General features: G+C 44.5%; 2 protein-coding genes across 2 annotated transcripts; both read right to left on the reverse strand.

Moving 5' to 3' along the window:
• Nucleotides 1–6,365: 6,365 nt before the first annotated feature.
• Nucleotides 6,366–15,958, reverse strand: LOC142582799 (uncharacterized). The gene is made up of 5 exons (XM_075692843.1): nucleotides 15,765–15,958; nucleotides 13,214–13,484; nucleotides 10,920–11,333; nucleotides 8,672–8,848; nucleotides 6,366–6,678 (listed from the first exon to the last, which is right to left on the reverse strand). Exons 1-5 carry the CDS (start codon nucleotides 15,839–15,841, stop codon nucleotides 6,499–6,501), a joined length of 1,119 nt encoding a protein of 372 aa, XP_075548958.1. The 5' UTR covers nucleotides 15,842–15,958; the 3' UTR covers nucleotides 6,366–6,498.
• A 1,797-nt stretch (nucleotides 15,959–17,755) lies between these two features.
• Nucleotides 17,756–53,986, reverse strand: LOC142582800 (CRISP/Allergen/PR-1-like). Its single transcript, XM_075692844.1, has 14 exons — nucleotides 53,033–53,986; nucleotides 46,642–46,821; nucleotides 45,155–45,289; nucleotides 44,293–44,380; nucleotides 41,728–41,897; nucleotides 41,062–41,165; nucleotides 37,552–37,673; nucleotides 36,889–36,936; nucleotides 29,433–29,489; nucleotides 27,576–27,695; nucleotides 27,062–27,133; nucleotides 22,615–22,722; nucleotides 19,183–19,289; nucleotides 17,756–17,908 (listed from the first exon to the last, which is right to left on the reverse strand). The coding sequence occupies exons 1-13, from the start codon at nucleotides 53,066–53,068 to the stop codon at nucleotides 19,195–19,197; spliced, it is 1,335 nt and encodes a 444-aa protein (XP_075548959.1). The 5' UTR covers nucleotides 53,069–53,986; the 3' UTR covers nucleotides 17,756–17,908; nucleotides 19,183–19,194.
• Nucleotides 53,987–72,089: the final 18,103 nt, after the last annotated feature.

Below are 72,089 nucleotides of genomic sequence, written 5' to 3' on the forward strand. Positions count from 1 at the left end.
TATTTCACTAGATCTGGTGTTTCCCAACTAGCTAAAATATTTGCTTCTGAAGAAAAGGGCCGGCTGTGGAGCTTGCCAACCCAACGTAACCCTTACCTTTACTCAATCGACCCAAATCACAGATCCAGACTCCCATCCAACATTCCTCGCCATTTGGAAACTATATCATCGTCTTCGCCATAACTCCGCCTATGGAAACGGCTTACGGTACCGCTTCGGTTAAGTGAGAGGTCCACATGCACTGCAACAACTGTGGTTCAATTGAAACCGTGGAGCATATCCTGTTTGAGTGTCGAGCGTATGGCGACGAGCGTGCCTTCTATGAACATTGCATGCATTCGCTTACGCAGATACTTTGTCATTTGACTGTGTCTTAGGCCCTCTAGCCTGCCTCAAACAACAGAGGCGTGCGATGAACTTTTTATTCACATACTTAGAAAACATTGGTCAACTCAACAAGCTGTAGTTCTACTCTGTGCACCCTCACGTATCTTTCACGCAGCGAATTCTGTTACCTCATTGTAGGACGGTGCATACACTGAAGGACTTCACCATAGCACGCCGTTGCCCATGAGTCAGAAAACTCAGTGCTCACTTTTCCTTACCTTTTTTTTTTTGCGCCTCTCTCCTTCTCTCTCTCTCTCCCCCAATTTCCTTCCCGACGCAGAGTAGCATGTCAGCTATGTCTGTGCGCCAGCTAAAATCTCTGCCTTTCATTACAGGGTTCTTTCTCTCTTTCCTCTCTATAGCGCATGAGCGCAGTCACGTGGTTTTATTTCATATTTCGTGGGCTTTCTTTAAACACCGAAAAAAAAAATCACCACGCAGCATGTATGTTGTCACAAAAAAAATTGGATCGGTCGTTTCTAAATCCCCTCTACAACGCAACGAAGCGCACTTTGCCATAATTGAATATTAAAGATTTTGCATAATTAATCGCAATCTCATTTAACTAATTAGGTGGAATAAAAAAAACTCTAAGGAGCGCCACATGACGGTAAATCATATGCCATTGGTTTCATTAAGCTGCGGCTAACCATTTCTTTATTTTTTTGCATCCTTGGTTCAAGTTACGTGAAACACCATGTAGGTTTCATAACTACAATACAAGATAACAAAATAATAAATGAATTAAACGCGGGACATAGAGCGCTCGTGCGCATAGATCACGCGCTTGTTCGTGCTTCCTACTTAGTGCTGTATAGTCGTAGAACAACCGAGTATGAATGTCCCAACGACAACATTCAACTGTTACTTATTGCGGCGGGAACTACGTCTCACGGGGTACGAAACAAAGCCCTTATGCAGCGGCATTATAATTGACACCGTAGTTTAAAGTGATAGTTGTCTTTAGCAACATCGCCAACTTTCGATGGACGTCGGTCGGTCTGGCACAAAAATACCTGCGGATCCCACGCGCTGTGGGAATCGGTTTAACTCTTTCGTTGCCACGTCTATTCAAATCGATCGCCGGTGATCGATGCTTTAGATCACCGATTTCGACATGTTGCAGCCACTTCTTATCTACTTCATCCAGCAGTTCGTACAGGCACTGCACTTTCAGGATCAGTTTAAGTTTTCCCGCTCTGGCGATGTGATTTTTGACGGAGCTTTTTGCGAACTAATGTGCGTATGTTGTAGCGAAAAGGGGCGTGGCTGTCACCCTCTGCCGCGTTCGAGAAAAGAAGCATGCCGCTCACGATTACGTCGCACTAGCATCAACATTTTGTACTCAAATGACTCCCAGCAAGTCAAGAATTAAATTATATCTCCGGCTTAGCCGTCCGACAGTGCTGAGCGGTGATAATTGCTTGAAAATGACGCCAGCTGTTCACTGGTCAGCTGTGGTTTGGACTCCGAGCCGTTTTATCCCACCGAAGTGCATTTCTGAAGGTCAGCTGCATTGACGCTTTGATAATTAGGACAGTACGTCTCTAGTTAGATAATTATTTACAATTACCTAATTAAATATCAGTAACGAAAAAAGATTACTGGCTGCTACTCCACTGCGCTGGCACAATGTTCACCAGGTTTTCTCAGAGTAACGCATTGCTCTTCTTTTTTTTTAAATCTTGATGTATGATAGTTAATTGGAACACTCCGTATATATTTATGACCTTTGCATGCAAGTGACGATGTTTCCATCCCTAATAAATATTGTGAATTATTGGAAGTGTCTTTTTTGTTTTTCATGAGTCGTTAGCATTGCCTAGTGAAAAGAAAAGCAATACTAAGACACATATAATCCATGTTCATTTCACGCGCCGTTGGTAAAAGACTCTGCCGAAGGGGTCACTGAAGTCTACAAGTTATTTTCGGGGTCAAGAAAGCACGCAAAGAGCGTTGAAGCGAGGTGAACATGCAGTAACATATTCATTTTCCAGGCATAGGGTATCCATACCTTTACATATAATTGTTAATTGGCTACCTCCTTCTCTTTCAAAAATATAATGAACTTCATCCTATGCATATACTTAAATATATTGTGTATGCGTATGGTGTTTGATGTGTAGATTTAAAACAACGTTGAAGTGAGAAAATACGGAGGAGGCAGCCTCCGCTGATGCTTCTAATGCGCTTGTCCTCCTATTGTAAGTATATATGCAGAAATAATGAGTAAGTATGAATTAAAGTTGTCGAGAAAAGCGATTTCTACTTTCCCATGTATTTAGATGTAGGAGGCCCCGAGCTACATCCGGTGCTTATTTGCACTATGTTCGGTACCGGCCAATTGTGCAAGACTGTAGCCAGCACGCAGGGATGGCAACGGTACGACGAAGACGGCGTCACCACGACATTACCTTTAGTATGACGCACGCAATTGGCAAGAGCTATTCGGCAAGAGAGCAACCATGCAGAGCTAAAGTCGATGGAAGAGGCATAGAAAGCTTCCTTTTAAAAGTGGGCCTGCCAAATACCAAAGGTAGCGCCAGTACACAGAACACCAACACCGGAGCAGTGGGAGGCTGCGCTCTCCTGCTCGAAGCGTGAAGAACAGCTCAAGCTGATCGACAGAGCTAGCAAGATGGCAAAGGCCACTGGGGCCCTGGACTGAGGGTTCCACCTTCGCCGGGATACCTCCTTTGTGAAAACAAAATTTTACGTTCATTCGTTCATTTTAAGAGTGGGAGGAGGGTCAACTTGGGCCACTAGGTAAGTGCTGGCTGCTGTTTTGAACGAGCGAACAAAATGGGCCACTTGGCATGCGGCCGAAAGGACAGATGGCTGACTGTGGCTGCTGTCTGGCCTAGCAGGCAACTTGGGTCACCGAGTGTGTGCCTAAAACAGAGAACGTCGGCACGGCGTATGCGTTATAATGTGGCAGAAACCAGTATATACCGTGTCCTGCTATCATTTGGTGTTGTGAATGGCAGCGAGGTTGCCATTTCGTGTGTCTGCTGACGTGCCCAGAAGGTTTCGTGATTCACTGGTGGCATGGCGATATATGCGGCAAGTTAGAAAGCTATCGCTGTCCTTGACAATTACTCTCGGTGGTCAGCGCCACATTTCTATAAAATATACCTAATTGTTGGATACCTAAGGCCCCATCGGTGAAAGCTCTGCAGGACTATAGACAAAGTTGTTACCAACCAAAATAAACAAGCAGTTATTTGGTTGCAGTTATTAACCAAGCAGGAGGAGCGACAAGTACATGCTAATGTCCCATCGCACTTGTTCGGTCATTAAAAAAAAGCCAACTTAAAGTAAGCTTTGTTAGCATTTGGAAATATATACCGCTAGAAAGTTGCTCCCAGTAAAATCTAGTTGCAGCTTGCGTATGAGTTCTGTAACTTTTTTTGTTCGATGTGTGTCCACATTTTTCTCATCACTTTGACCTGTAAAATGTTATAGACACCCACTTTTAGGACGCTCAGATGAGATCGCCCACGCGGCTGTGGCTACCGTGGCTACCGCTAACTCAGCGCATGCGCAGGCCATCTCCCCTCCGCTCCTTCTCCACCTCAAGCTTTCACTGTAGCCTTCTCCTCTACTTTCCTCCTCGCGCGCTCTTCTTTCCCACTGCGCTCCGCGTTCGCTTTCATCTTTTGCTGTGCTCGTTCACTCGGTTACGCCGCTTAGGTATGACGCCGACGCTCAACACAGGAACGGGCGCCTAAAATTACGAATTTAATGAAGACGTTATATTATATATATATATATATATATATATATATATATATATATATATATATATATAAATATATATATTGTATTAAAGAAACACCACAATATTATAATGCAAAGTGAACGCCTAAAGCAGTATACCATAAAGCTAGAAATATTCGAGACATACTAGCATCATCATTTAAGACTGACTGCCCTGATGCCATCGGATGCCATCCTTGTCGAAAACCGTGATGTAAAGTATGCCCCTACATGGTGACATCGCAACAGGTTACTAGTACGTCTTCAAACTTTTGTTTAAAAATCAAAGGCGATTTAGACTGCGACACAAAAAAATTACCGACGATTACGTTACTTCCTAATGCGAAATTTGAGCGCAGCAAATAAGCTGTTTCACCTTTTCGATAGATTGAGGCAAAGAAATCGAGCAACACATGTATGCGCTATCACAGAATTTTTTTTTTATTTTTCACACGTATTCCTTTAACAAAGACTCCACTAACAGTTCTTGACAGTCATGAAGGAAGCTTTGTGGTCGGAGAAATAGACTGATATATGTTCGACTTGGTACACCAATGCTTGATTCTCAAAGACGAGATCTATACAAGTGCCTCGCGAGGTTGTCACAGCCGTGGGACGCGTTACGAGCGAGAGGAACGGGATGTTCTCCCGCATAAGTGTTAGGAAATTGCTGTTTGTCTTTATGTCAAGCCGCCACCGATCTGGCTCTCTGATTGCCACCGCACAGGGCGAACGGCAGCGGCAATTTCGGCTCGGGCGGTGCACATATACAGATCCACCGCCACCGATCTGGCTCTCTGATTGCCACCGCACAGGGGTTGCATTGGAGGAGGAGCGAAGAAAGGAATTAAGTTCGAGCCGGCGCTTTGACTACCGGAGACTCGCAGGAAGAGGGGGGAGGGGGGCGGCGTGTACACCCAGCGGCAAACGATGGGGGCAGAAGCGCGCGCAGCAAGCGGACAACACGATAAAGGGAGGAGGGAAGAGATAGCAGCGACTGACTGATGCCGCTGACGCCGATAGTGAGTCAACCCCAGCTGCGGAGTTGGTTTCAGGGACAACGCCGCCGATGCCGACACAAGCAATATGATACCCTCGCTTCCGCAGCGCTAAGAACCAGGTCTAGCCGTGGGAAGGTGGTCACGTATTCGTCGACGTGCCGGGGCCTACGTGAAATAACCGGCGCGTCGGCAACTGAAGAGCACCCTATCCGCCACACAAGAACAGGGGGGGGGGATCCTTTCCTCCTCTTTCTGCATGGCGGCGACGGTGTTCTATGCAGTCACGTTATCTTGACTCTCTAGCGGCGTCAGCGGCATCCAGCGGTATCAGTCGGTCGCTGCTAGCGCTGGGGGGATGAAAGGGGGGCGGAGCTGGTTACGAGGCCGACGACAACGCCGACGACGACGCGAAACCCAGGAACGGACGCCAAAGAGCTGCGCTCTAAAACGAAATATACATGCTTGAATGTACGCTCTGCAAAAAACGGTACATCGGACAAACAGAAAGGCCTTTCAGATTCCGCTTTAACAATCATAAATCCCACGCAAACACGTTGCCCAACCTGCCCATCTCAAGACACGTGCATCTTCCTGACCACTCATTTGATAAACTGAGAGTCACGTTGCTTGAATCTGGATTTCGTTCTAATTATGATACAGAAGCCCGCGAATCCTTCCTTATCTATAAGTTTGATACCGTCGCGTGTGGTATGAATGAATGTGTAGGAAAATTGAGTTGCCTGTCTTTGTAGCCCGTCACTTGTCCCTTCTTCTACTAGTAGGTCGCTATTCCCCTTTTTCTGTGTCTGTGTTTGCTTGATAACATAGCACATATTGAGCACATATTCACGTTTTGTTGTCACGTGGCCATTGGTTTTTACAATTCATTTCAGTGCGTTTTTATGCTGTGTATTTTAGATTATATGTTTGCAATCGCCATCGGTATATACACGTGTCAGCTATCCTTTGAACGATTCGGATGGATTTTGTTCGCCAATTTTATTCATTTTTCATGTAAACGTATCTTCATTTGGTTGATAGGCACATGTATATTAACTGTACTGACACCGTGCAATGTATTCTATGAAGGCCGGACCCCGGCCGAAAAGTCAATAAACCGCTTCATACGCGCGTCTACTTCACTGTGAATATATATATATATATATATATATATATATATATATATATATATATATATATATATATATATATATATGCACTCTCCAGCAAACGTATTTTATTATGCATATATGTATATGCTTTTTTTACTTTGAATGCTTTGACACACTGGAAGTAACAAATCACATAAGCGGTACTGTATCATGAACACTGTCGTCCTGGGAGTTTGTTGTCAGTGCGAGTCTTTCTTGATGGTCGTGGCGGTGGGAAAAAAGTCCCACGAGCTGTTCGTGCGTTCGACCATGAGCGAGGGCCGGCACGAATGGCGGTAGAAGTACAGGGCCAGCATCACCAGGGCCAACACCACTACGAAAGTGGACACCATCAGAATGCCCACGACAGCCGCTTTGCCCTGCGTGTAACCGCCAAGGAGACATATATTGATTAACCAATCGCGACTATTCGACCCACATTGCACAAAAATACACACTTTCAGGAATAACGTATACACGTACACCTGGCTAAGAAAGCAGCGCAGCATTTTGGAAGGCTGCTCTTTATAGCTGTGGAATAGTAAAATTCGCCAAGACAACATAAGCAAAGTATGCGCGTGTGGTAAGTGCCAAATGGTAACATATCAGCGACAGCAGTTGGCGCTATGCAGCAGTAGTTGGAACAAGAGACCAGACAGCCCGCACTGACGAAGTAGTATACCGTTTCCCACAGAAGTAGCTGAGATTCAGGCCATCACAGATTACAGAAGCCATATGACTGCGCACACATGATACTGGTACTACCTAAATTCGTTGGAATAGTCAGGAAGCATTACGTGCCTTTACAAAGAATAAACTACCAGATCATGTCCGCAGTACACTAATATGCACTAACACCCTACGTTACAGGTTCTGCTGGAATGGTACCAGGTCCTCGGGGAGGGCAATGAACGAACTCAAGCCTTAGCTCGCGGTCCCACAACATCGAGCAACCTCAGTGGCCTGAGACCTACTGCTCCACAATTGTCAGACCCGAGTCTCGAAAACAAAGCCCCGTAATCGGCTCAAGTAAGCCAAAACAACTGACTCCTCTTACCATTCACATCACAGATACACGATAGAGAGGACACTGTGCCGATCGGCCAGGTACAAAGGCTTGCACTACACAACGAAAACTATGCTATCTTACAAGCACGTGGAGAATAGACATGTAAAAACAGTGAGTTATGCATGTTAACCCCAACGCAGTCCATAATGGTAATGCCCCAGATGACTCTCTTCTAATTTTTAATTCGCTCAAACACCCAGCTCATCCAAACTCCCTACACCTGGGAGAGCTGGACCGCTCCACTGCAATAACTGCGTCCTGAACTATGGCCACTGCTAACTGGCGGCCCACTTCAAACATGTCAGTAAGTCCAGACCAATGCAATAAACACTAAGACAGGGGACTCAGGTGGACTACGACAGGTAATTGTGTAACGTTTCTGGCTCGCTTAGCAGACACCGTAACCTCCTCAAGTACAACTATAAGAAGCGCGCAAAATCTCTGTACACAGTAATATTGCCTGACGTGGTTTTACAATATCTAACTGCATCGGCACAGTTTCAATAGCAGCATATGTTTGGCCGAAATGTGGTATGCAGGGTCTTCCAGATAACTTTGAACAGGGTTCCAAAATTTACCGGTGCAATATATAAGAAAATTTTGCAATATCCGTCGGGAATAATCTTTCTTTCTCAACAATAATCGTCATCAATCTTGCGTAAACTGCTTTTATTTAACGCTTTGCGCTTATTACTTCGCTCTCAGGAACGCTATGTTTCGCTTACTCACACATGCCGCTCGTGACCTAAAATTGTCGGTTGCGCAGGTTAAAAGGGTCACTAAAGAAAAGTATTAAGTCAAGCTGGATTGAAAGAAGTCTTCTGCAATAACTAATTCATCACTCGTATGGGGAACACAGCTTTTGTAAGTGAGAAAATGACGAAAATAGAAAATGGGAGAGGCGCCACCTGCTGTGGACTATGATGCCTCTCAAGTGACGCCAGCATTGACCGATTCACAGAGAGCGGCATAGAGTGAGGTCACGCGGCGAGTATACGTCAACTTGTTCGTTTTGGTGCGGGCGGTTCAAATTGAGGAGCAGCAGCGGCACTTTCGGCGGCAATTTCCTTCTCAACAAAGTGACAATAGGTACACAGAAAAAGATTATAGACTTCTAGACAAATAATCTATCGATCTATAGTTCAACCATATTTCATTTAGTGCACTTTAAGGAAAGATACGCAAGCTAGACAGGTGACACCTGGACAAGATAAGCCCCAAAGCGTGCAAATTTTTCCTATAGAGTGTATACATGTGGAAGCAAGTAAAAGAATGTTTGCCATTCTGTGGAGCAACTCACACACCTGGCTCTCGGATAGCAGGCGCTTCTGGCACTTGCCTCCCCAGTTGTAATAGCCCTTGGCGCACTTGCAAAGGTTGTCCGTGCAGGCGGTTCCCTCTGGGCATAGCCGGAAGGCGTCGCAGATGCCGTTCAGAGAGGCGTTCTGGGTGCATGTGTGCTCGCGGTGCTCGTACGACTCCTGCGATGAGAATGTTCCTTGTGCTTTCTACTACGTTAAAAGACATTTATCTGGTTTTGCATGCCAAAACCACGGCTTCATTATGAGGCATGCCATAGTGAGGGACTCCGGATTAAGTTTGACCGCCTGGAATTCTTTAACGGGCGTTTTTTGGATTTCACCCCATCTAAATGTGGCCGCCGCGGCCGTGATTCAATCCAGCGCCCTTGGGCTTAGTAGCGCATCACCAAAGCTACTATATGCCACCATGACGGGTATCCTCTACTACGTTGCTCTTTCAGTTTCCTCAAGATGGAATTTAAAAAAAAAAAAATTCACCGACGATTACGATACTCCCTAACGCGAAACTTCAGCGCAGCTCTATGCGTTTTTATTTTGCGATATATTGCCTGGCGCGGACAATGTGCCTCGTGCGGCACGCTGCAAGTTGCTCTCCGCTATCCTCCTCGCGTTTTTCATCAACCGCTGCGCTCCGCGTTCGCTTTCATCTTTCGCTGTGCTCGTTCGCTCGATTACGGCGCCGCTCGCCGCAGGAGCGCCAGGAGATGCGCTCTAAAACGATAGATGGACTCGCAACTTTATCTCCCTGTCTCATTTGCGAGGAGGTTTAACTTCGGTGGCGGTGCGAGACGTGCTGAGAGCGTATAAATAAAGAACAGTTAATGAATCCGCCTTGAATAACGTCCTCTGTAATCTGCCGTCGACGCTCAGCGATTTTTTCACTATTACGCTGATCGCTATCGTGAGTGGCGAGCACTCCAACGCCGGTGTATACGAAGCGCTCTCATGCAAGAGGAGATTCTTTTAAGTACTGCACAGCACCCCTTCATTTCTATAGTGCTCGACACATGCAGAGAGGAAGACAACGCACACAAGAATGTAAAACGGATGCCACGACCGCTCAACTGTCGACTTCTATTAAACGAGAGCCGGCAAGAATCGGCACAGACATCGGTATGCTTTGTCGTATACCTATTGTCGGCCGGTTCTCGAGAAATGAAACTTATTTGTTAGATCAGTTCACGTGGCGCTCGTTTTACGTTCTTGTGTCCGCTGTCTTTCTCGATGCCAGACCACAGTTTGCTTTCGGCGAGTTCGCACAGCACCGTTGTTCCGACAGAGAGCAAGAAAGCGACGCGGAAGACGACGCTTATGGCACGTGGGTAGTGACGTGATGAAACGGGACCGAATTTTGAAACCACCATTTTAGGAGGACATCTCTATCAGCGAACCCTGGTTAACTAAGCAAGTGGATAGAATGCTCCTCGCTCCAGTGAAGCGTCGTGAAGGAAGTCACATGACGCGAAAGAGAAGGTATCATACAGAGGAAAAAAAAAAGTATAAGCAGTTTCTAAACATAGTCGCAAATGTAGAATAAGGCTCGTGGGAAAAGGGCCCGTCTCGCGTGACAGGCAGGCTGCAACTTCTAGTCTCTTGCGTATTGCAGTGAGTGGCTGATAGAGTGGCGAAGTCACACGCTGCCTTGAAAAGTTGAGCAAACGTGTTTAAGTGTGCATGAGCCTTTTCTCCAAGACCCAATCAATGCATCGATGAGTGCCGAAGGAAGGGAGAAAGTTTGGCGGCTTAGGACGCTGGCTTGCCGAGTCTCTAGCTGCCCAACGTCGCCCTCCCTTTTAGTTTTTAATGCGAAATCATGATATGCCCATGACGGGGAAGATCTGGGGTCCGGCGTCAATATCCTATGGTACTAAAACCCTCGTGACTAAGTGATGACGTCATGTTTCTCGGCTCGCATTGTGAAATCCTACGATGGACAGCCACTGCGTCGGGCGGACGCCGTGGCCCACACCCAAGAAATTGACTTCGCCCAAGACAAAAATTGAGTTGACCCACGTTTGAAACCGACCTTGCCCACTCCCAAAATTGACTTGGCCCACCCTCAAAATTGACTCAGCTCAATTCGACCACATGACGAAGTGAAAAGTATCGCGCTGAAGAGTCAGACTGCTTTCGCAAGTAATGCGCGTAAGCAGTCTTAAGTGCATCTGTAACTTTGTTCTTCCTCCCTGGGCAGTAGTAGCTCGCGGAAAGATCGGTCGAGTCAGCGCACCTGGCAGACGCAGTGGTTGTGGTAGCAGCGCTGGTTGCGCGCGTCGCAGTGCTCCTCGACGAGGCACGATTCTCCCAGCTTCTTATGCAGCACGCAAGCGCGCAGCTCGTCGTGGCGCACCGCGCGGTGCGGGTCGCACACGCACACGCCGTCCCCGGCGGGCCGCGAGTTGCACACGACGGCTTCGCCGACGCAGGCCCTGGCGGCGACGCGCGCCAAGGACTGGCCGGGCGCCCGGCAGGGGTCGCCGAAGCCGCTGTGCAGCCGCTCGACGCCAGCCCGAATGCTGGCCGACAGGTGGAAAGCGGCGGGATCGCGACGCAGAAGCTGGACGCTGCACGTGACGTCGGTGCGCCGGCCGGCCGGAAGCAGGGACCCGTTCAGGCTGACGAAGCTCACGTGCAAGTCGACGCCCTGGTCGCACGGAGGAAAAGAGGGTGGAATAGGTTCAGACGGTCTCCAGAGGCGTGTGTTCGAATCCCGCCGCTGCCGCCAGGTGGCGTAACTGACGGGATTCGAATAGATTCGAAGGACTGCGTGTTATCGGGACGGATGTCTCCTAGTTGTACAACTTATTGCTATGTATACTACCTTGTGTTTAGAATACAAGCTTCTTACATTTCTTACGCTGTTTGCGCTGACTTTGTATGTTTGCGTTTTACGTGTGCACAGGGTGTCCCTATCCTGAACTAAGATTTAAAGATATGCAAATGCCACGTAGCTGGACAGAACCAGGGTAATGTTTTTTGCCGTCGCTTGCAGATACTTGGAATATATTTTTTTGCATTCAGGATCTCATCGTGTAATTTCGAACCCATAAACAAATCACGACTACCTCGAAAGCACGTCTTGTTAACTCCAGATGATGTTTTATAAGTAACAGTCACCATGCATAATTTTTGAGATCCTAAGCAATATTATTTTTTATTGCAGTGCACCAAAAACCGCCCAGCGGGTGAAAATTATGGGCTAAACAAGAATAATCACTGCCGTGCAACGAAGTTGCTATAGAAAAACCCAGCTTCACTTCGTTAATGACAAGGTCGTTCGAAGCTAGAAGGACGAAATTCGCCAAACCCATATATACCACGCACCCACCATTCCAATTTTGACTGAACAAGCACACTGGCGACGCAGGTAGATACCACAGCCACGTTTTTTTATACATTGCACTTAGTACAAAATCATGTTTTCTGCCCTCTCCAATCTTTCGTCAGTTAATTGTGCGACCGTAGCGATCAAGTTACGTCTTTGAAGTGCTCTTGCTAGAAGCCGCTAATTATTTCGTAATAACATGTTTTTTTTTTGTTTCGCCATAGGAAAGTTTTGCTTTCTTGCCACGAAGTTTCACCATTTTTCAATATTACTGCTCCGACTCTGAACAGCGTTTACTTTGTATATGCATGGTGAGGACCTTGTACGAAACTGCTTTAGAGGTAGGTTCATGCGTGAAAATATGTATTCCGCATGAAAAGTCACGAGTAACTGACGTCCGCTAAATTACCGCGAAAAAAAAAAAACAAATGTTACCTGTGTCTTGTCTTGAAGCAAACAAAGATTATTTTGCACAGGTGCAGTGGTAGTTCACATAACCATTCCAGCACAGCAGTTTCGTAAACTTGTGTTGACCGTCTCATAGTTCGTTAGTTTCCCTAAAATAATCGGATTCGTTTTATTGAGCGATCTTTCGTTAGTGTGGCCTACCTTATTTTATCTATTTTTTTTTTCAGCATTATTCTGTTGCCATGAAAGCCAAGTGCAGTTGCACGTGAAGCATTCAGAAACGTTTTCTGAAGCAGTCAGAAATGTTTCCTGGCAAGACCACAACACTTTGCTTAAGACTTCACGTGGAGCAATGACTAGCGACGGACAATGATGTCAATTGTATTCATGAAAACGTTTGAGGAGACGTTTCTAACATCTCCCAAAACATTTCGCAATCGTTTAGAGGCCTTGAAATAACTGGAGTAAAAGCTAGAAGTGAACACAAACCCAGAAGCAAGAACTTCATTATTGCAGGTGTCGGTCAGTTAAGAGTGGTTTGTTTAGTTATTGTACACAATTACTCTACCGTACAGTCATCCGTTACAGACAGGGAGGAAAGGAGGCAAGACGACCCGTGCTGATCCTCAACTTATTCCAGGCACGGGAAATGTGTGTGCAAAGGAAAAACCAAAGCCACAAACCTTCATGTTCATGTATTGATGCATTGCCTTGCCCTAGTTCATAACTGTAGGTTAGCTACAGTAATAGTTGCCACTGACGGCGCAAGATCATCTGGACGTGGCGCTCACCATGAAAAGGATGGGGACACGGAGAGGTTCGCTCGTGAACGCCTCGTCGACCGGCCGCTTGTCGAGGAACCAAGAGAAACTGACGTCTTCGCCGGTGAAAGCGATGCAGGTGAAATTCGACAGGGAGTCCTCGGTGAGCACGCCCTGCGAGGCTTCCAGCCGGTAGAGGGGCACTTCCGTCCAGTTGCCCTTGCGTATCGCGTCGTCCAGCGCGCCGGCCGAGGCGGCGTGAGGCCTCGACGACATCCAGGCGAGGAGGAGAAGACCCCGCCTGCGTTGCGCGTCGATGCAGAAAGAGACAGGCCGGGATTAGAGCAAAATCCTTAGCGCCCTGCGCAACCCATAATAACAGACGCGCGCTCCCGTTCCATGGGTTGCTTGAAGCCGATCATCGAGCTTGCTTATCACGGCAGAGTGATCCACTGCAGGTTTGAACGCATACGGCATGCACTGCAGTCCTACATATATACAGTTGCGCGTTCACGATGCTTTCTAACCTGTGTCAATATCGAGGCAAGCGTTTCCACGTTCTTTATATATGTATATAAACTGGGGAGGCACAACTATTTTGTCCTCCTCTCTGCCTCCGGCATTTCATGTCTTAACTGCTAGCTTCACTTAAAATGTTTTACCTTCGTGCTGGTTTATGGCCAACGCACGCGTTAACTTTCCTTGTTCTATATACATATATATAGAACATTGAAAGTTTACGAGTATATAGGACATGGAAAGAAGATGTAAACTTTCCATGTTCTATATATATAGAACATGGAAAGTTTACGCGTCCGTTGCCCATAAACCAGCATGAAGGCAAAACAATTTAAGCGAAGCCAGCAGTTAGACATGAAGGGCCGGAGGCAGAGAGGAGGACAAAATAGTGCCTCCCAGTTCATGAGTAGGGCGTGCCACTTTCGCAAAAAAAAGAAAAAAAGTGCTGTGTTTTTAGGAGTAGTTGATTTTGCTCCGCATGCACCAGTAAATGTTCATTCTAACCGATACTAGATGAAACAGTGCAATAGTTATTGCAAATATTTCATTGGCGTCGATGCTGTACACCAGAAAGAACAAACGCCTGAATCATAACTATTATTCGCTGACGTGCTATGATTCATTGACACTTGTCAGCTCAGCTATGAAACAGCACCGAGCTGAAACAATTCAAACAAAGTCAGTGGTAAAAAGCGAAACGCAGGTTAGGAAATAAAAATTTGGAAGACGCTTAAGCTTCGCTTTTAATAGTGGAACGCGACAGCGTTCTAAGACCCCCACTGCCCCATTTCATGCTTCCTGGCAATTGCAGCTTACGTAAACGTAACGTTTACCAGGAAACGCTAGCTGAGAACACTATGCACGAAGGCGGGCTTTCTGGTAGAGAAACGTGGCTTCTTGCATGGGTCGATCTCCTGTTATATTGTTTCGCGCTTTTAATATTTTAGTCTGAGAAGAGCTAACATAAAGGACATGCGCTGTCGGTGTTTTTTCCCATTACATTTGTCTGTGGGCTGCCATTCTCAAAATTCCAAGGAATAACTTTGTAAAGAATGAAAGACAAGGTGTGAGCAACTTTGATGGTAGAGAAGTGGTTCGGTATGCGTGGATCGGAATTTGGTTCGAAGTTATCGTTGCTGAGGCGACGTTCAAGGCTATGGCAGGACGCGAGACGTCGGATTTTCTGCTACATGGGCTCCTTAACGCTATAGCGTTAAAAGAGGAAAAGCTGTTTCTGCATTTCACCACCAGGGACGCCGTACATATGAAGTGGCAGGATAACATCAATAACCTGCTGTTACTATATGACGTGTTAAAAACAACTACTTGACGCGAACCACTGGGAAAAAACACTCGTATGGATTTTTACTTGCTTGAAATGTTGAAGTTCCCGAGCACCCTCAAATTCTGCAAGGTTTACATTTCACAGAAAACACTCTTTTAGCATCCTGAAATTACTAAAAGGGTGCGCTAAAGGGGTTTTGCTAATGAGTACACCCATTTTTAAAATATTCAGTAAGAGTAAGGGTGCGAAAAGCGTGTTTCGGCATCTCATCCACCCTTGCGGGTGTAATTTTCTTTAGTGCGTACGTTCTCCCCGTTCGTTCCTCTGCACGCCAAATAGCGCTTGCGCCACAGCGCCAGGCCGCTAGGCCTACCTCGGTCGACTCTACGACACCATGCAATACACGTTTCGTTCCTCCACTATCCAACCATTACAATGCTGCATGATAACTCTTTACGACACAGTTGTCCTGATTGATGTAGGGGGAGGGGCTGCAATAACAAGATTGAAATAAAGGAAAATAAAAACACTGTTCTCGTGTTTTTTTTATTCTAGTTCAAACATTTGAAATTATTCCTCAAATTCGACGTCCAAGGAAATGTAGTTGTACAGGCATGCAGCGTGTTGCAATAAGTACTATACGTGATAGCGCTTTTCCGCTACCCTAGCACCGTTGCATGGCGCGCGAAAACTCCAAACAAATCACCACCGCTGCACAAAGCTGATTTGAATGGTGATGGAAAGGCAATTCAGAAGAATGAGGAGAAATGCGCTTACCACTTGCACACACAGCCTTCAATTTTAGTCCCAAAAATCCTGAGGGCTAGGCGGTGGCGCACATTCTCTTTGCCCATCTTCTTCTTCTTCGGCTTTGATGATCATGGCGGGACGTACAGGGGCATGAGTGGAGACTCACGTCATGACTCAGGAAGGCGGTACAGGATGACAGGATTTTATACACACCGCGAAGTGAAACATGCGTGTAGGAAGCCTGAAAGAGCGTTTGCTAAACTCCACGCTGCTGAGTCGATTTTCTCTACATAGAGTTGTCATTCTTTCCAAAAGTAAGTGCATAGGTGTAATTTGTAATAACATACTTTGCAATTATATATAAGTCTACGCTGTAATGGCCCTAGAGGCCTTTTCACTTCAAACCAAGGACTCCTCGGAATCCGCCCTCAAGTGTCCAGAACATCAACAGCAATTCCAGACCGGCCTAGAAGGCCCATGAAGTGGTGGGTCTCGGCCTGCCAGTCCCGTCATGGGTGAAGCTATCGGCTCATCCCGGGTCCCCCCGGACGTGAGCTCTGCAGTACCTCAATAAAGTTCTTGTCATGTCATGTCATGCCTGCGACACTACCGTATTCATCACTGTTACCACCATTAGGCAAACGAAACATGCATGCTACCGTTACACGACATGGTTGGCACAGAAGTGCCGATTTGATTAAGTAACCACTACATCTCTGCAGAACGTTGGCTATCTCCGTCATTCATTTTATGGTCACCGCTTTCTAAGACAATTTTGCATTGAACCTACTCTGTTCGCCTATCATTCAGTGTACAAAAATACAGGGCACCGGATCATGCTGGCTACTTCGCATTGAAGCAGCGTTCTGCCTCAGATAAATAAGTATGTTGTGTGTTACTGCAGAAGTGTTTGTTTGATTAAATAACTTCCTCGTGCAGCGAATGCTAGCGCGCACACACACACACACACACACACACACACACACACACACACACACACACACACACACACACACACACACACACACACACACACACACTCTATATATATATATATATATATATATATACACGCTTAACTTGTTTTGTTAGAGCTATCCTAAACAACAGCACCGTGATAATCGTTGCTTACCGTTCATTAAGCAAACTTCATTTGATATTGGGATGGAAACTGAATTAATTTGCCTGTCTAGAAATTACAAGTGCTAAATAAATAGGTCTTAAACATAGGTGAACCACATTTGCTTCAGTAAAGCGGGAAATCGTAAAGCTAGGCATCAAAAATTCGAGCTTTCGGTTGATTGAACTGACGATTTATTCAGGCGAACATGTATTGCCAACTGCAGCAGATAGTTTGTCTTTGAAAATAATTGTTCAGTTAGTCTGTCGACATCATTTGCAATTTACAACAAGAGTATCATGAAAGGGGAAATTGTCATCCGCTCGGCTGTAAAGTTGCTAAGGAAATTATTTTGCTAAGGAATATTTTCCTTGAAGTGCGAAGCTTTCTTTCTGTGAAACCCAGAAATAAAGCTTCGCAGTTTAAAAAAAAAGAAAAGAAAACCGTCCTTGTTCGGGGATCGAACCCGGAGCCAATGCCTTTTTTCTTCAACTGCGAAGAACACTTCCTGGGAAACCCGTACTCATTTCATTTGTTGCTTTGTGCTACAGTGCGATGGGCGACAATTTTTCCTTGCATGAACCTTCCTCTACCTTGCGGGCTTCAGCAGAACTAATTTGCCATGTTCGTGTGTCCCTGCGCTTAGAATTCGGCGTCGCGCTGCGATCTGCTATAGCCTCCTCGCTGGTAGAGCGACTACCCCGGAGGCGTTGGTCCCGGGTTCGATGTCCGGATTAAGACGAATTTTCCTTGAACTGCAAAGCTTTCTTTCTGAGAAACACGTACGGTTTTTCTTTGTAGCTTCGTGCTGCAGTCGGATGTAGGGCGTCATTTTTTTTTTATTTTCATGAACTACTACTCAAACTTGTGAGTTGCCGCAGGACCGATGTGCCCACAATGTACATAATCTGTTTATTAACGAAGCACTCCGTGACCGTGTATTTATGGAAAGGTAAAATTATCCGCGTTAATGATGCCCGATGCAGATTTTGTGTGATGCGTATGCTGTGCTGTCGACGTGTCAGTTTCGGGACTCTTGTCGATGCAGAACCTGAAACAGTTTGGTGGGCATGGTGAGTTTCGGCTCGCATAAGTGCTTGTTCATGCATTGCAACAAACCATTGCCATCACTTACTACTTCCTGACCCGCAGTGATCCGAGTCGCTTGTGTATAGGTACTTAACTTTGACATAAAGTCTCCTATTTTTAGAGATTACATTTTGACAGACAAATGGCGTTCTTTGAACTTTAAGCCCGAGAAGGCCTCCGGGGCACTTCTTTAGTTTTAGCCGGTTAATGTGACCAGTGCATTTACTAACTTGTTCCCGCTCATTTTTGTACTGGATCTGCGTGTTTGCAATTCGCTATTGCTAGATCCACTTAATGTGCACACCGCCATTGAACTGGGTGCACAACCTCTGCGTCTGGCCCATACAGTCATACCGTGATGATGCTGTTACTTCATAGGTCTTGGATATACTGAGGTCTGAATTACGCAAAATTAGGCGATTGACCTGCAGGCTTCTGCGTTTCCACGATATAAATATACGGCGCTGTTGCCGTCTTCGCAGTTTGGACAAAAGTTTCGACTAACTAGTTCATATGAACATTGACCACCTTTGAGTATTTTGGCTACTTCTGGTGCAAGGGAAGTAAGTTCACGATTGGCGCAGTTCACTGCCTTGGATACGACAAAATTAAGAAAGGGGAGGCGCTGATCGTCACGTCATTAATGTAAGAGTGAGGGCAACATGCACAGGTACGTAGAGAAGGAGAGTGAAACTTACACTACATGCTACGGGCGCAACAAAGCAAACGTGGATAGGCGTAGTGTGAACGTAGCCCAAGGAGAAGTGACGAGAACGCGCCGCCCAAAATGCCAATCGTGCGATTGCACAGTGTAGTGCACAGACGCATGGATATTGCCAGCACGTTATTTCTAAGGTCGTGCGTATGCTGGTCCTCGATTGTTTTTGTAACAAATACCGAAGTTGAATGCATAATTTCTTTAAACCAAAGATATACCATTAAATGCTTAGTGGCTGTGGTGTTGGGATGGTAAGCGCGAGATCGCGGGATTGAATCCTGACCACGGCGGCTGCATATCGTTTTAGGCGCACGTTAAGAACCCCAGGGGATACAAATTATTCCGGAGTCCCCCACAACGGCATGGCTCATGATCAGGTCGTGGTTTTGGCACGTAAAACCTCATCATTTAATTTTAAGGTGCGGAACTAAGACCGCAAGATAACAAAGCATTGACCGCAAATAAAATGTCATAAAATGTATTTATTTTTAGACAGCACAACATACAGTTATCCATACCTGATAAGCTGTTCACGGAGATACTCGCTTCCGGCACTGACACTTGATCTGGATTACCGGCATAACTTCTTGTGTTCTGGGTATCAAGCTTAGAAGTTTTTTTCTCACTGAAACAGTGAAAAATGATCAATAGAGCTCACGAAAGCCCGATGTTCTCTGCAGGTGCCAAAGTTTGGCTCTTTAAAGGGGAGATGATAAATTGGACCGAAACGTTGGCAAAACAAGCTTGCGACAGTTCCTTTATAACGACAAAGCATTCTTTTAGAAGTTTTTTGTGGTTGTGTTCTTCTGTATACAGGATGTTTCATGTACGTGACTTCTGGCGAAATTTAAAGATATGTAAATGCCACGTAATTGGACAAAACCAAGGTTATGTTGTTTGCCGGCGCTTAGAGCACGAGGGTATTCTGTTAGTGTTCAACTTGTGGACATGTCAATTTTGTCTGCTGCTGAAGTGCCGATTGGCTGGGAGCGCCTGTCTCCTTCTGACGTGAACGCCAATCCAGCCAATCAGGCCTTTAGCAGCAGACGAAATGGAGATGTCCCTTCGGTGGATATTACGAAATACCCCCCCCCCCAGCCCCAACCCAGTCTACTTTGTGTATTTCCCCAAATTAATAATTAATTATTATCAATTAATTAACTTCTCATATCTTAATCAGAGTAAAAATGTAAATCAGAAAATTGTCAGCCATCAAAAATTCTCTATCCATCCCTCTGTCGCTCTATACGTGCAGCATAAATGTTTTCCCCAAACGTCAAAGAAAGCTCACAAAAGACTTGTCTTTTGTCTTTAGTCGCGCGGCACTTTTCGCATGCCTTTGAGGGCTTCTTTCAGGTTTGGCAAGAAAGATTTTGATTAATACGCATCATCATCATCATAATCATCCTGGCTACGCCCACTGCAGGGCAAAGGCCTCTCCCATACTTCTCCAACTACCCCAGTCATGTGCTAATTGTGGCCATGTTGTCCCTGCAAACTTCTTAATCTCATCCTTCCACCCAACTTTCTGCCGCCCCCTGCTATGCTTCTCTTCTCTTGGAATCCAGTCCGTAACCCTTAATGACCATCGGTTATCTTCCGTTTTCATTACATGCCCTGCCCCCCCCCCCCCCATTTCTTTTTCTTGATTTCAACTAAGATGTCATTAACTCGCGTTTGTTCCCTCACCCAATCTGCTCTCCTCTTATCCTTTAACATTACACCATCATTCTTTCCATAGCTCGTTGCGTCGTCCTCAATTTAAGTAGAACCCTTTTCGGAAGTCTACAGGTTTCTGCCCTGTACGTGAGTACTGGTAAGACACAGCTGTTATACGCTTTTCTCTTGAGGGATAATGGCAACCTGCTGTTATGATCTGAGAATGCCTGCCAAACGCACCCGAGCCCATTCTTATTTTTCTGATTATTTCAGTCTCATGATCCGGATTCGCGGTCACTACCTTCCCTAAGTAGATGTATCCCTTACCACTTCCAGTGCCTCGCTACACATCGTAAACTGCTGTTCTCTCCCGAGACTGTTAAACATTACGTTAGTTTTCTGCAGATTAATTTTTAGACCCACCCTTCGGCTTTGCCTGTCCAGGTCAGTGAGCATGCATTGCAATTGGTCCCCTGAGTTACTAAGCAAGGCAATATCATCAGCGAATCGCAAGTTACTAAGGTATTCTCCATTAACTTTTATCCCAAATTTTTCCCAATCCAGGTCTCTGAATACCTCCAGAGCGAATCGCAAGTTACTAAGGTATTTTTCATTGGTGTATTCATATGGGAGGTATACGTATAGAGCAACAGAAAGATGAATCGATAATTTTAATAGCCTACAATTTTACAAGTTTACTCTGATTATAATATTCGATAATTTAATTAATTATAGTAAGTAATTATGTAGCTAAGCTAAATACAAGGAATAGTTTGACTTGCTTCAACTGACTGCAAACAACATTACCTTGGTTCACTTATATCATAATATCATACTTTCATAATATTCACTCGCATATTTAAAAATTTTAGCAAGAGTTACGTGGGACACCCTGTATATAGGATGATGCTATGAAAACACCATTCGTGATGTTTGAGGCCAGATGCGATATTTTTACCAACACACAGCACTTGTCATGCCCCACGAATCAAAGCGCCCTGTATTGTTTGGGACCAAACGATTACTTAGATTATGGGAAATATAAACTCATGATCTGCACTTTAGGAAAATCATAAAGCCATATTTAGAAAAAACAACACTATTATTTACAACTAACTTAGGGCCCTCCCAGGCAAGAGGGTGTCAGACAGCTCGGTACTTGGAGTACGTGGAGTCAGCGGTGCATACTGGTATACGTAGTGAATATAGAAAAGCGCAGAAATACCATAGCAATAACTTTTTTTACAACAGTGCAGGTATAATACAGAAGTGAGAAAGAAAGCAACTTCACCATGGAAGGTACGACATGCATAGCTATTGCTTATTCATTGAAAAAATATTGATTGTGCAAATAATACAGTACATGAAACCAAAAATGCAGTTCGGTTCTAAATATGGTTCACTTAGGGAGCAGAAAAGTTTATATTTGCTATGTAAATGGATGAAATGAAAATGTAAAGTTGGTGCGAGTTTTCGCACGAATTGTAGGTCCGGGTATGTACACGATAGGTGAGTAGGAGCCTTTCATAGTTTGAGCGTGCTCAGTCAGAAGATGCATCACATGTAGTTCGTAGGGCAGTATTTTGACATGTAGAATAGCACTTAGTAACCAATTAATTTACTTGCCTTGCGCATATTATGTTTAATAAATTAAAGACGAGTTGGTAATTGCCCTGTGTTGCCATAAAAATTCTAAAAAAATTGTAAGCACGTTCTTGCAGTATTTCCAGATTGTTCTAAGTACCAGCCACTTTCGCACCCAGAACTATTGTGCAATAGGGAAAATAAGCGGAGAACTAGGTCGTAATATAGTACATTCTTTCATTGCACGAAAATAATCTGTGACCATTTCGACAGGAAGCAGATTACCTTATTTTGTTCAATTCATTACACGCAAGATCTGCAGCTGGTCAGCAATATCTGTACATCGAACATCGCTATCCAAGGATCAGGCTTAAATTATTTTGCGCGTCCTTCTTGCCAGTGCCACAGAGATACCGAATAATGTTGCAGTACATGTAATATGAACGTCTTGAGAGCATTTGTAGTCTTCAAATATTCATAATCTTGCAACGCAGATACGTCATTACGATGTGTGATCTCAAAAGAAAAAAAATACAACTACGTGTTAACAGGTTCTTATTTCTGTATTTTCACCGTACGTGCAAGGTGTTAGAGTACGTTTGAGCTGCTCTTACAGGTGAACACTTCTTTTGGGATCTAATCAGTTACTGAGAAGTGGGCTAAAATTTGCTTTATGCTTATCTACTACGATTGCTTCTGCGGCTTACTTTGTTCCATGGCCGCCTCGTCGCATTTGCAGGATGAGTTGTCAGCGCCGACAGCACTTAATGGCTCTTGAGTCTCCCGATCTGCTCTCCTTGAGACCCTCTGCAAAGCTATAGAAGACAACGTGAAGTAAGCCTGAACAGCGTTAAAGTGTGGTCAATACCAGGATACCAAAATAGCTAGTATGAGACAAAATACATGAGACAAGGCAATCGCTGAATAATTCTCTGCACGAAACACATGCTACACTGCAGTCGAAGTGGCAAAATCAACCAGACCAGGGAAGGTAAGACCGATTTGGCATGCGATCTCGAAATAAAATTCTCAATAGGTGAAGGTAATTTAGTTTTCCAGTTTTTTTATTGGAAAAACCAGTTTCAGAAAGTCGGGGATACACCTCGTTTTTAGAAGGTAGTGCATTAACTTTTGTGCCTACTAAAACTATTTGAGGTTACAGTGACGGGGGGGGGGGGGAGGGTAGCGACTATCATTTTTAGAAAAGTAAGAAAAGAAAAACGCTTTGTGCTCAACAGAGTCATTTGAAGTCCGCTTTATTTTTCTTAAAACCTTTACATTTTTGCCTGTTCGACGCTACAATCTAGAAATAGTGACTCGGTGGAGATGGAATTTCTCGTTTCGTCGTAATAAATAAGCTTTCACTCACACTCAGGGGCGTAGCCGGGGGAGGGGAAAGGGGCTTCAGCCCCTCCCCCTCTGAAGTTTGTTCGTGTTGTCATGCACCGCTGACCAAACAACCACTGACGCCGGAAATAATTTTGAAGTTTGTCTAGAATGTCCTTTTCACGCTCGAAAAGGCAGAAATTTAAGCGTGAAGATTGCGAACTCAGGCTGGATTTCGTGGCAACGCCCATGCACCTGGAGCCACATAACGCAAGGAGCCCCATCCGAACACGAAGTTTCAAGGGCGTCTTGATCGCGAGCGGGCTCGTCGCTGCATCTCGCGGAGGCCTCGGAAGCTACGGAGAGCGTGGATTTCAATTCTGAAACTTAATGCGTATAAAGTTCTAATAAACTTTTGGTGTAAAAGGTGCATTGACATTTCCAAAGTCGTGCTTTAGATTTTCAATTCCGGAACCTTGTGGGTATAATGTTGTTATAAACAGTTGACTCCAAAAGTGCATTGACCTTTCTCAAGTCGTACATCAGACCATACAACGAGACAAGCCAAATCAGCACACTATCAGACAACTTGACAAAGCACGCAGCGAGGTCCGATGACACGAAGCGTTTTGGTGGTTTATTTGTGCCGTGGTGTCACAGAAAAGAATATCAACATTTCTTTCACCTGCGCCAAAGCATCCATGTCAAGACACTAAAGCCAGCAAAGGTAACTACGTTCTTATTCTTTTTTTTTGTAGTTTGACTTTTATTCGCGAGGACCACATTGAGCCTCTTCAATTTTCTTGTTCTTGCTACACGCGGGCTGCCAGAGCCAGCAAGAGCGCATGTGTTTTTTTCGTGTTGCCCCGACCACCGCACGGCCACTTTGGTGCGCGTTTGTTTTTCTCTGGCCGAGTGAATTTTCCCCTGGCAGAGTTTTAGACGATTTCCGGCTAGCAGACGAGAAAAAGAAACAATGGTCGCTCACCGCCACCATTGTGGGGACTCGACGGATTGCAACGCGCTCGCTTGAGCGTAACATCTCCGGAAAGTCTTGTCTCGCCGGTGTAGGATACCGAGCAGTATGCGCATGGTTCTCTGTGGACCAAGCGTATCACATTTTTTTCGATATTCCTTCGGTAGCTACATTAGGTGCCCAAACTAAGCATTCGATTGTGGCCAACATGCCTTCCTTGTGTTCTTTTCTTCATTTCGGTACCCCCGCCCTATAAAAAAAAAGAAAGACGTTGTTGCGGCGCAGCGAATTGTCGCATGGTGGAAGTTCGATTTTGTTTCATCTTCTTTCGCGGAAAGTGATGAGGCGCGGGACGCTTCAGTTGCCGGATACTCTTATTATATTATTGCGATAGCAATTAAATGGACGCTCAGGCGCGTTCCTGCAGTCGCCGTCACCCTCATGTTGGGTATGAAGTCCAAGGGCGATAACATCATGACCGTGCGCCGCATGCTGTATGTGCGAGTGAAAGCGTAGTGGGGTGTGGGGGTAATATGGGTGAGCCGACGATGGTGGTTCAGTCTTCTGTGCGCAATTGAGAAAAGCGGGGAGGATGCGCTCCGCCTTCCGTCGCGCGCGATACGTCAGGGGGAGTAGAGGGGGGGGGGGCGAGCCTTAGGATTATGTAATCTGTGAATCTGTGATTGCGCAACATGTTTATTTGCCTTGTTTGACGCATTATACACAGTGACTTTTTCTTAGATGCGTAGATTTATTGCAGAATTTTACGTATATTTAAATATCTTGTTTCGAGGTTTTCTGTATACGTGCAGTGAACCTTGTTTCCAGTGGCACTTTTTCGCCCTTTATAGAACGGTATCTTCGCATTTGTATATTTCATTGTATCTTCGCATTTCGGCTGTACCACGGCGAGTCAAGTGAAAATCAGCCAACCCATCCCGCGCAATAGTGGTTCGGTTCATTATCTGCGACGCATGTGCGTAGCACACAGGCATCTCTCATTTAGAAAAGTGGCACGCAGGTGGTAGGATACATGCTCTTTAATCCTCTCGTACACTGCGTTGAAGTTTGGTTGTGTGACATAACGGACGCTCCAAAAGCTGAACGACGTGGTGTCGTGAGGTTTTTGACCGCTGAAGGTGTTTCCCAAAAATAATTTAGTCGCCGTACGGCTGCACTGAACGTTGAACATTGCATTTCATTGGCCACTGTGAAGCGTTGGAGGAAACGGTTCTAAGAAGGACGAGAGAGTTGCAAAGATGATCCAAGACCGGGCGAAAGCCATCCCGCAATCACCCCCAACACAATTGTAAAGGTTGATGAGTTGGCTAGACAAGAAGGGAGGATAAGCATCGATGAACTGGCAGAGCGTGCGAACATCAGCCATGGTTCAATTCACACCATAATTCATGAAAATCTCGGTTATTGGCTCTTGCGTGCGCAACAGATGCTCAAGATTTTGAACCACCGCCAGAAGACGGAGAGGTTCGGTGCTGCCTTGACTCATCTGAAACGGTGGCACAATGGGGGTGACGGCTTTTTGTCTGCAATTGCGACCGGAGACAAATCATGGTGCCACTACTACGAGCCTGAACCAGGACGGCAAAGCTTACAGTGGAAACATTCGAATTCACCACTCAAAAGAAAGCAAAGGCCGTCATTTTCGCCGGAAAGGTGTTGTTGACTTTTTTTTTCGATCGTCAGGGACCATTACTGATCGAATTGGCTAAACCTGGGGACACTATCAATCGTTTCCGATATTTTGAAACGCCGGATCGGCTGCGTGTCGCAATCAAGAACAAACAACCTGGAACTGTGACGAATGGGGTCATCTTGCTCCACGATAATGCCCGTTTCCACGTCGCTGATGTGGTTAACACAAAACTGGCAAGCAACGTTCAAGTGGGAAACGCTGCAACATCCGCCATACAGGCCAGACCTGTCGCCTTGCGGCTTCCATATTTTGGGGCAATTGAAAAAAAAATAAGGAGCTCAAGGGAACAAGATTCGTGTCGGACGATAACGTGAAATAGTCAGTTACAGACATTTTGAAGCAGCAACCCAACTAGTTCTATGAGACGGGAATAACGCGACTCATTAGTCAGTGGCACATATGTCTAAATTGTCATGGAGACTACTTTTAAATAAAGTAAGCCATTTGTCATATATTCGCACTGGCTCACTTTCATTTGACTCGCCCTCGTATATTTTGCAGAACTTCTGCTTTTTATATTTGTTCTCTGTTGCGACTATAATTTCGGTGAAATTACTCACGATACACGACCGGTGACAGCTGCGCCTGCGCAATTCATTGCGCAGACAGCGTCATTGAGATGTATCTCTGGCCGTTGCATTTGTACAAAAATGTAAACAAGGTTCTTGAATGACAAGTTTTATATAAAATATTTCTCCTCAACTTGTTCATTTCACGGCCTTTACATTTTTCATATCAGCGGCACGCACTGCTTTGCAGGTTTCGAACTGATATAGTTATAATGTTCGTGTGATATTTTCTCCACTTATTAAATAGACAAAAACATGGACGCATTGATATCAGTTAGTACGGGTACAATTTTTGGGACAGACGAGTATATTCTTTCATTAAAAAGTACATATTTTACTTGCCTTCTCAGTGCGTAGCGTTCAAATTCGTTTGCAGCATATTTGGAAATGGCAATGTAGTTATGATTCATGTATTTGATCCCTCGACAAATTCGATAACGAGGAGGCCAAGCTGGAACATGAGCCCCCCCCCCCCCCCCTCCCCACCTTCCCCCGAACGAAATTTCTGGCTACGCCACTGCTCAGACTGAATTTGACCTCCCGCTGTAAGTATGCGTGCCAATACTTACGGCCACCGAACGTGTCGAATACAGGATCAAACATCAGCTCTGGTTGCTCATTTGCACGCCTCCAGCTTAACACTGAAACGCAATGATCGGCAAACAAAGTGTAAGTGCAGCTGCCTCTACAAGCAGAGTTTCATCCCTAAATCGGGCAATTTTTTTTTCTATAAAATGCTTCTATGAATGAATGACTCACCAAATATTTTTTTATAGAATGGGCACTGGCTACAACTTTACTGTATAGGAAACGCGAACTCTTGCATTAGGGCTTTTAGCTTGTTTTTATTTTTCTTCAATCGGGCGGCTATGTCAACGTTTTTCCGCTTTCATTTTTAATCTCCTCTTATGCTCTGATAAGATAAATCGGTTAGGCATCATCGCATTGGTAATCTCTAGCAGATTTGTGCACTTGTGCGTTTGTTCATGTGCTTATTCACTTGGCATATCTTGCTTTGTTCATGTCCAGCTGTTGTCTTATAATACAATAATGAAATAGGCAAACATAGCCGTAATTATTCACCCTCAGTGTTTAACGGGAACGGCCGTTGCTGAATTCTTTGCATTGGTTCAACCTGCATTGTTCGAAGCGGCACTGGTGGCGGGCTCGAAGCGGAGACGACAGGGAGCGCATGAATCATTCCTGAAAGAAATTACAGAAATAACGTGTTTATGGTCAAGCCGGTAAGTATAACAATAGATTCTTGCAGTCAGAGTCACCAAATTTAATATCAGTTGCCTGTGTCTACCTTTGGTCGCAGCATTTAGGTAAAAAAAAAATGCGTTATTGTTAAGCCCTCGTTTGTTTATGTTCATGAATGTTCCTTTATGGGAGCTATATGGTTTCTCCAATGGTTGTCACTTTAAATGAAATGCAACCAGTTACACACTGCGAATAAAAAAGAACACATCAGTTTTCATGACCAGGTGTCCTAGACGGCTAGGAGAGGGAGTTCCTTATGCCGTGTTTTGGAGAGTGTTCCCGTGTTGAACTTGAAGGCTCAAGTCGTCGTACCAGACTTTGACTACGCACCGTCATTGTCTCATACTCTGCCTGCAATGTATTCTGTAGGATACTCTGATTAATCTAATTCCAAAAAGCTGATATCCCTTTCTGGGACTCGTCTATTACTCTGGAGGTCTAGTGAAGACATTTAGGGTTATGGGAAGGTGCTATATCACTTGTTCACTTCAGGTATGATGTGAGCGTAGACTGTTGCTCTCAGAAATCATGTAGAGGTACAACACCTGCACATTTATATTGCTGAGAGACTTTTGGGCTAATAGGCCAACGTTTATGCCACGCCGGTCCTGAATTCTCATGTATGTCTGTTTGAAAATTCAAGTAAATAATATTGTTACGGGCAATGTTTACACGGCAGTAGCTCATAAAAGTGCGCATAAAGTTCACAACACAAAAGCGTAAGTTTCAGGGCAGCTTGAGCGTTCAGTCACGCCAAGGTTGTTGATGTCTTCATCACTTCTAGAGGCGCAGATACTGTAATGACGTTGAGTATCCGTGAGAATATAATTATGTTTGAAAGTCAAGAAAAATCCTGGGCTAGACTAGCTGGATTACGTGCAATGAACACAAGATACTTCGAACGCGACCACACACACAAACGCTAACTGCAATCTACGCTTTCATGAAACACGGGTTCGTAGACATAAAAACGGTCTCCAATGATGGGAGATAACAGAAACGCAAATAAATAAAAATAAGAATGTAGTGCTCGCCATGTGGAAAATTTGTCGAGGTTTTTTTTGTTCTTTCGTTCTTGGTGTGCGAGGCTATTATTTTCTGTGTAGCCAATCGACATCGTGGGTTACGTGTCATGTATTGAGGTCATAGCAAGATTATCACTTTTCACACTTTCACGGCTGATGGCGACGGGCAAATTTCGACGGTTCGCTCATGAGGTAAACTTTATTCATTGTTTTGCATGTTATTTTACCCATTTTGTTACAGCCCAGTTCTGTTGCCTTGTTTTTTTCCATGCTTAAAGAAGATCAAACGGAGTAGTTTGTAGCTTACTGGTAGCGAAGACGCTTACTGTCTGCGTCATGCTTTAAGGCCACGCAATTTGCTTCGGATGTATACTGATCTAAGAACATGATCAAGCGCATCTAATTTTGGCACAAACATGAAAACAAAGCAACTGAAAGTAACCAACGTATCAATTATGATAATAGCACAATACACAATGCACAACACACACACACACAATATATATATATATATATATATATATATATATATATATATACAGCTATAGTTTCGTGTAAGAAATGCAATACACGCTCGCCTTAACTGCAGTAATTCCCATCCATGACTTACCTACTGCGTAAATAATCATTGTGGAATGAGTCGGTCACTCACGTTTTTGCGCCTGCTGCGGGAAATGATACACACGGACATGATTGGCAAGTGCCATTCCTGAAATATTGAAATTAACGCGTGGTAGGAAAGCACTCAATAAATGACAGGTCATTTTAGAAAACACGAGGGGCTTTGCAAAGTACTTAGGCAAAAGAAAGTCAATGTCCCATGGCGTAAATCCTTTGGTTTCAAGTGCGCACTGACAAAGCGATGCTGTTATGATAGACTGTCGTTAAGTTCGACAGAGATCCTCAAGATCCGTGTAAAAACCAGTCATATGACATTCTGTTACATTTCAACAGAAAGTCTATATACAACAAAAGCAAACAGAAAGACACCTTCTATAAAGAGCTTTGCAAAAAAATTACGCACTAGCCTATCAAATTCTTAACAAGGGATGTAGTTAGGTGCGCTGGTAATCTTTATTTGAGCTTGTGAACTTAAGCTGAAGGCGGGAAAGAAGCGAAATGGACAAATACAAACATAACAACGAATGTGACTTTTGCCTTTCTGTACCATCTTTGGCGTGCGTTTGCAAAATTAACGCTGCATTTATTATAATACTCAGCTACATGACAGTGGCGATAGTAACTGATAACTCGACTAATGGTTATTCTAGACTGTATAATGTAGTGCTTGCTTATTATCTTATATCGTGTTTTCACTCTGTCTCTTTCTTTTACTCTCCCATCCCACTTGGGTACGGACCAATGGGAATGTGTCACTCTATAATGACGAAAAAGTCCCCTAAATTTCTCCGATACTGAGCGGAGTCAAACACACGTACGAAGGTTCCTCAGCTACAGCAACCCGACGCATTAGCAGTCTGCGCTACAAATACACTGGGTATGTGTCGCTTTTCAATCATGCTCCGAGCTCAAGCAGTGACTATCTTTCTATAAATGCGAAAATGGCCTCTAAGGAACGTTCGATTGACCTTCAGAAATCGGAGTGTGCTCAAGTGCGCAGAAATATTTGAGCATCCTTAAGGGTGCTGATTTGGTCTATGGCTGACACGTTCGCCTTAAGGGGCAAGACCAAATTGTTGATGGGAACAAATGAAGTCTTCTTTTTGGCGAGTTCTTGTGGCAGCTAAACATGACGATAGGTGCGACAGACGATACCAGGAAGCGCTTGATATAAAGTTTAACACCATGTGACAGTAAAATTACGTAAAAAAATACTTTGGTGCTCACCCGGTAGTCAGAATGAACACACAATTTTAGTACGGCTTAGTTCTCATCGCAGGTATAGTTTGAGCTCGCTGTCATGTAAAGCAAACGTATTTACAGCCTTAAAGGTAAGGATGTTAAAAACAAACCAGCAGCCCTAAGGGTACAAAATTTGTTATTGTGATATATGCATTGTTTTAGGCTTAATGCTCAATAATATTAACCCCGCTGTACACCAATCGGACACAGCGAGGAATTTTATTCTTCAGTCACTACAATTTGGTGTACGTAGCGAACCAACCTTTCCTTCGCTGTCTTTCTTCAGCACTCGTTTTCCGTGCGCTCGCTGCACTAAACTAGGCATCACCCAATAGCTCCGAACCACTACGCTTCCATCTTCACCCTTCGTGGGCAGTGTTATATTCTGTGCAACTGCAGCATTATATCCCTCGCCGAAGATGCGCTCCGTCGTCGTCAACATCATCATAATAACATTATTTCTGTCCAATGAAAGATAAATACCTGTCCCATCGAATCCAAGTTACCTCTGTCTTGCGTAGAACGCATCCGTACCCTGCTCCTGTAAATTTCCCAATATCATCTTTCCACAGAGTAATCAAACTTGCAAATTTGCGGGCGTAGTATCAGCTCTGTATATAAGATTAAAACGACATCTGGCCTCTCAATACTCTCCACAAACTCGTGAACATTAAAGTTCATTCTTCTGGTCAGCACACGCTAGCCGTGGCTAGGGACGCCTTACGCTTTATTACGTATTATAACTAAAATGAAAACGACCCGAAACACACACGACCGAAGGAAATGTCACGCATAAATTTTAAGCACGTTTGAACACTTCAAAACAAGCGGTGTTCAAGGGTTGATCGCAGGTCATTAAAAGTGAGAGCAGGGTGAGTTGGTGTGGTTCCGTCTTAAATCGCCCGTGTTTGTCGTTCCTCTATTTCACGTCTGCGTCTTTTTCGCGCAGTTTTTCGTTAAGATGGATTGATGGCAGACTAACATTAAATAAACTGTGAGTGTGCGAATAGTTGGTATTCCTAAATGCAAATATCTCTCGAATATTTTTTGAACAGTTTAAATCTAGTATTGTTCGCTATCGAACATAAAATAAAAAGACAGTGCGATAAATTTAATTCCGGCGGCCATAGTAGACATAAACGCGATAAGTTACGTAGTGGAGCACGTTATGCATGGCTAAGGGGCCAGGCTTTTCCTCCTAAGCCGCGATCATTCTCCCTTTCCGAAAAAACTCCAGGTATGCGAACAAACTGCATTCTTGCTCCAGATACTCCCATTTGGGCATTTAATGAACAACGCTGTTCTTCTCTACCCTTAAACTGGCTCTCTTAACTATACTACACGCAGAGACAAAGCAACAACGCGCGCATTAGATCCCATAGATGAGATGAATATTTACAATTATTATTAGGGTTATAACTATATTCGAGTGCTGATTGCCGTGCTAACGCTTGTTAACGAAGCTTTCTCTCAAGTCTAAATATTTTAAGGCAGTTTGTCGAGTGCGTATCATAGCCACGTACGCTTATATCGCCTTCCGTTTCTCTACCACGGGTGCGCTTAAAACCACGGTGCTGCAATTTTGCTTTCCTTTCCTTCCTTATTCTCCGCCCTTAAACTGGCTCTCTTAACTACTACACGCAGAGACAAAGCAGCAGCGCGCGCATGCGATCCCATAAATGAGATGAATACATACATACATACATATATATATATATATATATATATATATATATATATATATATATATATATATATATATATATATATATATATATATATATATATATATATAGATATAGATATATATATATATAGCTCTCGTAGTATAGCCTTCCGGGCCATTCCCTTATTTTTCTCTTTTCTTTTTCCATAAGTAGTTCTATTAGGGTTATTATAATTACACGGAGGTATTTCGCCCTCGTCAGCCGCAGTCCTTGCGATAGCTATTCTGGCGGCTAGCTTCCCACGCTATGCGTGCCGCCCTCGCGCCTGTTTAAGCTTTCTATCGCGGACAACGTCAGCCCCTTTCCACGTAAGTATGAGGCTCGGAGTAGGAGCTATGGCGCTTGAAAGTAACCCGGGGCTTGACGAACCAACCGACTGAGCTATCTTTACGGGCAACATCCAAGGGTGACGAGTTCAAATCACCTCCTATGTTCCTTTTTTTTTCTCCCCTTTTTTTCTTTTCTTCTTTCTTTTTAATGTCTTTTCCTTTATTTTATCACTGTACGGGAACCCTCCTAAAAAAAAAAACTATATATATCCTCAATTATGTATGGCCACACATGTGCAGGTCATAAATACCAGGTTCTCTAGCCGAGTGCCACCCGTGCGGTATAACCGAGCTCAGATTGGTCCACCTTGACTGATCAAATAGGGCACCACTGTAGGTTAAATAAGGCGTACAACTCGTGCGGCACCCGCCGTGGTTGCTCAGAGACTATGGTGTTAGACTGCTGAGCACAAGGTCGCGGGATCGGGTCCCGGCCACGGCGGCCGCATTTCGATGGCGGCGAAATGCGAAAACACCCGTGTACTTAGAATTAGGTGCACGTTAAAGAACCTCAGGTGGTCGAAATTTCCGGAGTCCTCCACTACGGCGTGCCTCATAATCAGAAAGTGGTTTTGTCACGTAAAACTTCATAATTTAAATTTGTTAATTTAACTCCTGCGGGTACGGTAGAGTATCCGTCTCCCGTGCAAGAGGACCGTGGTTCAAATCCCGGTGCCGCGCAATTCTCCACCGGAAAATACTAAATGCAAAAAAAACCGTGTGTTGAGAAAATTGCACGAACAGGCCTGGAGTGCGGCCTGACCCCGGTGACCAGAACCGGTAACGCACTCTCTCACCAGAGCAGGATTGGCCACCCTGGTGCAGTACTTGGCCACAACCTCCTATATGAATACAACAATCGAACCCCGGCCCTCAGTCCCCAGCAGCCGCGAAGCAACTGACCACGGCGGCGGTCAGATCTGTGACGCTGCAGAGGGTGCTAAGAATACCTGGCTCCGGACAGGCCGCCATTGGAATCTGAACCTGGCAACGTTTAACGTTAGAACGTTATCTAGTGAGGCGAGTCTAGCAGTGTTATTGGAGGAATTAGAGGGTAGTAAATGGGATATAATAGGGCTCAGTGAGGTTAGGAGGACAAAAGAAGCATATACAGTGCTAAAAAGCGGGCACGTACTGTGCTACCGGGGCTTAGCGGAGAGACGAGAACTAGGAGTCGGATTCCTGATTAATAAGGAAATAGCTGGTAACATACAGGAATTCTATAGCATTAACGAGAGGGTGCCAGGTCTTGTTGTGAAACTTAATAAGAGGTACAAATTGAAGGTGATACAAGTCTATGCCCCTACATGCAGTCATGATGACCAGGAAGTCGAAAGCTTTAATGAAGACGTGGAATCGGCGATGGGTAAAGTCAAAACAAAATACACTATACTGATGGGCGACTTCAATGCTAGGGTAGGCAAGAAGCAGGCTGGAGACAAGTCAGTGGGGGAATATGGCATAGGCTCTAGGAATAGCAGAGGAGAGTTATTAGTAGAGTTTGCAGAACAGAATAATATGCGGATAATGAATACCTTTTTCCGCAAGCGGGTTAGTCGAAAGTGGACGTGGAGGAGCCAGAATGGTGAGACTAGAAATGAAATAGACTTCATACTCTGCGCGAACCCTGGCATCATACAAGATGTAGACGTGCTCGGCAAGGTACGCTGCAGTGACCATAGGATGGTAAGAACTCGAATTAGCCTAGACTTGAGGAGGGAACGGAAGAAACTGGTACACAAGAAGCCAATCAATGAGTTAGCGGTAAGAGGGAAACTAGAGGAATTCCGGATCAAGCTACAGAACAGGTATTCGGACCTTAGTGTTGAAGCAATGAACGACAATCTCATGGGCATCATTAAGGAGTGCGCAATAGAAGTCGGTGGTAACGCCGTTAGACAGGAAACCAGTAGGCTATCGCGGGAGACGAAAGATCTGATCAAGAAACGCCAATGTATGAAAGCCTCTAACCCTACAGCTAGAATAGAACTGGCAGAACTTTCGAAGTTAATCAACAAGCGTAAGACAGCGGACATCAGGAACTATAATATGGATAGAATTGAACAGGCTCTCAGGAACGGAGGAAGCCTAAAAACAGTGAAGAAGAAACTAGGAATAGGCAAGAATCAGATGTGTGCGTTAAGAGACAAAGCCGGCAATATCGTTACTAATATGGATGAGATAGTTCAAGTGGCTGAGGAGTTCTATAGAGATTTATACAGTACCAGTGGCACCCACGACGATAGTGGAAGAGACAATAGCCTAGAGGAATTCGAAATTCCACAGGTAACGCCAGAAGAAGTAAAGAAAGCCTTAGGAGCTATGCGAAGGGGGAAGGCAGCTGGGGAGGATCAGGTAACAGCAGATCTGTTGAAGGATGGTGGTCAGATTGTTCTAGAGAAACTGGCCAAACTGTATACGCAATGCCTCATAACCTTGAGCGTACCGGAGTCTTGGAAGAACGCTAACATAATCCTAATCCATAAGAAAGGGGACGCCAAAGACTTGAAAAATTATAGACCGATCAGCTTACTGTCCTATGCCTACAAAGTATTTACTAAGGTAATCGCAAATAGGATCAGGAACGCCTTAGACTTCTGTCAACCAAAGGACCAGGCAGGATTCCGTAAAGGCTACTCAACAATAGGCCATATTCACACTATCAATCAAGTGATAGAGAAATGTGCAGAATGTAACCAACCCTTATATATAGCTTTCATTGATTACGAGAAAGCATTTGATTCTGTCGAAACCTCAGCAGTCATGGAGGCATTACGGAATCAGGGTGTAGACGACCCGTATGTAAAAATACTGAAAGAAATCTATAGCGGCTCCACAGCCACCATAGTCCTCCATAAAGAAAGCAACAAAATCCCAATAAAGAAAGGCGTCAGGCAGGGAGATACGATCTCTCCAATGCTATTCACAGCGTGTTTGCAGGAGGTATTCAGAGACCTGGATTGGGAAGAAATGGGGATAAAAGTTGATGGAGAATACCTTAGCAACTTGCGATTCGCTGATGATATTGCCTTGCTTAGTAACTCAGGAGACCAATTGCAATGTATGCTCACTGACCTGGAGAGGCAAAGCAGAATGGTGGGTCTGAAAATTAATCTGCAGAAAACTAAAGTAATGTTTAACTGTCTCGTAAGAGAACAGCAGTTTACGATAGGTAGCGAGGCACTGGAAGTGGTAAGGGAATACATCTACTTAGGGCAGGTAGTGACCACGGATCCGGATCATGAGACTGAAATAACCAGAAGAATAAGAATGGGCTGGGGTGCGTTTGGCAGGCATTCTCAAATCATGAACAGCAGGTTGCCACTATCCCTCAAAAGGAAAGTGTATAACAGCTGTGTGTTACCAGTACTAACATATGGGGCAGAAACCTGGAGGCTTACGAAAAGGGTTCTACTTAAATTGAGGACGACGCAACGAGCTATGGAAAGAAGAATGATAGGTGTAACGTTAAGGGATAAGAAAAGAGCAGATTGGGTGAGGGAACAAACGCGAGTTAATGACATCTTAGTTGAAATCAAGAAAAAGAAATGGGCATGGGCAGGACATGTAATGAGGAGGGAAGGTAACCGATGGTCATTAAGGGTTACGAACTGGATTCCAAGGGAAGGGAAGCGTAGCAGGGGGCGGCAGAAAGTTAGGTGGGCGGATGAGATTAAGAAGTTTGCAGGGACGGCGTGGCCACAATTAGTACATGACCGGGGTTGTTGGAGAAATATGGGAGAGGCCTTTGCCCTGCAGTGGGCGTAACTAGGCTGATGATGATGATGATGATGCTTCAAAAAGTGTAATATTATGACAGAAATTTGGTAACACTATGGATGCATAATGGATAATTAAATAACTTATTTGATGGCATTATTTTTTATTTTCTTGTGTTATTCTGCTTTATATTATACTTTTTCTTGCATGTGGCATTATAGTTCCCCTCTCTAATGCATTGTATGTACAAAGGGTGCAATAAATAAATAAATAAATAAATAAATAAATAAATAAATAAATAAATAAATAAACGGATATGACCATTGTTCTATACTAATGATCAATGCGATCGCTATTTCAGCTATTCGGAAAGTATTCAATATTCAATCTGATTTTATTCGTTTGTGTCACTATTAGATTTTGATTCTGTCTAAAAAAATTACTATGCACACCAGTTTTAAGTACTCACGCTGCTGTGGAAAGTGATAAACTCTAACGACGTCGGCAGGTGACAGTCCTGGAAAAAACGACGAATTTCTCGGTAAACAATCTATATCTTTCGTCACGTCTGAATAAATTCTTAAGGTTCATGATATTTATTTACGTTTCCTGTACCGTATATCCGGGATGACTGAAATGCGAATAAAATTTTCGAACAACGACTTATGCACACACACGCGCACAGCAAAACGAAACATCTCTCGCTTGTAAAAATAATTTTTATGTAATATTTATACCAACCGTAGCGCCAAAATCCTTGCTGACAAGGCACGCAAAAGCCAAAACAACTATCTGATTGCATTTTCACAATTATCAATAAAACAAAGAACTAGCATAGCTTAAAAATTTCAATCTCCACTTTGTCTTGCCCTAACCTTCTTCCAAAAGCTGCCTTCTTAGTATAGAATATTTCAATATTCAGAGAAAGGCGATGCCAAATATCTGACGTCCCAAGTTTTGGTGATGTCAGGTATGGTCAGCTGCTTTTTTTTCCCCAGAAATCGAAGGCTACGTCACCGCTCTTTCTCGCTATTACATCAGCATGCTTGGTGCGACAGATGTTAAAGATGAATAGAATAGGAGGAAAGCAGTGCTTACAAAATACGACCCATAGTTTGTATTAGATACTTACGGGCCAAAGGCATTGCACGCAAGTGGCAGAGCCCGGGTACAGACGCGCTGCACGAAGTTCTGTTCGGACAGAGGCTGCACGGTCGACCTTTTTCGTAGACCCTAGACTGAATAACATTGCCCCTGTTGTGGAAAAAAAAAGGAAGAATCTGCAGATTTGGTCTCATGTCTTTCAAGAAGGCACGTAATGAAACCAAGACCAGCCAATAGCCACTTTGTGAACAGTTCCCATAGCAGGGCGACGCTATGGGAACGGCGCGGATTACGGATTGGGACAAGATGAGAAAGTTTGCCCAAGATCAAGAAGAGGCGTCCAAGGAAGAATCGGGACAAGCTGAAACACAAAGGACCTACGCCGAATGGGCGAGGAACCAGAAGAAGGCCCTCAATAAATTTACCCAAGAAATAACAACGACGTCGCAGCCACCGTACGTGGACGCCAGACTGACCCACATGTGGGCGGCCCGACACTCGTTAACGCGGCGGTGGAAACGACAGAGACACAGCAGAAAGCTGGCCAAGCGCATAGCAGTCTTGAACAAACAGATCACTGAGCACGCGGCCATACTATGTAAGGAAAATTGGCTGAAGACCTGCGATGGCCTACAGGGTAAGCTCTCGACGTGGGAGACGTGGTGTCTCTTGAAGCATCTGATCGACCCGCTGAGTAGCAAAACTGCGACCAGTCGCAACCTCAACAAAGTATTGAACACGTACAAGGGAGACGGCCGCAGGCTCCTGGAAGACCCGAAGGCCAAGTACCTAAAGACAGAGAAGGGCCAGTACCTGGTGCCCGATAGGTACGAAGGACCCGACAACGAAGAACAGGACCGGCTGTTTACCATGACGGAGCTGTGGACAGCGATAGATGACAGTAACAAGAGAAGTGCACCCGGCAGGGACGCCATACCTTACAAATTACTCGGTAACATGAGCGGTACAGCGGCCCGTGGTCTCCTAGAGCTCATTAACGAAGCCTGGGAGAGCTCGCAGTTGCCGAAGGAATGGAAGGACGCCGAGGTCCGCTTCATTCCAAAGCCCGGCAAGGTCCTCACGATAGACAACATGCAGCCCATCTCCCTTACATCCTGCGTGGGGAAGGTGATGGAGCGCATGGTCCTTCGCCGGCTGCAGAAGCACCTCGAAGAAACGGATCAGATGCCAGAGACGATGTACGGCTTCAGGCAACATCTCAGCACCCAAGACGTGATGATCCAACTCCACGAACTGGTCGTCAAGCCGGCAACGAGGCACGCGCCGCGCGGGATACTCACGCTCGACCTGAAGGGAGCGTTTGACAACGTGTTCCACGCGAGGCTGTTGCAGAATCTAAACAAGACCCGGTGTGGCCGAAAGACATTCGGCTACATAAGAGATTTTCTGTCAAACCGAACGGCGACTATCAGGATAGGGGAGGAGAAGTCGGACCCTGTCGAGCTCGGCGATAGGGGCACCTCTCAGGGATCGGTCTTGTCGCCCCTGCTCTTCAATCTAGCCCTGCTGTTCCTGCCCGATCTACTCAAGCAAATCGAAGGCGTGGACCACGCGTTCTACGCTGACGATATTACGGTGTGCACGGTCCGAGCCGGATCCGATGCCTGGATGGAGAAAGTCTTGCAGCGGGCGGCAACGACCGTGTACGAGTACGCAAAGTCATGCGGACTGAGCTGCGCTCCTTAGAAATCAGAGCTGCTCATGATCCAACCGGGAAAATCCAAGACGGAGCTGCCGCCGAACGTGATTATAACCATCGCCGGAACGACCATCAAGCCAACATAGCAGATTAGGATTCTCGGCCTACTACTTCAGAGCGACGGGAAGGCACAGGCCGCCATCACAAAGATCAAGACTACAACCGAACAGATACTTGGTATGATTCGGAGGGTATCTAACAGAAACCGAGGCCTTAAAGAGGACGATGCCATGCGCCTGGTACGCGCGTTCGTCGTGTCGCGGGTTAGCTACTCCGCCCCGTATCTCCAGCTGACGAAGGCGAATAGGAACACCCTAAACATGATGCTTCGTAAGGCAACAAAACAAGCACTGGGCATGCCCATATACTCGTCCACGCAAAAACTGCTAGACATCGGTGCCCCCAACACGGGGGAGGAGCTCATCGAAGCCCACCTCTCTAATCAGAGAATCCGGCTGTCACACGGAACACGGACGAGCAGTCCTACGCAAAGTTGGATGGCAGATCGAGCCAGTACTCATCAAGATCATTCAGACCAAAACGATCATTTAGACCAAACCCCTTCCCCGGAACATGACGCCGGGAAAGGACGACGAGAGGCGCACCGCGCAAGCCAAAGCCCTAGCCCGGAAGCTAGAAGAGAACCCCAGGGTCCCCTACGCGGACGCCTCGCTCCGAAAACACAGTGGCCGTGCAGCGGTGGTGGTTACATCAAAAGACAGGCTGATCGTCAGCGCGTCCCTGAAGACAACAGACCCCGCAGTTGCCGAAGAAGCGGCCGTGCCCTCGCACTCGCAGAGCCGAGCGTGGACACCGTAGTCACCGACTCAAAGAGAGCCTACAGAAGCTTCCGCTGGGAGGTAATCTCCTCCGCGGCCCGAGCCATTCTAGCCAAGCACAAGCCTCCGGGAAGAGCCATAGAGCTCATGTGGGTCCCGGCTAACTCGCAGGTAGCAGGCAACACCATCGCCGACTACCATGTCTGAGAAATGTCAATCCGGGCCGAGCATGAGCCGGAAGAGCTACCACACCCGGTTACCAGCTTTCGGGACATTACCCGGATGTACCGAGAGAAAAGGTGCAGACTGCCAGAACCGCACACCAAACTCACCAGGCAACAACAGGCGATCCTGAGTCGAGCGCAGGCGGGATCGCTTGCGCATCCCGTACTGATGAACCGCATGTACCCTGCGGAATACGATATGCTCTGTCCTTTTTGCAGAAGAGTAGAGGGCACCCTGCCGCACGTCTTGGCAGAGTGCACAGAACTCAAGACCCCCCCTACTCCCCTTCCCATCAACACCCCCCATCCCCAACCCCTTGAGCGATGGGAAACCTTGTTATCCAGCCCCGCCCTACCGATTCAGCTCGCACTGACGGACAGGGGCCAGGAGCTGCTGGGAAAATATGGGTCCCGTAACTAGGGAACCACCCCATCTGGTGCCTGCGTGCAACAACGATTTATTTCGGGCCCAGTAAACATTGCTTCATCATCATGTCAGGGACAAATGAAAAGAGAAAGTTAAGTAATATGTCGCAACTTGACAAACAGCTTGCCGGTTTTTTGTGCTCCGTGCTACATCTGCGACAGTCTACAAGAGTGGCTTGTAGGGCTAGCTCATGTACGAACAGCACGAGAAAACGGTACGTAATAAGTGATGAAACCGGCATGGCCCTGTGTCCGTTTCTCTTTCATCCATTCTTGTGTCGTGACTTCTTGCACTGACTACTCACGAGGCCGTAATGCTCTGCTTGTCATAGCAGTATTTGTAGTAATTTTGAAAAAAAAAAGAAAACTGTATTCTTGTGTGCACTTACATGGGTCCGTAGTTGCATGTATACAGGGTGCGATACCAATCTTCCTCTTTAATCTTGAATCGAGTTTTGCCGCAACCAACATGAGTGGTTTTCGCCCAGATCAGCTGTACTTGTGGAAAAAAAAAACGACGAAGATGCATATATTGGTATTGCAAGAAAACACGAAAACGCCTGCATTAATTTATTGTTGCTTTATTTATTTTTTATTTATTGTTTATTGTGAGATTCTCAGCACTTACACTGATATTCAGAAGGTTTCAGTCAGTGAAGTATTAGTGAAATGAGTAAGACTGGAGAAAATGCGAAAGTATTAAATTGGATGGTTATATGAAGGGTGTGAAGCATAGTACATGTGTAATAATAGAAAAGTGTTTAAGCAATGCGTCAGAAACAGCGAGTTATAAAAAAAAAGGATATAGCTAAAGCAAGAAGAGAATGAACGGAAATAAGCTATTACGACGTGATGAACTACTTCCTAACATACGTAGCCATCAAGGGGGATACATTCCCTATTAGCAACGTTGCTGACGTGCAAAACCATTCACATGTCGTTCAGCGTGTTAACCAGAAAATGTTTCATATCCATAGGCTATCTTTAACACGATGATGTTACCAAAAGGTTATTGTAATGTGTCGTCACAAGTGGAATAAAACCAGCGTGTGTACCTGAGTAAAATGGCCGCTGTCCTGTACAGTACGGAAGGAGTCAATTTGGTGCGGATTGAACAATTTGTATTCGTCAAACCAGCTCTTGACGACGCTGGCCCAATTGGTCGGCTTCAGTCGTAGCGAGGAAGAGTAATGGAGGAACATGTTCTGTCCCGCTGTAAACCTGGCTGAGGAGAAAGAGAGAAACATATGTTTGTGTGAAACTGACGACAAGAGCGTCGCTCACATCGCCGCTATTCGTTTCCTACAGATGTGACACTAGGCTAAAATATTTTCCTCTAGCTGTCGATGCGGAGTTCATGTACTGGCAGTCCCGAGGTTGGCATCATAAAGGTTTTTCAATAGTGACAGACCCAAAAAGCAATTTTTTTTCAGAGCTGTCGCGTCGGTCATTATTTATCTTTTGAGTGCACGCATTATCTTTAGATCTCTTATTTACAGCACTTTTTCAGCTGTTCAAACAACAGCCAGTCGCTGCAGTTAACTGCCAGGCTTACAAGTACTGAATGGTCTTAGTTTTCCTTGCACTATTTATCGATTCTTTGGGGTTAGACATTTCTTCTTCAGAGGAATATTGCAGAGTCGCGCAATGTCAAAGCTAGTACTCCTTCGAGCAAAGCGAAAGGGAACACCGAAATATCCCTCACGAGGCTAGTAGCTACATACACACACGATTTAAATGAATGAATGAATGAATGAATGAATGAATGAATGAATGAATGAATGAATGAATGCAGCATTTATCAACACAAAGCTGGCTATGTGGCCTAAGTGCGAAGAGGTAGGTATGGGAGCAAAGGATAGAGGAACGACACCGAGGAGATCAGCGTGGCCGGTACCGAGAATGCTGCCCAGAGCTCCTCTAATGAATACGGATAGCGTCTGTATCGCGGGCGAATGCGAAGAGCGCCTCAAAGTAGCCGTGCGCATTGACTCGCTGCAGGATACAATCCTGGGGCCCGGCCACCAAGCCCTGGTGCTTGGAACGCTATCCAGAGAATGAGCTGCACTCACATAACTGTGCAGCGCATTCCCTGGCCAGCGTTCCAAGCACTGTGGCTTAAATGTGTTCATTTATACTGATGTTAAAGAAGCTTCTTGTTACATATTAACATGTCAGATGCAAATCCACAGGTTACGAGAATTTGAAAACAGATTTTGTGTTTCCTCCAAATCGTTCAAGACTGCACGTAGTTCACTCCGCTTCTACTCTATTTCAGAATAAGAGGAGGAGGAGGCACATATTCAAGTTCACATTTCTCACTCTCCATCAGCATTAGTCTGTGGAGTTCAGTTACTCCGTGTTACTGTTTGAGCGCGGCGTTATTTGAAACATGGTCGCAACAAGAGCGAAATTCATGGAGAGAGTGGGTTCGATCAAAGCGATTTCGGCGCATGTGGTGAGCAATTTCTGTGGAAACTGGGCGAACCCAGCGCTAAATTCACAATAAACTGCTGAATCAGCTTGGACCGTTGTGCTGCTGTGTACTGTTCGGCGACAAAACACAACCAGAGCACATCAAACATTGGGAATTAGACACGTAAAGTACAATAACAAACAAAAAAACAACAAGAAAAGTTTTACTATTTTGAGTGGCGATACAATATTACACTCAGCCATGGCTTTCAATCTAGGCGACCGTATCGTTGATTCCCATGACAGTGAAACATATCCTGCCGCATCACCATAAGAATTAAAGAGCGCTGAAGTTGTGTCTGAGTTATTTGAAGCCCACATCTCTAAAAAGTATATTTTCACAACATTTATGTTAGCCTAAAGTGATGGAAAATCGATATCTAGAAATGAGTTGCAGTTGCTGTCGGCTGGCAAAAGCACTAACCACAAATAGGCTTCAGCACAAATATAGAAATAATTTGAAAGCCATTGCCAGCTGTTAACATAGCACAACCTATTTGCTTTTGCAAAGTTGCCTCGTTAGCTTAGTGACTCTGGCATTTTGCTGTTGAGCACGAGGACGCGGGTGCGATACCTGGTTGCGGTGGGGGCGTTGCGATAGGTTCGAAACGCAAAAACGCTCGTACGCCGTACCTTGGGTTCACGGTGCGCGTGTGCCCACGTGATGAGTGAGTGAGTGAGTGAGTGAGTGAAAAACTTTATCAGCTCTAGATTCGCTGGTCTTCTGCGGTCTTCAGATGGAATCGTCCATCTTCTAGCACAACGGTCGGTTGCCCTTAGTCCAGGGCTCCGTTGGATGCTGATGAAAATTAATTCGGAATGTTCCACAACAGGCCTTTCGCGACCTACTGCGCAATGCCTGGACTTTATACCCCACCATTCTTATCTCATTGCTTTGCCGTGCACACATTGTCACGTATGTGTTCCTGACGAACACTACAAACATTTCCTGCTGGCTGAAGAACACGCAGATGGTTTGATACGTTGGAAGGATTCCGACACATGCTCATCGTGAAAAGTTGTAATAGCGTCGGCTGTTAACAGTTTCTGTATAGCACTACTTGATTTATGACCTCTGAGGTATAATTATATTTAATTCGAAAGCTACTCAAGTACATGGGCGCAGCATGAAAGCCCGAACTTACAGACCCTTCGGCAAGAGTAGCAGTCGTGGTGGAATCGGCACTGCTTCGCGTGTGCCTGCGCCACGGCAGCGAGCTCATTGTCCCACACCTGCGCAGCCGCGAGATGGTCGACACCCATCTTATTGAAATGCAAATGAAAAATAGTTTCCACAATCTTTCATGAAGCGGCTACTCAAAACATGATAAATATATGCAAGGTTCTGCAACGCTTAAACATCGGCATGTATCTCAAGAATCGTTAGTGTTGTGCTTCCCTCTAAGTGCTAGGGGGTCGTTGTGACATTCCATTCAAGGGAAATGTGGAGAGCCCGGAGCATACATGTTCTTTAATATATGTGAGCTCTTAACAGTCGACAATCGAGTGCCTGAATACAATCAATCAATCAATCAATCAATCAATCAATCAATCAATCAATCAATCAATCAATCAATCAATTGATCAATCAATCTATCCATTTATTCGTAATCATACATACATACATACATACATACATACATACATACATACATACATACATACATACATACATACATACATACATACATACATACATACATACATACATACATACATACATACATACATGTTAGCGCAAAATTACACTTCTTTAATGTGCTACATTCCCTTCTGTGATAAAAAAGCTAATTTATGTTTATTGTCAACCTCTCAGTTGTTTTTAAGAAATGTTCCGCTTTCTGCTAGCTTAGAAAAATTATATTCAGCGGATCACCGCAGTGAGAGCAGGAAATGTCGGAACTGAAAGAAGCATATTTTTTTGTTGTTTTTGCAGGCGTTCTGCGTGTTGTGAACAATAATGTACATCCATCAATTGTGGAGAATAAAATACATGGCGTGGCTTACCAGCTCCATCATATTGGCAGCAGGTGGAAATCCGGGCACTTTTCCCATGGCCACCATTTGTCGGTAGTTATTGTGGGCAGCCATGATTTCCTGGATCTCCTTCCTTGAAACACCAGCCGAAGCTATTGAGCAATCCTGTACAAAGTGAGCTGCATTTCTTAGATGATATCAAGTCCTATAAACTTTCTGAACTAAATTGAGTGCTTCCTTAGAAGGGCGTAGTATGTTTGCGCAAAACTCTATAACTGTTGCAATTGATATTTAGATTTAGTCACTCAGCTTTGGAACACTATACACAAATAAATTTTTTGACAATACACACAAACCGCTAAGTAACAGGTGCTTTCTAACTAACCAGCTCTTGTCCTTGTCACCTCTTTAGTGTCCCGTGTCCACTCTTACGCTAGTCACTGCAGCATGGAATACCAACTAGCCTGGTCTCACACCCTGCTTTCTTTCAGATGGAGTAGTACTAGATACATTGCTACAATGTGGGTCAAACCAGGAAAAATACTGGATACGCTCGGGCAAACTAATTAAATTAGGCGAGTTCATTGGTTGCAAGATTCATGATATATGCTACTCGGGAAAAACTGAGCGTGGCGCAACGTTTAACCACAGACGCCACGGGCGTCGAACTACAAGTGCCATTTACTTGACACTGAGCTACGTGAGGCAGAAACCATACGAAACAGTCATCTTACCGTGCATGCGTGCCACTAATGTTTTGACTAATAGACTCTATTACTTCCCCTGTGATACTAACAGAAGCAGCGCTGACGAAGTTACCGCCTTTTTTGATGCAAAACGATTCAAAGACCAGTCTGTTCTGATTGAAACTGACGTAGGACACTTGGGTTATAAAAAAAGTGGGCTACAGCGAAGTTTTCGACAGCGATCAGCTAGATGATCTGGCCCTGCTGATGCTTCTATGTGAGCGCGTCGTTAAGAACAAGAACAACGCAATTGCGGAACATCATTGTCACAACGCAATTACTGAACACTGAATCGCGCCAACTTGCCCGAAGGCAGGTACTTTAACAACTCATGTAAGCTTTTATGCTTGTGATATGTCAATCTAAAATACGTATCCTGACATCAAAGACAGGGAAATCATGTGACAGCGTTTTCACACCATTCGGAAGTCCTAGGGTCTTGTTTCTCCCAGCCTGAAATACACTCAAGAATTTGCAAACGTTCCACCACTATCAATTCAATTACTTTGGTATATCCGAGCCTATTCAGACGCTTCAACATATATCTGAGCTTAGTACTTCTATACTCTCTGCCTGTTCCTGTGTGCTGCGCGGGCTCTGCTCTGCCGACTTTGCTCAATACGACCGAGCCTCTTTGATACCGACCATGCCTCTACATGTTGCCGCCGCCACCACAACCGCACGAAAGTGGTGTGGGACTCTCGTAAAAGGCATTCCCTTTACAGTGCACTCGGTTGAAGTATAGTGAGGCATAAACTATATCGCACTCACTTGACGGTGCGGCAGGCATATCGTGTGCCGCGGCGACAATTTCCGGTACTTGTCGTTACAGTGGTACGCCCAGCAATGACCCCAAAGCAGCAGACAGTGTAACCAGAAGTACGCAACAAGCGACGACCTACTGGAACCACCGCCTTTCATCCGCGGCGCCATTGGGACAGCTTTGCGGATCTGCAAAGGAGAGCATGCATTCATGATTATGCACAACTGAATTGAGCAGTCATTTCATTGATTCGTTAGCGCCGCCATTTGTTCTTTTTACAACCTTTATATTTGAAATATGAGGTTGAGTGGCAAATGCAAAAAAAAAAAAGAAAACGGAAGTCACTGTGCCTCAAGGACAATCACAAGGGACATTTTCGTGACCTTAGTAGGCAGCCAGCATCAATTACTTAGGTCTAGCGAAGAAAACAAAATCAACTTCTTTTGTTTTTTTTAAACACAAGATCTATTATTGCCGCCGTAGAGTTTTGTGCTTTTACTTGCAGTCTAAGAAATGAGCATAGAGGAATAGCCTGCATTCCGCATAAAAATTATTGCAGTCAAAATGAATTTCATGATGTAATTCCAGCATCAGCAGTAACTTACAGCAAAGATTCAGAGAAAGAAACTGTTACTTAAATGAAGGGTGAAAAGCACCAAAAATGGTCATCGAAGTTGCCTTTCACAACCTGGATGACCGTTATGTAAATCATTAGAATGTTTGATGAATCCATAGCGCCTTAAATGTTATAGGAACGTACCATGGGTGTTTTCATCGTGGTTGGGCATTGTGCCAATGAAGTGCTAAACTTAAGAGTTTGTCAAGGGAATACTTTATTCATTTCTCTTAACACTGCGGGATAAATAAAGTTGAGCTTTTCTACCTTTCATGAAATTGATTTACCGAGGATCACGTAAACGTTGGTCTCTTTTCCTATTAAGTACAGATTATGGCCTCAAAAATGGTGAACCGGTCCGTCACTACAGCAATACTTGTCAAAGTCTTTAGAAGTCACTTTGGTTTAATAGAACTCTCGTCTTCATTCCTTCATAGTTCAACCGATCTACTCTGTGTTCGCGCAAACATAAGGATTCAGTTTTTTTTCTCATTACGAGTTTTTTCTCTGTGCCACTTGGCACTGTGACAAGGGGGCAACGTCAGGTCGGAGAAAACGTGACGGAGAAAGTGGTCATTTTTTCCCTATAACGACGACGTATGCTTATGGTGCGTGACTCGCCACGACATCGACATGGGCTCAAGCCATAACAAGTTGACCCCTGTGCAATCCCGCATAAACGTGTAAGCGACTCCTTGCCTTATTTCTTTAGCCTGCAAAGTTCCACAATTCGCCTTGCATATGAACCGACGAGAACGTGACAAGAACATGCACAGTTGCTGGAGACAGGTATGCATGCAAACGGATGCACGAAGTCGCCAAGAAATAGAGAAGTTTCGTAAATCCGGTAGACCTGCATGCATGAAAGTAAATGCTCTCATGCTTCTCAGCAGTCGGGAAACGGAATAGCACGCTTGAGAAAGCCCATAAGCCATCAAGAGATGCCTTGCAGATGTGTTTGACGTCGTACACTCCCAACTGCCACTAAGAAAGCGCGATTATGAAGTAAAATCGTGTTTTAGTTAACAACGATGAATGTGAATGTTGAATAAAGCATTGAATGTTGCTCTGCCACCCCCAAAATTCTGGATTTTTCCGTGTGATGATATTTTTCACTAAGACATGTCATCTTATAACACATGAAAGTTCTTGCTGGTGCCATAGACTGATGATCGTCAAAACTATCAGTTATGGGCGCCTTCAAGGCTCAAGCACAAAGAAGTATAGGCAGAATTTCAATGGTATTCTTTTGCTGCCATAGCTGCGTCGTATGAGTCCCTTGACAAATGACCCCAATGTTTTACCTAACCTTTGCTTTTCGCAAATGTCATGTCCACCATTCGTGGCTCGTGTGGTACGCCATTGGTCTGCACTACCTAGAGTTATACAGTATTTGTCATTCGCATGACTGTCACATAAACTTGTACCGTTTCCTCCTCCAACATGCTACTCATGTTTATTCAAACTGGGCTAGTACCGTGTGCTAAAATTACCTTCTTTCAATGGACGTGTTCAAAAGTGACATGTAGTTGCTATGGGTGGATCATGCTACTTTACTTGTAAAATCGTTAACTTTGAATTTTGCCACTCGTATTGAGAACGACAACTATGGGCTGGCAATGTTACGTATACTTTTGCAGCTCCCAAACAACGTAGGCTATCTTCCTCCCTTTTTTCCTGCTTCAAGTGCAGGGTTGTAAACCGACCTCAATCCTGTGTAACCTGTCGGCCTTTCATTTATTTTCATCTCTCTCTCTTACTCTCTCTTTATGATTTCTTGTGAACGCCGCAGAACAGCGGAGTAATGGGCACAGTCACAAAACTCATTCCTGCAATTTAGGATCAGGCCATATCGTCACCCATTTATTCGTTCATTATCATTCATATTGTGCTGTGTATGTAACTAAACATCAACAATATCTCTATTCTATGTATCAGAACCTTACCCGTAGCGCACGGCGACCTTATAGTATTCGTAATCAGCTGTTGGCCCTTCATCGGCTATTTGAGGGTCGTCACGGATAAATATTTTCATCACACCTCTGTGATATTCCACAATCAGCTGTTGGCCCGTCATTGACTAGTTGAGGCTTGTTATTTATAACTATATTCATTCAAATTTTATTCGCATCTAGGTATATTGTATAGATTGCTTTCCGTTCTATTGTAGCGGGTGTTATCAATTACAGACCACACGTCAACCATGGCTATCAGAAGTTTTGTCAAGTTTGCTGTACTTCGGCAATCTTAATGTTGAAATGTCGACAATAGCTCTAAAGTCTTTACTGTTTGCTTTTTATTTTATAGAAAAAGATAAAAAACGGAGGCGCTAAATGTGAGGCGCATGGTATAGCTATAAATAGGGCACAGCATCAGCAAATTAGACACCTTTACTTCTTTCTGTTGATTTTGTGAAGCATAACACCGAGCTCGTAAAATTATCAAATGCAGGGATTTGTGAAACTAAAAGTATATAATTCTGTCGCACTCACCACAAAGAAGCTGTGGCGTTCATTGCAGTAGGCATGACATGGAGCTCGTGCAGAGACTTACCAGATTAATCGATAATGAGAAGCCGCAAGAGTACACACGTCTTCAACACAACAGAATGAAAATCCTTGTGCACGATTTTTTTGGTGCATGGGTCCAAGGCACAATATCGTTCTTACAGCGAAGCTTTCTTTGCGTCCTCCCTTTACGGGTGCTTATTTATCAAGTAGACAACTTGGGTCACCGGGTATGCGTAACTGAGTACGTATACTATTGGCTAATCTCAATGAATGGGCACTCGTCAGTGTGCCAAATCAGGTATACAGTGATTAAATGTAATCGCACATATGTAGCGGTTCTCCGTGCATACACCTCTCTTCGACATTCTTCCGTCGACAAACAGCATTCATCACCTTCGTTCTCAAGATACAGAGAATTATGTTTCAACAAAAACATAACTGGTGCCTAGTTGGTGCTTGCTAAAATGCATATTTTTTTTTTTTGCCGCAAGTTAAAACACACGCAGAAAGGAAGACACATAGACGACGACCCGTGTCGTCGTCAATGTGTCTTCCTTTGGTTTCTGTCTGTTTTAACTTGCGGCAAAAAAAAGATGTCTTTTACAGAGAATGAGCAGCTGCAGGTGACAAGCCCGTGCATGTGTCATTCTTTACCATTGCTACCTCGTTTAACTCAAGCTTTGCGTCAATTTAGATCCGTATAATGTTAAATGTGCGTGCTTTATTTTAAAAAAGCCAAGATTTTTCTGCTTGTTTCCCCCTATTTGTAGCTGCTGGCTGCTGGTAGAACCGGACAAAGTGCAAACCAGCACCGGATGTAATGCAAACCAAGGTGGGTGATGTAGGCAGGTGATGTTCGAAGAAAGCGCGGACGTGACCTCCAAGATGAACACCCCATCGTCGTCACCATCATTCCATCGTCGTCTTTTCATCACCTTCATTTCACTGTGATGATTCCTTCGTTGTCATGCTGTCGTCCTCATTTCTCATCGCTGTCATACCGTCGTCGTCTTCGTCTTCTTCATGCCACCGTCGTCCCGCTGTCGTCGTCGTTTCAGCGTTGTCATTCTATTGTCGTGAATTCGTCGTCGTCACACCATTCCAGCATCGTACTCCCGTTCTCACCGTGTCGTCTTCATTGTCATACCGTCTTTGTAGTGCATTGTTACCATTCCTTTTTTTTGTAATCCCATCGTCGTCACTGCGTCATCGTCATGCCGTCATTTTAGTTTCATTTTCGTCAGCCTATTCACATCACGCCGTTGTGATGCGCGTAATTCGCATGTTCAAGTTTATGTTGAGTGTGGCGTTTACTGGGGAAAATGTGTCTGACTTGTTTTCGTGCTTTATATTTGCGAAAGGCCGCTGAACAAGAACATCGTTCTTCGCAAACACCAATGCGAACTTCGCTCTCAAGTTCCTGCAACAGGGCGGCCTGGATTTGAGAAGTTTGAAGGGTCTTCCCTGTTCACGTTAATTCATCACAATTTTCATCTTCACCATCAACACTTGTCTCTCTTTCTCTTACTTTAATTTACCTTCCCGAATGCTGAGTAGCAGGTCAAAACTTTGTTTCAGGCCATCCGCTCAGCTTTTATATCACAGTAAAGCTGTCTCTTACTTTCGCTTAAACCGACTGACATGGAGAGAGGGATCAGCACATTTTTCTGACGTGACTTTCGCATTTTAAATAGGCCGATCAGTATTAAAAATAGCGTCTTAAAGGACACAAAAATTTTCTGGCGGCGCATATTTTCTGGTCTAAACAATAAAAGATAGTTTAAAAATTGAAGCAAGCTCTGTTGTGTGCCTATTCAGAACAGAGGTTGTTTCAATTTTCAAACTTCATATAGTGATGCTCTGTAATGTTGTCTGGTGTTAGGGGTAACTTCATTTGACAAGGGAACACATTAAAAAAAAGTCAGCGTGATAAAATTGCCATTTTCCTAAGTGTACATGTTAGTGTCTATATTCACGTGTGTAGGAATCGATAGGAACGTTATTAAAGTCAGAGTGACCGAAATATATGGCCAAAATATACATGAGCGTTGCTTTAAAAATAATTTAAAATGAAAATACGAGGGTAGCATTTGAAAATAAAGAAACAAACGGTAGAACCTCTCTCACAATGACTGTCGATGGTAATGCGTTTGGTATTGAATGAATAGGGCGACGCAACTTGCTGCCACCGTCGAAGTGAATTATGTATGAGGCATATAGTTCGGCGGCACTCCTCCTCTCGCGCTTCCCTAAGAAAACTCGGCGACATCTAGCGGCGCCAACGCAAAGGCTGCGCGTGGCGTCTGAAATGCGCGGTGTGTCGGTGCACGAGGACGCTGAGAAGCGCGTCAAGGGGCAACCAAGCTCCTCTCTCCACACGCTGCATCATCTCGTGACGTTGCAGAGGAGTCCGCGCCTGGTGTCCGAGATGAAAAGCGAGGCACCCCGGTGACTACGAACACAGATAATTGTTCCCTCGCTTTCCATACGCTCAGTTGCACGTACTCTGTGACCCAAGTTGGCGAGAGGTTCATTGAAAAGCGGCACCTACGAAGTTAATTTGTGACGCAGCCTGCTAAAGCATCGGGTTGCCGACCTTGAGGAACCCTTGCGACATGAGTTCGGTTTCGCTCAGCATCGGAGAAATTTGAGGGATCTCGATCGTAATTGTAGAGCGGCCCATATATAGTGGCACGCACCAAATGACCCAACTTGGCGTCAAATAGGCTCATGGAAGACCAGCACAGACTGAGTGGCACATACCCAATGCTCCAAGACGGCGTCAAATTGTTTCTTCTAACAACGGTACCTACCCAGTCCCGCATCTTACAGTGACCTATGTCGGCGTGAAAGAGATTCGTTGAAGAGTGGCACTTATGTCCACGTTGCCACATAATCAGTGGCCAAAGGTGGACGATTGGTCTCGAAGCCTGTTCCCTGAACATAGCAGCTCGATGAGCTATCCATTTGATCATGGAATAACCATTGACTCAAGTAGGCGGGAGAGCGGTTAGATGCATAGATAGATAGATAGATAGATAGATAGATAGATAGATAGATAGATAGATAGATAGATAGATAGATAGATAGATAGATAGATAGATAGATAGATAGATAGATAGATAGATAGATAGATAGATAGATAGATAGGATTCAAACACTGCCACAGAAAAGTGCGTGAGGTACCATAAGAATGCTAGCGTATTAAAGCCGAACAATACATTTTGCATGCATCAAATTTTCCATTAAGCAATTTTGATTGGATCGACTCACCTCGGCATTAACACTGCGCCGCGCTGCAGAAGACATCGCACTTCACGTATCCCTCGATTTCCAACTCCAAACTATTCCTTCCGAGCGGCAAAACCCTCCTGTCACGAGCTTCAAGAAAGGCGCACGAACGCTCAGATAGCCACGCTGCGACAAGAACTTGTCATCGACGCTCTCGTGCAATAAGGTGCCGCCTTGACCGACTCCCCCCGTGTAGCTGCAGTCATTTGGTCATTCCACAAAAGGAGCGAGCGTCAGCCGCTCAATAGCGTCTCGGCACCGTTGGCCGAAAAGTGATTTCGGGTCTATGAGGGACCAATTGCAACGGTACAATAAATCTAGCGCTGCGGACCACTCCAGAAGCAGCGGAAAGGGCGAGCGCGAGAAGACTGCCACCCCGGGCTGGCCGTCCCCAGATCAAGCACCGTGCTTGCCGCAGCATGCGCGCGTGGTCGCCGCCGAGGCTGCGTCGTGGGGGAACACGTGCCTGGAGTGATTGGCGTGCGTCGACAACGCTTCAGCTGCGCTTTTGCCACCGAGCTTGCTCGCGGCGCGACTCCGCCGCCGTGAGGTCGTGGCGGGGGAGGGGCCCGGAGGTGTCAGGACCACCTGTTCTGCCGCGTGCGCCGGAAGGAACACGGCGAGGGAGAAGGCAAAGGGCGAACACCGCCGCTTCCTGGAATTGGACCGCAGCCTCCGGCCAAGCATACCTCAAGTGCTGCCGACCAAGTGAATGACTGACCGTTTAACTGTGCTGCTTGTTAAATCGCTCTGGCCAGGAATCAAATACACACTTGCTCGGCTGTGAGTTTTCGGATGGCTGTGATTGATTGATGGGGTTTAAGCTCTCGAGCCAACACAACGGTGACGAGAGACGCCGCCGCGGACGGCATCGGAATAACTTGAATCGCGTGCTTCTTTTTTTCGGCTTGAACCTCAAACGTCACACACGAACCTTTTTGCATCCCCCCCCCTCCCTTCTCTGGCACGGTAGCCGCCGGGGTCGGGAATAGCCCGCTCGCGTAGCCTTTCTTTTTCTTTTTTTTTTGTGTAGATGATTTTTATTATGCGTGCTATTGAGCTAGTCTTTTCAGTGGGTTTTCAAATTGGGAAATTTCTGAATCGCACATGAATGAAAGAAAAAAGAAAAACGGCCTTCGCATATTGAATCGAATATTAATACTTTATTTTTTTCTAAGCAAAGTGAAACATAAAGAATGTCCAGAATTCCCTTAAGGGGTACAAAACAAAAGTAGGAAAACAATTCAGGTAGAACCCATCCTCTGGGGATGTTTATTGTCGTTAAGGCGATTAACAATGAAGCGGTGTTGCACATGCGATTTGGTGGTGGGCTTGCGAGGATTGATAAATATTCGTTTAATGTTATGTAATTAGGAAAAACATGTACACTATTGAAAGCTTTACCTGATTTAGTTTCTTCTAATTTTTTGTCGAGTTTATGCTTGCGGTGGTTCATGCAAGAAGTTTACTTGACAGTTAGTTTCCTGACTGTTCGGTTTTTCACTGAGTACTTGTACTCCGTGTCGCGTAAAACGTTACGCAAAGATTTACTGTCCATGCTATTTCCGCGTCCATCTTACCGATCCCTATACATAGAATGGCCAGGCCACTAGGTACTATAGCAAGTTCGCAGAATGTATGCATCCCCTTGCTGCAAAACATTCTTTTATAAACTTCATGGTGAAACCATACCGGTAAAATCATGGCTACGTAAAAAGGGTATATTTGTTTCTTCTGTTAACTGTCGTCTTTGTGACGTGTCATAGACAATTGCACATTGTTGTATTAGCTGCAAGGACGCCATCCTATTTGGGATGTCCTCCAACGGACTTCAAAGAAAGACTTTGAAATCAACGCTCACACTGTGCGTTACCGGCTGTCGACCTCTGATAATAATGCACCTCTCCACATGTTTTTTCTTATGAAAATGCACAGTTTGTGGAAAACGCGAATGATGAACGGCAACGCAGAACCGGTTGTACCTACAAGGGTGCGTCTCATCCGGATGACTGTGCACCTAAAACACGTTTATGATGGACCCGAATAGTACCTAATTTCGGTGAGATGCCTACCCTTACCACCCTTCTAAAGTGGAACCAACGTTTTCACGCAAACTATAAACGCTACCTCTTCTGTCCGCCATTCCATGATTATGTACAACACAACTGGTGAATGTTTTATCGGGTTGCACGTTACTGTATCAAATGCCACGAAAAAAAAAAATAGAAAGACACGATCGTGACCGAGCGGTACAGCATCGGGCTACTGTGATCGAGGACCAAGGTTCGATACCGCCAACTACCAAAGCTTTTCAAGTCTCCTTTTCTTTTTCTGTCAAAATAAGGAGGCTAGAAACACGATACAAAAAGCAACCAGGGAGAATTAGGCGAATCGCAATAAATCGAAGGCTTATTGACATCATTTTATACACGTAATGCCGCTAAAAAAATCACGTCCGGTTGACTGATGCGTTTGTAAGTGAGAGCAGCTCAAATGTTATTGTATATGGCGCGCCATGAAAATGACAGTACAATAAAGGACACAGGGACAACAAGTCACCAAAGTCACATACAGTGCATGGTTTGTTGAAGAAACAGAGTGTTAGTATACTACAATACCGCAAATCGTTTTAAATCTGTTTGAACGTGCAAGGTTGTCCAAATAATGAATTATTTTGCCTAAATCGAGAAAACAAATTTCTTGATTGCCTAAAACCGAGGCGTCCTTATTGGACGACTGGAAATAATTGAGCAGAAGCTAGCTACCCTATGCGCTTGCTCAGTAATTGGTGCCTCTACGGTGGAACCCTGGCTTCCTTGCTGCAGAATTCAGATGCAGATGCTTTATTTTTCTTGAATTTCTTTTCTCCAAGAAAGGTTACAGACGCGAAAGGTATGGCAATACACGACAGAGGCCCCTGTACCGGAATCATTTGGAACAGTCGCACCTTGCTTTTGCATTTCTCCCTGTAGAATCGAATCAGTGTTGTTCTCCCTTACACTCAAACAAAAACGACAATTCGACAACTTCTAAAAGCGAATTTTCAAATCGTATACGAATCGAATTGCAAAGACTACAGGTACTAGAGATGTCAAATATTCACACACTCATGTTTTTCTGTCCTTATCCCGAAGTTATAATGTATGTTGAAGATATAATGTGTTTTTGTATAAACTATCTCCGCGATCACAAATTAAAAAAAATCTTGCCTGTAGTTTGGTAAGCACTGCATAGCATTGGGCTGTGCAGTGCTTACTTTTCCTGGCCTGTTGTTATTTGGGAAGATGCTGATATCATGAAATGCACGTTAGGACTATTAATGCCCACGCCCTATGTGATGCCCTGACGAGCCCTTAGGGTACTCAAATAAATAAAAAGAAATAAATACACATCGGCATGAAGGTATGCTCAAAGAAATCCCAGTCCTCTTCGTAACGTCCGTTAAAACTTTTTAGAAGAAATTAAGTTTTGAAATTAACTTCATCGTCAGTGTCATGCAACGCTGCGGTCTCACTAAACGCATATTCAACAATCAAATCGCCCCAGTGCACGCTGGGAAGAACTAGTTAAGTTGAACGAACTTTAGCCATGATGAGGTAGCATGGTAGTGCGACTGAGAGAATTGGTTGCCGAACATAACCTAGTAACTTGAACTTAGCTTACACTTTCAAGTGCGAAATAGTCATCGCCGAGACTAAGCTACTTAATCTGTTCAACATTGTTCCAATAATCCAGAGGTTCAAATGCCGGAGCAAAATTTCTACATTACTGTAACGAGTTTGGAATATAGGCACAAAAACGATGCCTGACTGCCACAGAAATGTTGCCGTCAGGCATCATGCACTCATTAAAACAGTCCCAACGTATGTTAACAACACATTTTTATCAGAATAGTGCGACTTGGGAAGCGATGCCTCTCAGAAAACAAAAAACAAAGCTAAAACAGGAACCATGAAGACGAGCAACAGCACTAAACTAAGGCTACATTGTCACCCGCCGCCTTTTCTCCTGCAATGAAAGCGGCTGGTTATTTATATCCCTTGATGAGCGTCTTTTTGTCATTAAGAGTAACATTTTATTGTTTTCCATGTGACAAATGAGCGTAAATATCCTACATTAAAACTATCACAATGTTAATGATATGCTCCGCTTCTTTGTCAAAGGAAATCGCATAACTATTTTTTTTTCGTCGGTTACGAAGAGTCCATTGTTTATTGAAAAATGTGGAGGCAGCAATTTGGAAGAATACCTTTTGTTTAAAAAAGGAAGTGAACAACCCTGTTGCTTTCTTTAGAACGTATTTTCTATTTCGCAAGCGTGACGAGGATGAAATATTGTCAGATATTGTCAGCTCAACGTTTTTCGACGGCTGTCAAGCTGTCGCTTATGAAAATTCCATAAACATAACCTCGGTTTCTTTCTGAGTTCAGCCGCACACCTACGCTCGCGTGCGGAACACAGAGAACCTTCAGTCTGTTTTGTAATGACACAATTCTGCAGCAGCGAAGCTATGGTCGTTATTTGTTTTGACGACCATAACGCCATTTATTTTGACATAAACCACAAACCAGCCCTAGTCGAGGTGCCAGGAATTCCTAAAGTGGGGTCCGAAAATATAGGAGCTAGGCAAGCATTGTTGCTTTCATGTTTACCTGTAAGAAGTTATAATTATTTTCTTAATTTACAGCTATATTGCGCATTACTACCGTGTATGACCATTCTGTTTTATTTTTACGGAGCTGTTACAGTGCGCAGGAACAGTTTACAAATTTCGGCAAAGCAAACATTTCTTGTTATGCTACACCTTTTGTCCTGATTTACATACATAACATCTTAGACAAGCAGAACGATGTATGTTGACCGGCGCATCTTTGTTATGTTTATTATGCATGTTTCTGTTCCACTGCTGCTGCTTAAGTGCTTTAAATATTACGTGTGGAAACACTCGAAAGAAAGAAAAAGACGCACACGCTACACCTTGTTTATTACTGCAGCAATGTGTTTCAAGCTATATCAGATGTTTTTTTTGCAATATGCTTAAAAAACTGTGATACCTAGGTACCTATCGTTATTGCAGATAGGCTACGCGGCTAAACGGACATTAGCATAGAAAAAAAATCAACAATAATTGTGTGAATTACCAGAAATGTACTAATTATTTTTACAGGTACTGAATTTAGTGCACCTGTTACAACTGCGAAACTGAAACGCAACAGTTGCCAAGCACAAATCATAAGACTAGCGCAGCTTTCGAGTTCGGGATGATCTTAACTGGAACAACTAAGCGCGTTTTTAGAAGATTTTCGGTACGAATACTTAGAAGGCGATGTTAGTCCTATAGGATGTCTGCTAAACTAATATAAGCTAATGATTCATCGGCTTCGATTTCTAACAGTCAGATCTGCCATAAAGTGAGCAATTAAAAAGGTGATTAGCAGATATTTAGTAGCTAGTAATATTATGGTCATAATGCTGCTAATGTTCGCTAAGCCACGCAGTCCATTTGGAAAACCGGTATGGGCCTAGATATCAAAACTTGTGAAAACCTTCGGCACGAAAAAGTATACTTGATATATGATTTACAAAACGTAGAATTTCTTGAGAATCCAAAATGTCGGCTCAGCCAACCACACGCCGAACAGCAATTTTCCACAGAGTTATGTTAAGGATTGCGCTATCAAAGTTCCCGTGACTAGGCAGAGTGACCTAGATCACTCTATACGCTTGAATAGTAGGTGCAACTAACCGGCAGCGTTTTGATAAATTAACAGACCGGTGCCGAAATCTAAATTGTGAGTTCACATTCATTTTATCAAAAAAAAAAACTAACGACAGGCTGTTGTCTTAACTAGTCGGCTATCGCAAGGGCGGCTGATCCTGAAATCTTGCACACCCGCCGTGGTTGCTCAGTGGCTATGGTGTTGGGCTGCTGAGCACGAGGTCGCGGGATCGAATCCCGGCCACGGCGGCCGCATTTCGATGGGGGCGAAATGCGAAAACACCCGTGTGCTTAGATTTAGGTGCACGTTAAAAAACCCCAGGTGGTCAAAATTTCCGGAGTCCTCCACTACGGCGTCCCTCATAATCAAAAAGTGGTTTTGGCACGTAAAACCCCAAATATTATTATTATAAATCTTGCACGTTTACATCTACGCACTTTTCAGATAATGTAGTAATACTTGGAGGTGACTGCACTATGATGCTGCATGAGAACACATGCAGAGTTCCCGATCGATCACAAATATAAAGTAATATCGACATCAGCTGAGCTGTCATGGCAAAATGACAGCAGCGCACTATTACTGATATTGTTATCTTGAGCTCAATTCTTTGGCCTACTTTACATCTGTGTGCAGACAATGGCCTTATCCCCAATTCGGCACACTGCTTTGCATAAGCATGCAGAATCAAGGCAAGCTTGTTATAAATGCATAACAGACAAGAACGAACAAACTCACACTCGAAGCAAGACATTATTTGATAATCAAGCACGTATACGACCCCGCAATCAACATCTTTTTTGACATTTCATCTTTTAGGGTCGCTTCTGAGTGTTTCGCCTCAGGGTTTCTTTCGTCGAACGCACAAAACCTCCCAGTGGGATGCTTTCTTGATTTGTTTAAAGGAGCTTCGTTGTCTGCCCTGTTCATGGAAGTAGCTCATTAGAATTATAATCGGCTTGAAGCTACGTGAAAAGAATACATGGTCTTTAAATATCAAATTGCCACGATAACAAATGTTGAGTTCTTCTCGTAAGCAGGCAGCTGAACGAGACGCCGGGCGGCTTCAAACCGTTATCGCCGCTGACGACGGCTAATCCTCTCATCACACGCCCGCATTGATGTCAGGGGAAGAACAACCCAAGAAGCCGCGGTAGGGAAAAATAAATACCTCTCGCGCACAATCGAAGCTAACTACTGCGTCCGGCACAAACAAGCGACGCCATTAAGTCAGCAGTCACGCGTTCTCAATCACTCCGAGGCCTGGCATTTCTTTGTCATTCCAAATCAGCGCTATTTGTGCAGTATAGGCGACGAAGAACGCTGCGAACAGCTCCGAACAAAATAACGCGCGAAAAGAAAGAACCGCGCGTATCTTCACCTTCCCGCTCTTTTCCTCCCGATGGCTTCCGTCGGCGCTCCGCGGTGCTACTCACTGTCGGCACATCAAATAGCGCGCGAGAGACGTATGCGCGCGAGAGTGAGTAAGTGGCGAGCCAGGTGAATGCTGCGCGCGCTTTCGCTCCTCTGCCTGCGGCTGCCCACGGACAAGCACGTTTTATGCAACCGGCCCGCGCGCTGCCGTTGGCGTTGCCGCCACTCAGCCCTTTGCTTCTCGAGTGCGTCCGTTCGAACGCGCCGGTGCTGCCCGTCCGCCTGTTCTCCGGTTGCCGCCTCGGGCACTCAGGTGTTGCAAACATGCCGCTCCGTATAGTCGTTGCCCGTGCACTCGACAACGTCAAAATCAAGCTGCCAGCAGCGCGTGCGTGAGGCCAGGCGCGTCCTTTCGCTTGACTCGGACGGTTTGTTGCTCGCCGCTTACAGCGCGGGACGCGCAATTTGCGACTTGCCAACGGTGCTGCCCTTTCACGCTCTGTGTCAGTGCATGTCGCAAAGACATCTTTGAGTTTCAGTTACGTTGTCAGCGCTCTGCGCTTTACAGGCATGCCAGTTTCGATTAGTCCTCGAAGTTACTCGGCCACCGATTTTGTTGGAGAAAGAACAGCCGCGTTTGTTATCCTGCCTATACTAGGCAATGTCTGTTCGACTAAACGATGCAGAATACATCATTTCATTGATTGACGAAAATCGTGCGGGCGGGCGCGTCCTTGTTGTGTGTGCGTGTGTGTGTGTGTGTGCGTGTGTATGCCACACCGAGCCGATACCAGACACGGTGTAATGAAAATTAGGCGTATCTGGCCTACAATCTAATGTCGCGACTTGCTGGGGGTGATCCTGACAACGGTGCACGATATAAGTTCTCGCAAGGGAACTATAATATGGCTTGTGACGCGAGCCTATTCTGAAGGTTGTGGAATTATAATCCTGATAATGTCCTCACGTTAATTATCGGTCAGTCACAGCATCACGTAGGTTTAGCTGTTTTGTCTTTTCCCTCGGGTTCAGCATCAATGTGTGACCGAGTTGATGTGGTAGAGGGTATTTCACACAGTGGTTGCGCGGAGAGAGAAAGGGCGAACAAGATTTCACAGGCTAAAATACGTTTACTAGGTACAAATTACATGGGCCATCTCACCGGATATAGGCTAAGCGGACTGTCTCCATGGTCGCATGGTCTTGCACGCATTATGTTTCTATCTGCATAGCGTGTAATTACACTTTTCAGGAAACTTCGCTCATTGTGTGTAGGAACACGTGCATTAAACGTGCCATAACTATTTATATCACTTGTTTACATGAGGCAGATAGTAACTACGTCCGTTTTACCGCTTTTCACGCGCACATGCTGTGACTCAAGAAGCATACCTTGGTGAACTTTTACGTGCGCACACATTTTCAAAATAAGATAGCATCAACGTGAAAATAAATTTCTGGTAAATAAACCATACCGATCATTGTCATAGTTAAGAATTCTATTCTTCAAAACACCTCTTAGGGGCAGGTTCTAAGGCGTCAGTATATTGAAATGCTGACACATTTCCTTCAAACACAATTTTCGCATCGTATTGAACGCTCTGCAGACGTGTGTGACCCAGCTAATAACTGTAATCAACAAATTACAGAACCAGGAAGCATGATACGAACATACTTGGCCGCTACGTCGCGGACTTGCCGCGATGTTTTTGACCTACCTTGTATAGCTGCCGTGTTCGATCAGGTCAAAGCAAAACGAGCGAATGTCATCGGCGCGCACAACCAGGTAATGTCAAAGGTCTCTCTATTCGTGGCTCATATCTGTCATTCCAGTATCGAGCTCGAAAAGTGTACGGTACGTATACACGATCAAGATGAAGCCAAAAACAAAAGGTTGACATAATTCCCCAAGTACGTGAGAACTGCTGCTACGTTAATTTTTGTTCGAACCGACAAGAAACATCTGATGCCCATCAAGGCTCGTTGCTGGATGCATATGTTTTGAGCGCATGCCGCGGCTATGTTCACTGAGACCTGCCGGGACAGTTGTTACGCAGATGCTCTCGTTAGCGCGGAGCTGTTGGAGCAGTATGCGAGTGTTTCAATTTTGTTCAGCTTGAAACGAGTCCCAGCGAAAGCATTTTCAAATAAAAGTACACATCTAGACTGCACGTGGAATCGCATCAGTGACTTGTTTTATTGAGATCGTGAGCGATGGAGTTAGTGCGCGCTAAACAGGGTGTTGAGAACGCGTCTTGAAGGACACTGACTTATTGATCGTCTAAAAATTTTCACTTCTTTTCCGATTCGTGGCACAGTAGCTACTAAACCCAGCTGTCGATTTGTGTGTACAAAACTAGGAGGCCCTGTTGAACAACGTTCCCGTTTCACACTGGCATTCTAAGCTATCCTCGAAGCCCTGCGTATGAATGACTGTTAATGTACAGATGCTGTCAAAATAGAGCCGAACACTCGTTTAGAGATGCATTTCGATGTGTGCTATGCATTACGACACTCTTATAGAAACACTATACTTAAACTAGAGTGACAGAAGATGCATCCAGAGTTGCCAAGAGGTCAACCTTGCCCTCAGGACGCTGAAGCACAAGCATTATTAAGCCTTTCAGGATCCGCTAAGAGCATACAAAGTGGTATACCTGAAACGAAGCAAGAACGCGGTACGAAATACGCATAGAAATTTCCGCAACAGCTACCCGTGAACATGCGCATTGGTATCTTCTGCTAGAGGCCAGATGGAAGGCTATTAGTTAAAAAGGAGTTCATACAGCGTTAAAATAAGACAAGGCGACTTGACATAACTTTTCCTGATATTCTCCCCAGAACAAAAAATAAAAAATATCCAAGCTGCATAACGTCACAATGACGTCTTGAATGACTGCCGCTATAAAAAAAGAACATGGCAGTATCGTTTACAGTTCCTCAGTAAACAATCGTACTTTCTTCTCGGGAGAAATGGGGATAGTGTCTTCAAAGAAAAACCTACCAGCATCAGTTCTTGTCTTCTCGCCTAACGATAAAAAAAAATCAAAGAAAGATCGCGATTCTTTAGAGCTTTTAAAAGCAGGCTGAGAAATCCATTACACGACAAGACATGAGAAGGTAAAGCAATGCAAGGTAGAAGAACAGAAAGATGAAGAGAAGAGTAATATAACACTTATAAGAGTATAACAGGCTAAGAAATGGGGCTTCGAACATTGACACCAAGCATAGTATGTAAATGAACTGATGCTGAACACGACAAACAATGTGCTCTCGCCTTGTTGCGCAGTTGCGTCATTGCCAAAAGTACTGACTGACCCAACTTCGCTTTCTGTGAGGGAGTAGCGACGCGTCATTACCACGCGTCGTGGCAGGTCACGGATACGGTTGATTGAGCGGCAATGCCCAATAAAGATTCTCGCAGAGGCCTCGGCCAACCACAGCTTGTCGGAACTACGTTCCATGTATAATTGCCGCTTGATACACGAGAAACGTAATGCAGCTTTTCCTGCTCCATTTGCATATTTTTGTTAGGCTATAGGAATACCACGCGTTTATCACTTCCCCGACGGAAAAGCGCAGCCCACGCCGCTGCGTGACATGAAGTGATGCGTTTAATACACGACACTGAAACGGGAACGTTGTGCATACATTTTGTTGTATGCCCACCGCAGCAAGGAAACCTTGCGTAGAAAGAAGAAAATCAGGGAAATGGGCTCCATACAAAGCTGATTTGTAAAGCTTAAAAGCCCGAAATGCTTGCAATCAGTCACAACCAGGCTTTACCCGAGCTCAGTAAGTTTTTTCCATCGTACATAGAGTTGAAGAAACTTTTGACAATTTCTCAGTTTCAATGAAACCATTATCATGGCACTGAGCACGTGCTGGTGGGCGAGTTGGTTATGCATGATTACAACGAAGGCGCCAAATAAAACAACGGACGAAGGAAGGCGACACGGGACAACCACGTAGGTGCACTAACAACTGAGAGTTTTGATGGAATGCGTCGAATCGATGGAATTCGTCACTGACTGTATCGATAAATTTGGAGCAGTTGCTTTCCAGAACGCCTCTGGCATAGCACTAAGTTCCTTTTTGGAACTGCTGTCCTTGTACCTGAAGTCCACACACATAAAATGGAACGACGAAATCTTTCTACAGAAAGAGGGTGTGTGTATAGGTTCGTGCATAGCCCCTGTTTTTTAGCCTCAAAAGACAACCTGTTAAAGCAGTGCTTATCAGGGACAAATCTGATGCAGATCTTTAGATCTGTAGATGATTTTTTAGTGTTCTTAGATTGTGACAGTCCAGAATTGGAGTCCCAGTCATCATTAGTATTGTCAGAGTTTAAAGCAGCCTTGCATCCTCTAAGCCTGACTCACGAGCTTCCGGCCGATAACTGTTTAATATATTTGGATTTGGAAATCACTTTCTCGTCGTGTCTTGTGTGCTGGCAGTTCAAGCCAAGGGCTAGCAAACCCATCCTCTCCTACAATTCAGCTCACTCAAAATTAATAAAAAGAGGCATCATTCAATAATGTCTAACCAACGCACTTAACAAGTCTTGTGTGCATCGGCTGCAAAGCAGTTTTCATTGTCAAGTCAACTGCTTCAAAGGGGCACGTTATCTTCCGAATGTGATCATATCTGTTGCAGAAAAAATGCTCAGGCAGCTCAAGGAACCTAACATTGTAGACCAGGGTCGAGAAGGCCCTTCTGAACTAGGCGTGTTATCATTCCATATGTTCACGGCATATTTCACGATCTGAAAAAAGTAGCAAACGAGCTGGTGTTTGGGTTTTATTTTCCGCTCCGAAACGTCTTGGTTTGATGTGTGCCAAGGTGAACGCAGCACATCGAGAAAATAAGCAGGTGTACGCAAAAAAACATGGGCAGAAGCATGTCGGATGTGTAAAGAAAGTTGCTTATTCGGTTCCCTTGTCGTGTGGTTCATCATATGTAGGCCAAACGGGCAGATGTTTGAATGACAGATTGTATGAGCATCGATATAAGATGGAAAATCAGCTCTCCGGTCACATTAGTGCTCATTGTAAGGCTCACAAGTGCATTCCAGATTTTAATAGAACCAGTGTTTTGAACAGAGTTGATGATCAACTGACAAGGGAGATATTGGAAGCGCTTGAGATCAAGAAGCGCGGTGATGATTGTATCAATGAAGCCTCAGTTTCTCTAACGACAAAGAAACTGGCGCATTTTGGGAGCGGCACTTAGAAGCTGTTCTGTATCGAGTTTTGTTGTGCGATGCAGATGACGGCACTGTTTCTTCTTGTTTTTATCCTTGGCAGCAGCTATTTATTCCTGTGTCAAGAAATAAAACGCTCAGTTGTTAGTGCGCCTACGTGGCTGTCCCGTGTCGCCTTCCTTCGTCCGTTGTTTTATTTGGCGCCTTCGTTGTAATCATTATCATGGCGAATTAAACATAGCAGCACAATGTGTGCATCCGGGGTTCTAACCCGGAGCCTTCAGTTGCAGATCCGAGTACTTACAGAATAAGGCTCGTGAGTGCCTACATTTGTTCGTACTATGAAAATTATAACAGAAATTATAACAGAGGAACGTATTCCATCGCAGTCAGAAAAGAATTAAATCGCGGTGATTAATATAAGCGAGTTACGGCTACATACCTCAGTGCAGAGCATGCCATCAGATGGCTCTCCGAAGTATTCCATCGCACGCAGAAAGGAATCCTCCCATGGCAATTAGTGTAAAGAAATCGCAGCTATAACGATAGGTACATTTACATGTGCTACACAATACGAATCTGCAGGCTATTTTCAGTTTGCTTTAATGAGCTTCATCTCGCACAGAGCTTGCCCACCGCATTTACATCAATAGAAAGCAGTGTGAAGTAAAAGGATGTACGGTGAAACGAAAGAATTACAAACAGGTGCAGCGCAAAGCACGAAGTGCTTTTAACTGTAGTGTTGCATATATGTTTCCCCTCTGAATGCAAATTGTGCTTACAAATTTGGCTTAGAAGCGACCCCGTGGCTATTCTGAAGAATACTTGGAACATGGCTTTTTTTAATAAACATCATTTTTTAACCGTTTCGTCAGAGAATCGGTCAGACGGAGAGATGGCACCAAGTCCTTGTATTCCATTTCGTACTCTTGCCTGTCAGGCTGTGAATTATTTCATAGCGCCGGAATCAATTCGTCGCACTCACTTCACTATACAAACACTGACATGCACACCCATACATTCAACGTTATGCTTGATAAAGCGTCAGATGAGTGAAACGTCCAATACAGTGAATCAATAAAATGATACATGTGGGGATGAGTGTGTGAGGATTTTGTCGTTACTGTTTTAGGTAAGGTTACGTTGTTCCACCAAATGAAATGTGGAGACCACTGACGCTTGCTTCAGCTTATTTGGTTCAAAATCCATCTCCGTGATCAAGATAACAGAAGGGCTACATTTTAACAGGACGATAATTAAGCGTCTGAGGCACCATCTACAAGTTCAGTCAAGATCTCGAGACGCGACGACAATCATGAAGAACGAAAGCAGTTACACCAGAAGAGTTTTCTTAGGAACGCCACTGTGTACATTGTATGGTGGACGGGCCCTTATATTCGCACGTGTTGTTTCGCTGCCAGAAATACCGAAGAACTACCTTAAGTAGGAACTCAATATGTGAGTTACATTCTTCTGGCAGTAGCTTGTTTTGTTTCGGAAATTTTCGGAAAGATGTATCTGGATGACATGAGCCCTTTATTGGCTTTACCAACCACCGATCGGAAAACTAGCAATTTGTTGGCGCGACTATAGCATGCGACTATTCCACTGATATAGGAATAATATGTGCGGAACCCCTGACTCCGGCGGCCTGTGTGCAAAGGCCTGGTGGACATACCAAGGGGTGAACCAGGAATAACGGTTCAGGTGCGATACACAGGCAAGCAGTAGATCGCTATTAGGGCTCCCACTAATCCCCAAAAGAAATTCGCCACAAGTGGCAATCGCGAGTGTTCTTACGCAGGTGGTTCCTGCAATTTATATCTGCCGATGACGTATAGGTGCGAGCACTCACTGTCTATAGCAGCAGGGATTTGAGACGACTCCAGTAAGCACGACCATTCCAATTAGTTCGAGCGCGAAAAACAACGTGTCTGTGCTGATTACGCAGAAAGCCATATTTCGTTGCCAGAGCTGATAGCTTCACGACCTGTGATTGTTTCCGATAGGCGGAAGTGTATTACGACGTCACGAAGGAAAAAAAAAAGAAAAGGCGTCTTCAATACGCTGCCTATGCTGCAATTTCTTTTTTGCATTTTTGTTGCAGTTGCAACGTGAGGTGATGCTTTCTTGGTTGACGGAAGAGCATGACATGCTATATTTTCTATGCGCATGGCAGTTAGTATAACATGACATCATGTGTATATGCAACATTATGAGTGCATGACACTGCATATTGTGGCCTGTGATGCGGGAATTCGCTTTCGAGCCGGTTAGTATGTGCTTCCTGCTACGTTCTCCGTTGTTACGATGTTCTGCTTAGTTCGTCAATGCATGGGCATGTTAGGTTCGCAGAACGGAGCTATGCACGAGCCACTTGTCAGAGCGTAATGATAACCTATGTTATAAAAATTTGTTTTCTTTGTAGGCGTTGCAGTTGCCTGGTGATTGTAAGTCTAACCTCCCGGATTGGTCAATTATTGCTTTGTCTGATTTTATTTGGTTAATTGGTCGAACACGTCCGAGCCGATATGAGCCAAGTACGGTCTTTTCAAGTCGATATCACCACTATTCTACCACATCGTGCAATAATATGGACATAGCCTTCATATTCAACCAATGTCCTTAACTGCGGTACGATATCAGAGCCTATATAGTCATCTACCATTGAAATCTTTACAGCGTGTTCATAGTATAACTATGGCAATTGCAAGGAACTGTTTGCGTGAGAATTGTGTAGCTTTGTTTATTCAGAAGTCATGCCCGTAAATCAACACTCAATAATGCTGAGGCAGTTGTTTGAATAAAGGGTCATGATAATTGGTTTTACATATTAGAATCCACATGCAGTTTCGTCAAATAAATCATTCCCTAAATACCGTAAATGTTTGCTTTATAATAGCCGCCTGCGTCTTCTTTCCACCGTACACACACCACCGTACACCAACTCGCGCTTCTTTCTTAACTTACACGAACCATGCAGAGAATAGGCCGTACTCACAAATTATGCCCTTGCTGAGAGTGATTTCAATCCAATGTGATGCAAGTAGGCAAATGGAGCCTATAGACAGCACTCGGTTACCGCGCGGCCACCTGCGTGAACGGTAGGCCTTGCCTGTGCGAACGAGACTAGACAAATGCCATTCTCTCATGAGCATCACTTGCGTTAGATGCGCTGCTCTCAGAGATTAGCCACACATAAATAACGGGAGCCTCGCGCATAGCGCCTCGAAGCCAAACGGCTGGTCGTCGTGACGATCTCGCACGTTACGGTTTCGAGTTGCCTATGAAGGAACGCCAGCTTTGGCTGTCAACCAGGCCCTTTTGAAGCGTTTCGCTCGAGTTCTTTCATTTCTTTTTTCATTTCCTTTTGCCATTTCCTTTCGTGTTTCAGTTGCTTTCTCTTTTTTTTTAGTTTATATTCTCTTCTTATTTAATGTTTTCTTATTTTAATTCTCGTACCCGCCCAATCAGACATGAAAATTAGAATATTTGGTGCCTATTTCAGAACTATAGGGCATTCTTGACTTGCTCTATACAGACGCAATCGAAGAACGAGAAACGCACAGCACGCGGGAGCCGAAGTCTAGGGTCGTGTGCCACAAGCTTCTTGTTCTCCTTGGGCATAATGCACGTTGAAAATGTATCAATCTTGTTTCTACGTGCTACAGTCCATGGCTCAATGGAAACGGCATTTCGCTGCAGAGCAAGGTTGCGGATTCAATCCCAGTCGTGGCGGTCCCATTACGGGAAGGAATTGAAAAGAAGAGAGCAGACTTTACAGATTCCTTCGGCTCTATAAACTCGTTCACTGCGACAGCAACATCACGCCACAATGAAGACAGCCATCTTATTTACACTTGCTTGCTTTTTTCCAAAATGTTTGCGCTCATCCACTACAGTGACGCGGACAAAAACCCATTGACTGTAGGTCGGTTTGCTAAGGGGAAGGGGTGCGATCGCACAAGAATGCAGTAGTTCTGGCTAAAAAATAGAAAGGTTTTAGTATCATACTTAGGAGGTAATCATAATTGTGTGATAATGCAGAATGAGTAGTGTGGACTAGATAAATAAGTTCTGCCCCTTTTTTTTTTTAGAGGCATACAGCTCTACCCTGTATGACGAGGTAATGAGTGTTGAGGAATTCAAACTATGTACGCGGACAAATTTGAGCTCTCTCAGACTCCCACCGTCTAAGCAAGTGAAATTTATTTAGTTAAAATATGTAGCTTTACAGAACCTTTTATTCGCAGCTGTTTGACGGAAGACTTACACTAGTCACTTTTTTGTTGTTCGAGGCAATTCGACATTTTGCTAGCCGATTACATTTGATTCAGAAAATCATGATGCATAATGTTCATTTCAGTTTTTGTGTTATCAAGGTGAGGCGACGTTGTGGTCAATGTAAAAAAAATTCGAGAACTTGCGTAAATGTCGCACCTTTTTGTTTACATCATTCAGTAGGACAACGTCCATGCTTAATCTAGCCTAACCTACACGCCTGACCTGATTGCCACGTGGTATTTTAGATTACCTTCAAATATGAAGCCTCCTTACATATTCTTTTTCAGTTTAGCTTTTGTGTAAAACAATAATCAAGCGATAGGGGAGTAAGTATAGTTGTTTTGTTAAAGCTTCCTTGCTTTTCAGACTCGACGAGTCGTTTTGAAGGCGACAAAGTGCCACATACGAGATAGGAGCAATTTTATTTTCCCAATACATTTGAAGTACTGTTACATAGAACATTAGGTGGCTGTAAATCCTGCGAGCTACTGTGAAAACTACCTTGACATTTTCACGGTGATGTCGCTGCTGGCATTGACGTTGTCGATGCTCTCGAAGTTGTTTTTCACCAACTACCTTATTCTCGGTGCATTACCTTTTGTGAGTGTGTGCCGTGTTTTGTGCTTATCACCAGCATTGTCTGGTACGCCTCCTTTGTGCCGCCGACGCTGTTTTCCCGACCATTGCAACAAACAATTGCACGCATGCATACCGCCATCATGTCAAGAACAAGTTTTACGCGATGCGTGTAACGCAATTCTGATACACTACAGTACTGCTCGTTCTGGCCTCCGAACTACACACAGAGACACCACTGCTTTCAAATTATGCGTGGAGCTCAAAGCTTTGCACTAAATACCCAGCATCTACATAGGTCTGGTCTGGCGCTGTCCCCTCTATGTAATTTCTGCAAAGAACCTGAAACCATTGATAATTTGTTTATTAATCTGCCGCCGATTCACAATCCAGCAAAATAAATGCTTTGAAATTCCAGTCCGAAAATTAGGCAGTACTATAAACACTGAGAAATTTTTCTCCTTTGGGGCAACTACACTGGGTTTTAGCCACAGGAACATACGCAGGGCCATATGCGAGTTCCTTTATGACACAAGAAGAATAACTAGTTAATTTACCTAATTATTATATATTAATTCACAAGATTCTAACCAAACTGATTAAAATTTATTTCCTCCTAGCTTGCTTTCACTTCAAAAACACGTTTTCCTGGCACCGTTTCCTTTTTAACCGCCAGCTTCTTGGCCAATCCTCCGTAGTGGGTATGCACCAAGGTATAGGAAGCAAGCCAGCAAATACCCAGCACTATTGCTGCGCGACAGCTTATAGGCTATGCAGGTTTATCAGTAGAAACGCATCAAATTGCTACGTCGTCACACGGTACAACAATGTATTTAATACCGAGAACTTAGGACACAGATCTTTCTTCAAGCTTCTATGGAGAAAATCCCAAAATAAAACGACATCTTTACAGTCAATAAAACAGTGTTCAATAGTTTCAGGCTCGCTACAAAGGCGACAGTCAATTGACGCAAGCAAAATATTCTTTTACCCATGTCATGGTCTAGCTGGAAATGTTCGAGTGTGTAATTTGTAAAAAAGTGTGGAAGGGGAAAGTGACATTTTGTAAACTCTTGCAAGGTACATCATGTCCTAGCAATACGATGTATGGTGACCGACAAAACGACGGAGGGTACAGTACCGACAATAAATATTCGTAAAACTTTTTTTCGAGACACAAAGAACAAGTAATATTTAGAAAAACGAGCACACAAAGCAGGCAAGTATTTTCTTTCTCTTCACGTAGCGGCACATGGAAGCTGGGGATGGATGACGAGGTGAGCTAACGACTGCGTGAATAGTCATTTCGTGTGGAAAAATTTAATTATGGGGTTTTACGTGCCAAAACTACCATCCGATTATGAGGTACGCCGTAGTCAGGAACTCCGGAAATTTGGACCACCTGGGGTTTTAATGTGCACCTAAATCTAAGTACACAGATGTTATCGCATTTCGCCCCCATCAAAATGCGGCCGCCATGGCCGGGATTCGATCCTGCAACCTTGAGCTTAGTAGCCCAAGTTTTGTTTTATATTAGATTACAACGGTCGTCGGCAGTGTAAAGGAATGGAGGAACAAGGCAAACCCAATTTAGAGGACATACCTGCTGTATCAGCAAAACGCTCGTGTGGTAGGGTGCACGTTAATGAATCTCAGGTGGTCAAAATTATTAGGGGCCCTCCACTATGGCGTACGTCAAAGTCCGTGTTTTTTTTGCAGCCCCAGGTTAGACCCCACAATTTAATTTTATTTATGCACACTTCTCTTGAATTTACTTTCAGCAGTTTGAGCTGCAGAACTGACAAGTGCGGGTGATTTGCTTGCGGTAGATTGGTAAATGCTTTCGAATGAGGGCTGTGTACTAAGGGAGAAATCGGTCGAA

Source organism: Dermacentor variabilis, chromosome 5 (assembly GCF_050947875.1).
Source record: "Dermacentor variabilis isolate Ectoservices chromosome 5, ASM5094787v1, whole genome shotgun sequence".
Taxonomy (NCBI): Eukaryota; Metazoa; Arthropoda; class Arachnida; order Ixodida; family Ixodidae; genus Dermacentor; species Dermacentor variabilis.

Coding starts and splice junctions, on each gene's coding strand:
- LOC142582799 (XM_075692843.1), bottom strand. CDS start 15,841: ATGGGCAAAGAGAATGTGCGCCACCGCCTAGCCCTCAGGATTTTTGGG. Junction 11,334..13,213: donor GTGTCCCCATCCTTTTCATG/GTGAGCGCCACG, acceptor CCGTGCGACCAG/GGCGTCGACTTGCACGTGAG. Junction 6,679..8,671: donor GCCTGCTATCCGAGAGCCAG/GTGTGTGAGTTG, acceptor GGTTACACGCAG/GGCAAAGCGGCTGTCGTGGG.
- LOC142582800 (XM_075692844.1), bottom strand. CDS start 53,068: ATGTCTTCTGCAGCGCGGCGCAGTGTTAATGCCGAG. Junction 45,290..46,641: donor TATGCCTGCCGCACCGTCAA/GTGAGTGCGATA, acceptor CACTTTGTACAG/GATTGCTCAATAGCTTCGGC. Junction 22,723..27,061: donor ATTCGACACGTTCGGTGGCC/GTAAGTATTGGC, acceptor TGTCTTCTATAG/CTTTGCAGAGGGTCTCAAGG.